Source organism: Neolamprologus multifasciatus, chromosome 4, assembly GCF_963576455.1.
Source record: "Neolamprologus multifasciatus chromosome 4, fNeoMul1.2, whole genome shotgun sequence".
Lineage (NCBI taxonomy): Eukaryota > Metazoa > Chordata > Actinopteri > Cichliformes > Cichlidae > Neolamprologus > Neolamprologus multifasciatus.
The window spans coordinates 26,663,352-26,735,440 of record NC_140442.1 but is presented as its reverse complement, the minus strand read 5'-3'; the positions used below and the strand labels follow the sequence as shown (position 1 = coordinate 26,735,440).

The window sequence follows — 72,089 nt, the reverse complement described above, 5'->3', positions numbered from 1 at the left end:
CAGTTCTGTAACTAAAACACTGTTTTCTAATTTAATTGCTACATAAACCTACATAAAATGTAGGTGGAACTATTTGTCACAATCAAGCTGCAGCCTTCAGGTTTTAAAAAAGAACAACTTGGAGCTGTGGCAAAGTGCTGGATTCCGTAGAAGCATTAAGTTAAGGGCATCTCTGAGGCATCACCTCTGCTAATGCTAGTCACTGGACCTTTCCCCTGCATTTGTCTTTTAGGGCTTGAAATTTATCTGACAAATAATATCGCCTGCTTTGTGGGACAGGCCATGCAAGAAGTGGGTGTTTGAAATTCTAGTATTTTCTTTAAAACTTTGTTTGTTTTCTTGGGCTCCAATTTGGTACTAATAAGCATTGCACTTGCACAGGTTATGGATGCAGCTTGCTAAGCAGCTTGCTAGCTTTAATAATCTTATGCCCAAAACCAGTGGGTACCATCAGGGCAGCTGTGTCCACCTTTTATATGCAATGTATTCCCAACTGCATCTTACTGTCTGAGCAACTAAAATGTTGTGATTGGAATCCCCAAACCAGACTGCATTTGTACATTTTCATCATACGGAATGGTGGTAGGTAGGATATTTAGCTTGTAATCATAAGGAAGAAAAAAAGAGTTCACCCATTAAGAGAATATCTAACTTTCATAAAATCTGGGAATTAATAGCTCTGAGTATACTGGATATGATATTGGGACAGAGCTATGCTACATGTTTCCTAGCTTGTGCTAAGCTAACAGACATTCATGATCGAGTCTCATCATCAAGGAGAAAAAAAATCATATGGTCATTCTCTCATATTCAAATCTCTAGACTAAAACATTATAGTGTTTTGACTATCTTCTGCCTTCCATTGTCCTACAGAGTTGTGTTTGATTGCAGTGTTGATGGAGTCAGTTTCTGCCCTCAGCTTTGTGTCAGACTCTTGTTTGATTGCCATAATGGCATTTCTAACATAGGGCATTCCTTTTTGTTATCGAATGGTTATGAGAAGCTGCTTCTAGCAAAGTTTTGTGATTGCCAAAATGTTCAATTCAACATGCCCTGAAAGGAACAACAGGGATTATATCCTTGTTTGCTTGTGCTGTGCTTAAAGTGTTTTTTTGTGGTTCAAAAATGCCTGGATTCACAACAGGTCTTGAGCATGGTGATATTGTGCAGAAGTGTTGGAAAAGCATAGAATAAAGTGCTGTTCAGTCCTGATGCATATGACTGGTCTTTTTTGTTGTTGTTCCCTAAATTTGGTTTTATTTTATTGTTTTAATGAATGTGGTTAGATGTGAATTCCCTGTCTCTGAGACTAATAAAGGCTAACTTATCTTTAAGGCCTTAATGTTTTTGTTTTGTTTTGGGTTTTTTTGGAGGGGGGAGGGGGTTGTAGTTGTTTTTTCATGTTTTCTTACATAACTCGAGTTTGGACTCCAACACCATCTTTTTTGTCAAGGAAAAACCAAATCACAGAAGTTCGTAAAAGTAAAGGATCTCCATAATGTCTTAGTTCATTCAAAGGTAGAACTATCCACTGAAAGCACCTGTGTTTACTCGATTTTTTAACTTATTCTTTGCATACAGCCATAGATGTCTTGTGCAGGAAAGAATATTCAGGTATGATGATATTTCGTGTGAATAAAATAATGTTACCAGTCACTTTGCAATATTTCCTAACGTGTAAAAGGTTAAAAACATTTACAACATAAATATTCAATTTTCAATTCAATTCAATTCAATTTTATTTATATAGCGCCAAATCACAACAAAAGTCGCCTCAAGGCGCTTCATAGATACAGAGAAAAACCCAACAATCATATGACCCCCTATGAGCAAGCACGTTGGCGACAGTGGGAAGGAAAAACTCCCTTTTAACAGGAAGAAACCTCCGGCAGAACCAGGCTCAGGGAGGGGTGGCCATCTGCTGCGACCGGTTGGGGTGAGAGAAGGAAGACAGGATAAAAGACATGCTGTGGAAGAGAGACAGAGGTTAATAACAGATATGATTCAATACAGAGAGGTCTGTTAATACATAGTGAGCGAGAAAGGTGACTGGAAAGGAAAAACTCAATGCATCATGGGAATCCCCCGGCAGCCTACATCTATTGCAGCATAACTAAGGGAGGATTCAGGGTCACCTGGTCCAGCCCTAACTATATGCTTTAGCAAAAAGGAAAGTTTTAAGCCTAATCTTAAAAGTAGAGATAGTGTCTGTCTCCCGAATCCAAACTGGAAGCTGGTTCCACAGAAGAGGGGCCTGAAAACTGAAGGCTCTCCCTCCCATTCTACTTTTAAATACTCTAGGAACAACAAGTAGGCCTGCAAAGCGGGAGCAAAGTGCTCTAATAGGGTGATATGGTACTACAAGGTCATTAAGATAAGATGGGGCCTGATTATTTAAGACCTTGTATGTGAGGAGCAGGATTTTGAATTCAATTCTGGATTTAACAGGAAGCCAATGAAGGGAAGCCAAAACAGGAGAAATATGCTCTCTCTTTCTAGTCCCTGTCAGTACTCTTGCTGCAGCATTTTGGATTAGCTGAAGGCTTTTCAGTGAGTTTTTTGGACATCCTGATAATAATGAATTGCAGTAGTCCAGCCTGGAAGTAATAAATGCATGAACTAGTTTTTCAGCGTCACTCTGAGACAGGATATTTCTAATTTTAGAGATGTTGCGCAAATGGAAGAACGCAGTCTTACATATTTGTTTAATATGTGCGTTGAAGGACATATCCTGGTCAAAAATGACTCCAAGGTTCCTCACAGTGTTACTGGAGGCCAAGGTAATGCCATCCAGAGTAAGAATCTGGTTAGATACCATATTTCTAAGCTTTTCAGCGCCGAGTACAATGACCTCAGTTTTATCTGAGTTAAGAAGCAGAAAGTTAGTGGCCATCCAAGTCTTTATGTCTTTAAGACATTCCTGCAGTTTAACTAATTGGTGTGTGTTATCTGGCTTCATGGACAGATAGAGCTGGGTGTCATCTGCATAGCAGTGAAAATGTATGCTATGTCTTCCAATGATGCTGCCTAGGGGAAGTATGTATAATGTAAACAGAATTGGTCCTAGCACTGAACCCTGTGGAACTCCATAATTAACCTCAGTGTGTGAAGACGACTCTCCATTTACATGCACAAATTGGAGTCTATTAGATAGATATGATACAAACCACTGCAGTGCAATACCTGTAATACCTACAGCATGTTCTAATCGCTCTAATAGGATATTATGGTCAACAGTATCGAATGCTGCACTAAGGTCAAGAAGGACAAGCACAGAGATGAGTCCACTGTCAGAGGCCATAAGAAGATCATTTGTAACCTTCACTAAAGCTGTTTCTGTGCTGTGACGAACTCTGAAACCTGACTGAAACTCTTCAAATAAACCATTCCTCTGCAAATGATCTGTTAGCTGTTTGACAACTACTCTTTCAAGGATTTTTGATATGAAAGGAAGGTTGGAGATTGGCCTATAATTAGCTAAGACTGCTGGGTCTAGAGATGGCTTTTTGAGTAAAGGTTTAACTGCAGCCACCTTAAAGGCCTGTGGTACATAGCCGATTATTAGAGATAGGTTGATCATATATAAGATCGAAGAATTAATCAATGGCAGGACTTCTTGGAGCAGTTTTGTAGGAATGGGGTCTAAAAGACACGTTGATGGTTTGGAGGAAGTAATTATTGAAGTTAACTCAGAAAGATCGATTGGAGAAAAAGAGTCTAACTTAACATCAATGGTACTAAGAGTAGCTGTAGATAATATTACATCTGTGGGATGATTATTGGTAATTTTTTCTCTAATGATAAAAATTTTATTTGTGAAGAAGTTCATGAAGTCATCACTAGTTAACGTTAAAGGGATGGTTGGCTCAAAAGAGCTCTGACTTTTTGTCAGCCTGGCTACAGTGCTGAAGAGAAACCTGGGGTTGTTCTTATTTTCTTCAATCAGTGATGAGTAGTAAGCTGTTCTGGCTTTGCGGAGGGCTTTCTTATAAAGCAACAAACTATTTCTCCAGGCTAAATGATGATCCTCTAAATTTCAATTCAATTTTTTCAATTCAATTCAATTCAATTTTATTTATATAGCGCCAAATCACAACAAATGTCGCCTCAAGGCGCTTCATAGATACAGAGAAAAGCCCAACAATCATATGACCCCCTATGAGCAAGCACTTTGGCGACAGTGGGAAGGAAAAACTCCCTTTTAACAGGAAGAAACCTCCGGCAGAACCAGGCTCAGGGAGGGGCGGCCATCTGCTGCGACCGGTTGGGGTGAGAGAAGGAAGACAGGATAAAGACATGCTGTGGAAGAGAGACAGAGATTAATAACAGATACGATTCAATACAGAGAGGTCTGTTAATACATAGTGAGTGAGAAAGGTGACTGGAAAGGAAAAACTCAATGCATCATGGGAATCCCCCGGCAGCCTACATCTATTGCAGCATAACTAAGGGAGGATTCAGGGTCACCTGGTCCAGCTCTAACTATATGCTTTAGCAAAAAGGAAGGTTTTAAGCCTAATCTTAAAAGTAGAGATAGTGTCTGTCTCCTGAATCCAAACTGGAAGCTGGTTCCACAGAAGAGGGGCCTGAAAACTGAAGGCTCTCCCTCCCATTCTACTTTTAAATACTCTAGGAACAACAAGTAGGCCTGCAGAGCGAGAGCGAAGTGCTCTAATAGGGTGATATGGTACTACAAGGTCATTAAGATAAGATGGGGCCTGATTATTTAAGACCTTGTATGTGAGGAGCAGGATTTTGAATTCAATTCTGGATTTAACAGGAAGCCAATGAAGGGAAGCCAAAACAGGAGAAATATGCTCTCTCTTTCTAGTCCCTGTCAGTACTCTTGCTGCAGCATTTTGGATTAACTGAAGGCTTTTCAGTGAGTTTTTTGGACATCCTGATAATAATGAATTGCAGTAGTCTAGCCTGGAAGTAATAAATGCATGAACTAGTTTTTCAGCGTCACTCTGAGACAGGATATTTCTAATTTTAGAGATGTTGCGCAAATGGAAGAACGCAGTCTTACATATTTGTTTAATATGTGCGTTGAAGGACATATCCTGGTCAAAAATGACTCCAAGGTTCCTCACAGTGTTACTGGAGGCCAAGGTAATGCCATCCAGAGTAAGAATCTGGTTAGATACCATATTTCTAAGCTTTTCAGCGCCGAGTACAATGACCTCAGTTTTATCTGAGTTAAGAAGCAGAAAGTTAGTGGCCATCCAAGTCTTTATGTCTTTAAGACATTCCTGCAGTTTAACTAATTGGTGTGTGTTATCTGGCTTCATGGACAGATAGAGCTGGGTGTCATCTGCATAGCAGTGAAAATGTATGCTATGTCTTCTAATGATGCTGCCTAGGGGAAGCATGTATAATGTAAACAGAATTGGTCCTAGCACCGAACCCTGTGGAACTCCATAATTAACCTCAGTGTGTGAAGAGGACTCTCCATTTACATGCACAAATTGGAGTCTATTAGATAGATATGATACAAACCACTGCAGTGCATGTAAATTTGTGACACACCATTTCCTCTCCAGATTACGAGTCATCTGCTTTAGGGTACGTGTTTGAGAATTATACCACGGGGTCAGGTACTTCTGATTAGAGACCTTAGTTTTCACTGGAGCTACAGTATCCAGAGTCGTACGTAGTGAGGAGGTGAAATTATTAACAAGATAATCGACCTCTGTTGGGGTAGCGTTCAGATAGGTGCTCTGCTCTGTGTTGGTACAGGGCATTGACGATGATAACAGTGGCTGGATTATATTCTTAAACTTAGTTACAGCGCTTTCAGAAAGACATCTACTTTGATAAAGTCCACTCTCCACTGCTGCGTAATCAATTATTGTAAATGTAAATGTTATCAAGAAATGATCAGACAGGAGAGGGTTTTCAGGAAACACTGTTAAATGTTCAGTTTCTATGCCATATGTTAAAACAAGATCTAGAGTGTGATTAAAGTGGTGGGTGGGTTCTTTTACATTTTGAGAGAAACCAATTGAGTCTAACAACAGATTAAATGCCATGTTGAGGCTGTCATTTTTAGCATCAACATGGATGTTAAAATCACCCACAATAATTATTTTATCTGAGCTCAGAACTAAATTAGATATAAAGTCTGAGAAATCAGACAGAAACTCTGTGTAAGGCCCAGGTGGACGATAGATGATAACAAGTAAGACTGGTTTCTGAGTTTCACAGCTGGGGTGGACAATGTTAAGCATCAGGCTTTCAAATGAATTAAAAGTCTGTCTTGGTCTTTCATTAATTAATAGACTGGTGTGAAAAATTGCTGCCACACCGCCCCCTCGACCTGTGCTTCGAGATTTCTGGTAGTTAGAATGACTCGGGGGTGTTGATTCATTTAAACTAACATAATCATCCTGCTGCAACCAGGTTTCTGTAAGGCAGAGTAAATCAATTTGTTGATCAATTATTAAGTCATGTACTAACAGAGACTCGGAGGAGAGAGACCTAATATTTAATAATCCACATTTCACTGTTTTACTCTTTGGTTCAGATGTGGATACTGTATTGTTCTTTCTTTGTAAATGTTTAAGTTGTTTGTTGCTGGTTTTTAGTTTGTTTTTTGTCTTTTTGGAAGCTGACACAGTCTCTATGGAGATGGGTTTTTGGGGGGGGGGGGGGGGGTAGCAGGAGGAGAGAAGCTGCAGAGAGGCGTGTAAGACTGCAACTCTGCTTCCTGGTCCCAACTCTGGATAGTCATATTTTGAGGGGTTTAATAAATTTGTCGATATTTCTAGAAATGAGAGCTGCTCCATCCAAAGTGGGATGGATGCCATCTCTCCTAACAAGACCAGGTTTCCTCCAGAAGGTTTGCCAATTATCTATGAAGCCCACATCATTTCTGGGACACCTCTCAGACAGCCAGCAATTTAAGGAGAACATGTGGCTAAACATGTCACTCCTGGTCTGATTGGGGAGGGGACCAGAGAAAACTACAGAGTCCGACATTGTTTTGGCAAAGTTGCACACCGATTCAATATTGATTTTAGTGACCTCCGATTGGCGTAACCGGGTGTCATTACTGCCGACGTGAATTATGATTTTACTGAATTTACGTTTACCCTTAGCCAGCAGTTTTAAATTTCCTTCAATGTCGCCTGCTCTGGCCCCTGAAAGACAATTGACTATGGTTGCCGGTGTCTCTAGCTTCACATGTCTGAGAACAGAATCACCAATTACCAGAGTTTGACCCCCAGCGGGTGTGTCACCGAGTGGGGAAAAACGGTTAGACACATGAACGGGTTGGTGGTGTACCTGGGGCTTCTGTTTAGGACTATGCTTCCTCCTCACCGTTACCCAGCCACCCTCTTTCCGCAGCTGCTTGGGATCTGCCGGGGAACAGCTAGCGGGGCCTACGCTATCTTCGGCTGCACCAGCTACAGGGGCCTGGCTAGCTAAGGGTGAGTGAAGGGTGCGAAGCCGAGTCTCCAGTTCAGTAATCCTGGCCTCCAGAGCTGCAAATATGCTATATTTGTTACAGATATCATTACTGCTAAAGGAGGCCGAGGAGTAACTAAACATCTGACAAAATGAGCAAGAAAGTGCAGAAGGGACAGGTGAAGTAGCCATGGTGCTAACGAGTCGGCTACGAGCTAAGCTAGCGAAACAGTACAGAGACAGTGAGTGAATACTTTGGCTATAAATTAGGTAGTGAGTACACAGAAAGTGTGCTTCGGATGAAGCACGTGAAGATTATACTATGAAAAAAGAATGTATTTAAAAGTTGTTAATTAAACTGCTAAGCAAATAAGCTACTCAGAAACACCACTGTGTTTGAGCAGGAACAGGAAGTGATACTATACCACAGAGCGAGCGAACACCAAGTGACAGCGCCACCGACCAAATATTGATGTGATGAATTCATACAAATGAAACTGCCAGAGCATCAAGGCTTGCAATCTCACAGAAACTGCCTTTTTTAAGGAATGTTCTTAGCAAAGTACACCTATGAACTGATTTGCAGGTCTTGGGTAGCTCAGATGTTAGAACATTAGGTTGAATCTGAGGGTCCAGGATTAAAGTCTTTTGCAATGACTGTAGAAAACATGGGTGCCCAACATTTTTTATCACCCATTGGTTTCTGGCTGTACAGGTCACAAACTTTGCCTCCTCCATGTTAGCACATGTAACAAGAACTATAACGGTGTGTTCACACCGAACGCGGTAGACGCAACCAAAACGCGCCAGATGCCCCTAGTTTGATGCGTGCACATTCGCACCTCGATGCGCGTCCAACGCGAATTATTGCAATTTTGACGCGCGTGAAGCGGAAATGTGGGAGGAAGTAGTGCCAGACGGTATGTTTGCAAGATGGCAGCTGTCGATCTAGCGTTGGAAGAGAGAGTCTCCCTTCTCTATTTACTGTGGAGAGCAGAGCAGCGGCGTAAAGGACGTCCTCGCCGTACCTAGGTCCATCAGGTCCTCCAGAAGCGTGAGCAGTTTGGCGAGTTTCACCACTTGCTCCTGGAGCTGCGTCTGTATGACGGCCGCTTTCCCTCGCCCAGTTTAAGGAACTGCTGTCCCGCGCCGGTCCAAGCATTGCCTGCCTAGACACCAACTACAGGCGCTCAATCCCACCTACAGAGCACCTGTCCGTCTGCCTGAGGTTAGTAAAAGTGTTTAATACAGTAGTCCTTTATTGATGCCTGTGCTAATATATGTGAAACTATCCGTTTATACACTGAAAACATGGCTGTGGTATGCTATCAGTAAATGCCGTCGGTGTTTACTGATAGCAAACTGTGGTATGGAGACGAGTGTTTATAATATTTCTAGTGATACTCGAAAGGTCTCATCAAGTCCTGATTTAATTCGATTTATGCTATGTTATCAGTGTTTGCAATGATAGCATGGCTGTGGTGTCATTTCAATGTATTTTCTCCGTGTTTGCTGATATCAAACTGTGGTGTGAGGACCACTGTTGGTAATCTTTGTAGTGATACTGAGAAGGTCTATCTTATAAAGACATTAATTTTTTTTTATTTAGACCTGGTTTAATTCTGGTATAGAATCAGTTGAATATTTGTTCATAATCCCTGCAGCTGTCAGACACTATAACAGGGGTCACCAGCCTTTCTTAAAACTGAGAGCTACATAAAATTGTGAACAATTTGGTTCATCTTTAGTTATATGATAATAACAATTCTATATATGCTATGTCTTATCACAGGTTAATTTTTCAAAAAAGGCCTGGGTCGTGTAGCAGCCAACAACTCCTCCAGAGAGGCTGTCCTGGTGAGGGAGAAGTTCATGGCCCACTTCTTGGTGGAGGGAGCAGTGTCTTGGCAGCAAAAAGAAAAGCCCATTTGAAGTCCCAGCGACTTCCCCACAACGGCTCTGAGCAATTCACAAACCTATAAAGAGTGTTCCTGCCTTTTTTTAAATTTTCTTAATAAATGGAGCTTGCCTCCAAAATAAACTAACCTCTCTTTATTCTCTTAAATAATTGGTCTTCACTATGTTCCTATATATTAGTATATTTTGTCATTATAATATGAAATAAATTCTACATGTGTCAAGTTGTGTGCCAATATTTGCTGTGTAGTAGAACTGAGACATTAGTCATTACAAAAAATTATTTCAAATAATATTAAAATTCTCAAACAGAATAACATTAAACATAAATATATAAAATATAACTATTTACAGAGAGACAGGAATAAAAACGACTCAGCTTAAAGTGGAAGAGCCTCGGGGAGAAGGAGGAGAAAAATAAGAACATTGTTTCTGCCCTGGAGAGCCTGCTGACTCATCAGAAAACTACTGGTTGCTAAGGTCCAATGTTTCCAAATTTAACACAGCTGTGCTGTTTTCAAAAACTAATTTATAAATTTGAAATTTGACAAATTCTCTCGTCTGAGGCGGCATGCTCTCCAGAGCAGGAACAAGGCTGAGGAGGAAATGCTCCGTTGGAGACTGGCGTGGCCTCTTCAGGGACTCCAGGATGGCCAGCTCCACCGCCGATGGACCGTCCTGGGACCCGTCCCTCGTCCGCCTTGGAGCTGTCCTCCTCTGTGGGTCCGTAAAACACAGCACAAAACAACACAAAGAAATGAGAAGGCTGCTACTAGATTTTCATTTTCAACATTGAAAAAAACCCAGGATATAATCAGATTGGTTGTAGACATTTAGTAAGGGTAATCACAAGGGAATTCTAGCGAGTAAAAAGCTATCAGTGCTTGCTTTACATTTGTTGCTACAATTACATACCTGTGGGTGCAGCAGCAGGAGCTGAGGGACCAGGGACTGGGGAACCAGGAGAAGCAACAGGGGATGGCTCTGCTGCAGAATCAGTTGGCTCTGTCAAGACAATATTAAATGTTAACAGGTTGAAAACAATAGTCATAGAGAAAGTATATACAGTGGTCTCTCATTTATTGCAGCAGGGGTTCTCAGAATAACTAGCCCCTCACCACACACTTTATACACTTTTTGTCACACACACATGAACATTACTCACAAGTTGATTCTCAAAGTAAAACGTAAAAGTATTATTATGCCGCGTTTTGTCTTTGTCTGCGCGCCACTTTTGTGCGGTGTCTATTTCCGAATGAGGGTCATAATTATGGGTGTTTTTGTGCTGTTTTTTCTATTGGACGTGATGGTTATCAAAACCAAACATGATAAATTTGGCAAGCGCAGGAGACACAACATGGAGGAGATTTGTCAATCAGGCTGCAGAATGCAATGCGCATTGTTGAAAGTTGAACTGTGTAATAAAAAAAAAGCAAAAAAGCGAGGCAGTGACATTTGAACAGCGGGACCACTCTATACCGTTTATTAATTAACAATAACATATACTCCTATATGACAATATACATAGCAGTAGGCGGGCTTGCTAGCTTTAGCGCGGCTTTCCCAGGTTAGTCAAAAAATTCCAAAGAGAAATTAATGAACTTACCAGGTTGCCCGATCTCCAATAACACCAGAAAAAGTCACCAGATTTGTTGCTCGTCGCTTTTTAGAAAAAAAAAAGTCGCTAAGGGGGTCTGAAAACTCGCTAAATATTGCGACAAAGTCGCTAAGTTGGCAACACTGTTCGGTACAGAAAGGAACTGGTGTCTGTTACGGCCTCTGGCCTCATGAGGCCCCGCCTTCCTCTATGGAAATCCAAGCATTCCAGGCCTCACAGGTGATTGGCTGGCCGCCCAACTTCATGCAGATCGGAATGTGGCAGTCCACACACACCATTGGCTGCTGCAGGATCCTTGAACACAGCGGACCAATGGCGCGGCTGCCTGCATTACCTGGGAGTATAAAAGGCTGAGGATTCTTCATTTGTGGGGGACTTGTTGATGTGAACAGACTATGGAGACTGTTCCTCCTGCCTTTGCCTTTTGAACCTTTGTTTTGAGTAGCTGCTTGTGAGATTTTTAGATGATTTGTGTTCCACTAGTGTTATTTGAATATATGAGTTTTTTTTGTTTGTTTAAAACACCCCATTGCCTAGTGAGTTGTTTCACTAATGGTTTTCAGTTGTGGTAATAAACCTTCTGTTTTTCTTTTTATCTAACCCTCCTGCCTCTGGACTCATTTATGTTACATCCTCTGTCGCCTAGCAGAGCCGGGCCGTAACAGTGTCGTACAGCTCCGGGTGGTTTGCAACCGCGTTTATTAGCCTTTCCTCCATATTGAATGAAGAATGAAGGGCTTTGGCTGGACCTGCCCCTTTGAACTAGGGCAGAGCCACGTCACCAGGCTCCTGATTGGTTGTCGCTTCGCGAATTGACGCTGGAGTTCAAATGTTTCCAACTCAAGCGGTAGATGCGATACGCGCGAATGCACAAAATGCACCACACAAACTGACGCGCATATTTTTATTCGCACATTTTCATGACCCAAATCTACTTCTGAATTTTCGCGGGACCCCCAGTTGCGTGTCATCGCGCTTCTCCATTGACTTTACATGTAAACCTGACGCTCTGGTCACGTCTATTGCATTTTGATTAGAGACCGGCCCACCATTATAGGGAAAATCATAAAGCCTTTGAATGAAAACAAATGCTGTTGTGACAGTGATGTACACTGTTTTGATGGTATATATGCATCAATCTATCAATTGTTTGTTGTAAGATTCAGATAATTATTTTTTAAAAGCTAGACATTTTAAATGAAAATAAGAAAGAAAAGTATTTCTTTGTGCCCCCCTTTCCCTGTTAATGCCCTACCTGGCCCCCCTGGCAAAACTTTGTCAGACCCGCCCCTGCACAGTTACCAGCTGTCAGCTACGTAAAAAAAGGATCCTGGTGTTATTTGTCTCTCAAAAACAGTTCATAACTTCCCTTCAACTCATTCATGTCACCTAAAAGGTAAACCTGTTTCTCCATCACCTGTTCAACTCTGATGATTCAGTGAGGACATCTCCTGGTTTCATCTTCATGTTTCCCTCTCACCAGATTACCAAATCGATATCATGACCAGCAGCTTTTACAGCTGTGGCTCCAGCAAACATCAGCTGATACTAGAAAGAAATATTAATAATTCTAACAACAGCTGACCAGCTTAAATGTGCTGCTGTGGTTTAACGCGACCTCCGCTGGTTTCTTCTTTCTGGCGTAAAGTGGGCAATAAACAAACAAGAGAGACGGGACTTGCGACAAAAACCCCAATCAGCTGATCATTGATCAGTTTCATGATTGAAGTAGAAACAGGAGAGAGAGGGGAGAGGATGAGAGAAGAAGAGGCAGCTGTGCAGCAAAGACACAGAATAAATCCAGCTTTGTGTCTTTTTCCTTTTTCATTCTAGCTGAAGTACGGGACAAACTGCGTTCCTTTTCACCTCAATACGAAACGCGTAATATTTTCTCTGAATATGGGACAATTCCGTTTTTTACGGCAACTCTAATAATTAACTTTATGAACAAAATAAAGTTCAACATCAGTAACATCATAGCACTCACCCAGCTGTGCAGAAACTCCGTCATGCTAGCTAGTACCCCGTATGAAAAAGTCAGCATAACGAAAATAAACTACACCTAAACTTGGTTCTTATCTGACCCAGATAGACTGCAGGTCATAACTTCTTACCTGAAGTTCAGTTCACCTGACACTCGGACCGGCAGCCGCCTCGGGTCTCTCCTCCTCCTGCCTCCCCTTTCCCTCATCCACCTGCTGGCCTCCACCACTTGCTAATGTTACTGAATCTGTGGAAGCTCCGTGCAGGGGTGGATCTAGAAGGGTTGCATGGGGTGGCAAGTGCCACCCTAAAATGATCAAGGGGAATAATGAACATTATTCCCCTATTCAGCTGCTCGGCGACTCAAAGGTTTGACAGTCGCCAATATTTGTCAGCAAAAAGTGCGACAGCAATGGAGCCTCCGGCAATCAGCGCTGAATAAATGCCGACGCGAGCCCACACACCGCCGCCACTACACCCATAAAATCGGCTAGTCTGACAGATAAGGAGAAGACGACGGTGGTATGTAAACTGTGTTTTTGTGCTGCGTGTTGTTTGTTTGAACGCAGTTTGGATTCTGACCATACGAAGATGTTTTTGTGACACGCCCACCGCTACGTTTGCTGTTGGATTTGGTGTGTGTGTGTGCTGTGGCTCTGCAGGCGTTCAACTGAGTTTGAAGGAATTGCTGTTGCCTTTGTTTTGGATTTTGGCATGTTGCTTATGTTGAATGCTTAAAATGAGTGGATCACAGGCCGCATCTGTTGTTGGAAAAACTGAAAAGGATAAAAGATTAATTTCCCTCACTGAGAAAGCTCTTGCAAACAAAATTGAAATAATCCAAACAGATCGGAAAAGGCATGTAAACAAAATGAAAAGTGTTATTATGTCTCTTAAAGAGCTAATGAAAGATGATAAAAATCATTCACAAGTCAAAAAACAGTTTGATGAGTAAACACACCTGTTTAAGGATGCCAGTGCATTGCATGAATCTTTACTTTCTCTAATCTCATTTGATGAGAAAGATAAACAAAATACATGGTTCTCAAGCATCGCTAAATACAATAAAGGGTTTATGAAGATTATTATTAAGATATTAAGATATGGCTTTCTGAAACTGATAAACATTCAGGGAGGCCATCATCTGACAAGGCACAGTCACAGGAAACTTCCCTGGGAGGAGAAATGGAGGTGCGAGAGCACACTGGAAAAGAACCTCAATCATCTCCTAATCCCCAGAATGATGTTAATGATGACGTGTTGCCATCCGACAGTGTGTCAAATCAAGGCAGTAGGTCAAGCTCAAGAGTATCATCTACTTCATCTGCATGTCTCAGGGCAGAAGCTGAAATGGCCACCTTGCTCGCACGTCAACATATGCTGAAAGAAAAACACTCTCTTGAAGAACAAGAGGAACAATTGAGGAGAAAGAAAGAACAACTTCAGCTTGAAGCAGATATAGCTGCAACTGTTGCAAAGGTGAACGTGCTGAGAACTGGATCCACTATGCGGAGCATCGCTTTACGGAAATCTAATGGAATGGAATCATATTTTAAAACAAAGGGGAACAGCCTTGAAATTCTTAATACGGATGCAGAGACTTTTGTTTCACAGACACTTACAAAAGGAAATGCAATCACTGGGAATGCAGAGCTTCAAGTAAAAACAGTGCAACAGAATATGAAAAGGGAAAGGCCTGCACCCGCTCTTATGGGGCTTTTGGATCAATTCCACCTTTGCCTAAGCCACAAGCTGCTCATCCAGTAGCCAATGAAAATCTGTTGTCCATTATGGAAAAACAAAATGAATTAACTTGTATGTTGGTCCATCAGCAAAGTCTTTCTTCACTGCCCAAAAGGGAGATTCAAACCTTTGATGGTGACCCTTTACATTTTCAGGCCTTTATGCGCTCGTTTGAACAGGTCATAGAAGCAAAGACTGGCGATGCTGGTGACTGCCTGCATTATCTTGCACAGTAAACCAAGGGGCAGCCCAATGAACTTGTTAAAAGCTGTCAACATATGTCTGGAAGTGCTGGATATGTAAAGGCAAAGACTCTGCTGTATGAGCACTTTGGGAATGGACATGTGATTGCATCTGCTTATTTGAACAAAGTTCACTCATGGCCACTGATTAGATCAGAAGATGGAAAAGCTCTTCAGGCATATTGTTTGTTCTTACGTGGATGCTGCAATGCAATGGAAGAGATTAATGATCTCTCTGAATTAAATACACCTGCCAATATGCTTGCTGTGGTTAGAAGACTGCCATATAAGTTAAAAGACAAATGGCGAACAGTAGCATGTGACATTCAGGAGAGGCAACATCGCAGAGCCGCATTCACTGACATTGTTTCCTTCCTTGAGCGTCAAGTTAAAATTGCAACAGATCCCGTCTTTGGAAATCTATGTGACATTCCAGCAACACATCCAGCAGCCAAGGGCAGCAATGGAGGGAAACGTTCTCCACATCTAAGAGCTAAAGGAAGTAGCTTCGCCACAACAGTCTCTGATGTCGAGAGACAGAATCAGACAGGGGCTCAAGATCGTCACAGCACTGTGAAGGCTTGTTTTTTCTGCAAAGGCGGACACACACTGGAGTCATGTGCTCTGCTTGATAAGAAACCTCATAATGAGAAGATTTCTTTTCTTAAAAAGAATAGCATCTGTTTTGGCTGTTTGTGTACTGGGCACATGAATTCAAAATCCTGCTCCTCACATACAAGGTCTTAAATAATCAGGCCCCATCTTATCTTAATGACCTTGTAGTACCATATCACCCTATTAGAGCACTTCGCTCCCGCTCTGCAGGCCTACTTGTTGTTCCTAGAGTATTTAAAAGTAGAATGGGAGGGAGAGCCTTCAGTTTTCAGGCCCCTCTTCTGTGGAACCAGCTTCCAGTTTGGATTCAGGAGACAGACACTATCTCTACTTTTAAGATTAGGCTTAAAACCTTCCTTTTTGCTAAAGCATATAGTTAGGGCTGGACCAGGTGACCCTGAATCCTCCCTTAGTTATGCTGCAATAGATGTAGGCTGCCGGGGGATTCCCATGATGCATTGAGTTTTTCCTTTCCAGTCACCTTTCTCACTCACTATGTATTAACAGACCTCTCTGTATTGAATCGTATCTGTTATTAATCTTTGTCTCTCTTCCACAGCATGTCTTTATCCTGTCTTCCTTCTCTCACCCCAACCGGTCGCAGCAGATGGCCGCCCCTCCCTGAGCCTGGTTCTGCCGGAGGTTTCTTCCTGTTAAAAGGGAGTTTTTCCTTCCCACTGTCGCCAAAGTGCTTGCTCATAGGGGGTCATATGATTGTTGGGCTTTTCTCTGTATCTATGAAGCGCCTTGAGGCGACATTTGTTGTGATTTGGCGCTATATAAATAAAATTGAATTGAATTGAATTGAATTGAAATAAGCAAAGAATGCAGAAAATGCCTTTCATGTAAAATCTGTGACCTCCGACATGCAAGTATACTCCATATCCACCACAAAGAGAAGAATGAAGTCAAACCTAATAATGAGGCAGATAACATTCCTGTTACGATCCAGACTAGTGGTCTTACTGGGGCCGGTGAACAGGACTGTAAGCTTGCCATTCTGCCAGTTAAAGTAAAATCAAAGAGAGGTCAAAGAATAGTGGAAACATATGCCTTTCTGGACCATGGGAGTTCAGCATCCATTTGTACAGTGGATCTTATGGACAAGCTGAATATTGCTTGGAGGAGGACAAAGATTCTCCTGCGCACCATGGGACAGGAGAAAGTGGTGGACAGTTTCATTGTACCTGAACTTGAAGTTGCTGGATTGGACAGTGACATGTACTGTGATATGCCTAACCTCTTCACTCAGCATAAAATGCCGGTAGATATTGGTAACATCCCAAATCAACAGGACCTGGATGACTGGCCACATTTGACGCATGTTCATTTGGCCAATGTGGAGCTTTTGATTGGCATGAATATGCCCAGAGCTCTAGAACTTTTGGAGGTCATCCGGAGTGTAGGTGATGGACCTTTTGCCATTAGGACTGTGCTTGGCTGGACAGTGAATGGGCCACTTAATCGAGAATGCTGTGGAAGGCCAGGATGTTTGCCAACAGTTACTACCAACAGAGTTTCTGCTGTCACACTGGACAAGCTATGGAAACAGCAGTTCAAGATGGACTTTCTCTTAAACTCTGTCTTTTGGACGGACGGCATCGCAGTGTTGAAATATATAAACAATGAGACTTCCAGGTTCCGTGTTTTTGTGGCGAACAGAGTGTCAGAAATCCTCAAGGCTTCTAGTGCCTCCCAATGGAGGTATGTGAACACCACACATAACCCTGCGGACCTTGCCTCCAGAGGTATGAAGGCAGAGACCTTTTACATGACACTGAGTGGATATCTGGTCCTGCATTTCTTACACAGCCAGAAAACAATTGGCCTGTGAACCCACAAAACTTGCAAGAACTTCCACATGAAGATCCTGAAGTTAAGGTGTCTGCTGCCATCGAGGTCTTACAAGCACACGATGATGATCATCCTCTGACCCTTTTAATCCATCGTGCCTCATCCTGGACTCGTCTCATCAGGGTGATGGGTTGGATTTTGAGGTTCAAGACATTGCTATTGCATCGCAAGAAGATACATTTCCAGTCTGCATCTGATACAATTCAGTCTGAAGATGCTCAACATAAGGTTGATTTCCAGCATGGCTTTCTTTCATTGGGAGAGATTGAGGATGCTGAGATGCAAATAATTAAGTTCTGTCAGAGGAAAAGATACGCCGAAGAAATTTCTCATCTCCAAAGGGGAGAGTCTGCGAAACCTGTTTTGGAGGATGATGTGCTGCGGGTTGGCGGACGTCTCAGTAGGGCTGTCATGTCAGAAGATTCCAAGCATCCTGTCATAATCGCTAAAGAGCTTCACATTTCTAATCTCATTCTACAGCATATTCATAAAGAGGTGGGTCATGGTGGAAGGAACCACATACTCTCAAAGCTGCATTAAAAATACTGGATTCCTGGTGCTGGTACTTTGATTCGAAGCATCATGTCGAGGTGTGTGACCTGCAGAAGGTTTCATGGAGCTGCAGGCCAGCAGCAGATGGCTGAGTTGCCTGAAAGCAGAGTGACCCCTGAGAAACCCCCATTTAGCTTTGTTGGAGTGGACTATTTTGGTCCATTTGAAGTGAAGCGTGGGAGAAGTCTTGTGAAGTGGTATGGTGTTATTTTTACTTGTTTGGCAATTAGAGCAGTACATATTGAGGTTTCCTCATCTCTTGACACTGACTCTTTTATTAACGCCTTACGACGTTTCATCGCAAGACAAGGTCAGGTACAAGAACTGCGCTCAGACAATGGGACTAACTTTGTGGGTGCAGAGCGTGAGCTGAGATGAGCTATGGAACAGTGGAATCAGGAAAAGATCTTTGATGCTGTGTCTTTGAAGGGAGTGAAATGGATCTTTAATCCTCCAACTGGATCGCATCATGGCGGAGCATGGGAGCGGTTGATTCGTTCTGTCAGAAAGTTCCTTAATTCCACTCTCCAAACACAACATTTGGACGAGGAAGTGGAGTCAATCTTCAACAGTAGACCCATTACGCTGGAATCCACCGATCCAAATTATTTGGAAGCCTCAACACCAAACCATGTCCTTCTTCTCAAATCCAACCCGTCTTTACCACCTGGCCTGTTCCGGAGGGACGATCTCTATGCACGTAAACAATGGAGGCAAGTTCAATATATATCTGATCTGCTTTGGAAAAGATGGACTAAAGAGTACTTGCCACAACTTCAGCAGCGCCAGAAATGTGGAAGGATTAAATGTAATCCTTATAGTGGATGATTCTGCACCTTGTGGTTCCTGGATCATTGGGAGAGTCACTGCACCAGATGAAAAGGGGCTTGTGCGTCAGGTCTGGATTAAGACCCCAACCAGCCATGTGTGCAGACCCGTCACAAAGATATGCCTTCTTCGGGAGGCCTCTGACCCATGACGATGACATTTTTGACACAGTGTGACATAACTAACTTTGAATTGACTTTAATGTTATGAGATGTACATCACAGACTGACTATATTAAGGCTAAGTGCTGGTAACCTCTGGCCTATGACTGACTGACTGTGTGCAGACAGAAGAAAAGAAGAGAAGAAATGAGAAAATAACTTTGGTGGACTTTTGAGTATGTTATGTTGTCTCACTGGGTGTCTGTGATATGATCAAGTGTGTGTCGTGAGTTATGGTGTGGGATGTGTAATTATTACTGTAAAAATGTAATAATTAGGGGCCGGAATGTTGTGGATAGCTTTGGGTCACGTGATGTCGGTAATAGTAATAGTGACTGCTATATCACCTGTTCACGTCCCGAGGGAATTTTTGTGAATGAGTGGGTGATAGGGGAAGTCGACTTTTGCTGACCGCTCAAGCTTAGAATGTTTTTGATCATTGTTTTTTCTACGGATTTTAAGGATTTGATAACAAATAAAGGAGTTTTAATCTGGAACTTTGACTTACGTTTCAAACAGCGGGCATCAACATTATTCCCCTATTCAGCTGCTCGGCGATTCAAAGGCTTGACAGTCGCCAATAGTGAGTGTTATTAACCCTCTGTGGTCCACAGACATGCTGCAACTCCAAATCACATGACTGAAATAAGCTGACATAGCAACAAGCTCCAGCCACGCTGAGTCTCTATTTCAGCCCATATTGAAAGTTCAGACTTCAAAGTTTTAAAATTTTAATTACAGGCCAGTGAATACAGAGTTATGATAATATATATAAGCAGTGTTGGGAAAGTTACTTTTAAAATGTATTCCATTACAGAATACAGAATACATGCCCTAAAATGTATTCTGTAACGTATTCCGTTACGTTACTCAATGAGAGTAACGTATTCTGAATACTTTGGATTACTTAACATATTATCATGCATTTTACAACTACATGAATGTACTATTGCTGTGTGATTTATTACTATTACTGAAGGTCCGCGGCTCCGAACCGTAGTAAAGGGACCTCTGACTAATACGGGTTCCGTGTCGGGCTCGTCGCCAAAAAATAGCTTTACTTTGTTGTGTGGGTCAACTATGCTTGCGAGAGACAGAGAGAGGCGTTGAAAGGCTGCTCCAACGGAACTTATTGTTTCGGAGGAAAACATGAACAAAGTGTACAGTCGAGTTTTAATAGCTTACTTACAACTGGGCTCGTCAGGCACTCTTCTTGGCTGCAGTGGTTATTATTATATTTACATGCTTCCAGCTCCCGTTTTTGCTCGATGACAACTCGTACTTTTCGACTCTCCTTTTTCTCCCACCTCGCGCTCACAGACACATAACGAATATGGCAGTCCATTCTCCCTGCAGCACGGACTACACTGCCCATGATGCTACATTCTGCATTCTGCCTATTAGCTTAGCACAACAACCACAACAAAAAGGCACTCTCTCACCCAGGAAACACACAGAGCGAGAGCGTCACCCTGTAACCATGGCAAACACAACGCTGCCGCCTGGAACTACAGAACGTAGCTGTCAAACAAAACCGAAACAGTCCTGACCCGCCACAATATGAAACAGGAATGTACCGCCGTGTAATCCATTTATTTCAACAAAGTAACTGTATTCTAAATACCACCTTTTTAAACGGTACCTGTAACGGAATGCAGTTACTCATATTTTGTATTTTAAATACGTAACGGCGGTACTCCCCAACACTGTATATAAGCCCTGCTTTTTTCAAAATAATGTTGTCACGGTTTTGTCTGTGTGTGTGTTTTAAGCGTTTTCTAAGGAAAGCGCGAAAACAGTAAAGAAAGGAAAAAAAAGCCACAGCTTTTCTATCGGTGGAAAAATGTACCATGTCGACCAATTAAAAAAAAGTCAACATGTGGGATTTGGTTGTTTAGGAAGAGGGGAAAGTTTTGGGAGTGACGGTAACGCCAGCGAGACAGAGCGAGGGAGTGTGAAAGAGACAGAGGGAGTTTTTAGATATAGGAGATTTGTGACGTTTAGTGTGGAGTGTATAGTTAGTGTGTTGTGTTGTCTCGTGTAGTTGTTCTGTTGTGTAGTCGTTGTTTTGGTTCGTGTGTCAGTGAGGGCACTAATGAATGTCACAAAGGCACATTTGTAAACACTGTCACTAAGTAGAAAACCAGCGGAGTGATACACCTCCTGCTGTCAGGCCTGCAGGTTTATCCCTGTGGTGTTCTCCTCTGTCTTTTGGTGGAAAAACTTTTTCTTTTTTTTTTACTGGCACACATAATTTGTGGGGCATCTTATTGCAACACCTGATTGTTCTCTCATTTTAGTTTTAGTAATAGTTTGAAATGGTTGTACTAAATGAAAAAAAAAATGGCAGGTGTATTGGCTGCATTTTTAGATAAATAGTTGTATATGTTTACAAAATGTACAATTTATATTTGCATTTCAAGTTATAAAAATTTACTCAACATGTCTGTGGGTTTTTTTACAGTAAAAAATGCTACTATGATTTTAAGTTCTTTTTTTATTTAAGATCAGTAATACTAATGCAGTATGTCAGTAAAAAAAAAAACTAAATTCAGTTGAGCTGAAAAGAATGATAGCAAATAAGGCAAGGGGAAAAAATTAAATGAAACAATTTGAGGGTGAAATACAAGTGTAAACTCAAAAGGAGTCAAAAATGGCCGGTATTGTATTTCAGACCTCAGTGGGTTAATCCACTGGGTTAATCCAAATCATGAAAAATTAGGTTTAAATTTTTGTTCATGACAGTGCAGATTTCTGACATTTTCTGTAATTTAAGCATGTAACAATGTGATTGTTTTCTAACAAAAAACAGTGTGAAACTTAAGTTAGACTTGTGTTTGTAAATGAACCGCCCATTGTTGTGTAACTTTCTGGATTTTATACTTATTGGGCTACATATTTGTTTATTATACAGGTTATACAGTGCATAAAATCAAAACTCACATGTTTTATGTAACTAAAGTGTTTAATTATGTGGGCTACAGACAATAATTAAGTTATAGACTATATTTATATGAAAAACATGTATACTTACTGCATTTGAATCATTATAACCATATGTAACCACCTGCATATATGTTTGAAAAAAAAAAAGGCTTTGATTTTGCCACCCCATTTGATTTCTTTGCCACCCTCATGCCACCCTAAGAAAATTTCTCTAGATCCGCCCCTGGCTCCGCGATAGCCACCACAAGAAGTAACGAATAACGACCCTATCTAAATGCCAGTAACGATTAACGCGTTCCTGATTTTGGCATAATAACTAGTTACCGTGCTCTTTTAGCATATAGCGATGATATAAGGACGCTAAAACAGTGGTGCAGAAAGAAAGAAAAAACACATGACTTGTAAAAGTTGGCCTGATTTGTGCAAAATGAAATTGCTGGTAGTGGACAGATGCAAGGATATTAATAGTTACTCCCTTGTGCAATAAATGGATGTATATTGCACTGCAGTCAATAGTAAGTAATATGTAAGATATGCACTGAACAACATCTCTTGGTCAAAAATGACTCCAAGGTTCCTCACAGTGTTACTGGAGGCCAAGGTAATGCCATCCAGAGTAAGAATCTGGTTAGAGACCATATTTCTAAGATTTTCTGGGCAGAGCACAATAACCTCAGTTTGATCTGAATTTAAAAGCAAAAGAATTACAGATCTTCCAAGTCTTCCTGTACTGTAACTAATTAGTGTGTGTTATCTGGCTTTGTGGATAGATAAAGTTGGTTATCATCTGTATAGCTTGGAAAATTTATGCCTTGTCTTCTGATGATACTGATGATACAGCATGTATGATGTAAACAGAAATGGTCCTAGCACTGAACCATGTGGAACTCCATAATTAACCTTAGTGTGTCAGGGACCTGGGTCTGAGCAACCCAGGGTCCATGAGCAGTTGTGGGCCGTTTTTATATTTTGTGAAGATGTGTGTGCACTGTTCTGCTGTCTGGGGGTTTGTCCATGTGTATATGTATAGGAAGGGGTGTGTGTGGTTGTGGCTGTAGCCAGGAGGCCGGGCTACAGGCACCATCAGGCCTGAGGATGGCTGGCCACGTCCGAGGAGGATGCCACACACCTGCAGCGGATCAGCGTCGGCGGAGGAAACTACTTAATGGTGCGGTGAAGCCTCCACCGACGCAGGATTATTGCGTGAGACTCCACGTCAGTGTTGTTTAGTGTCAAGTCTAGTGTGTGTATGCCCGCAGTAGTTTAGTGTCCTGACGGCTGCTTCTATCATTTCCTGCAGGAGTAGCGTGGAAAACCCAAGAGCTGCGAGCACGAGGAGTGCAGACACAAGGAAGTAGAGAACAAGACACGGACTTATTGGGAAGGAAGACACAGCACGGGAGTCAGTGAAACTCACTGGGATTGTTTATGTGAATATTTACTGCACTGTAAATAAACGCACTGCTAAGCACACAGAGTCCAGCATTTGGGTCCTCCTTCCCCCACTTCCCCATCACACCCATTGACATAGTGTGTGAAGGGGACTCGCCATGTAATTCAGTTTTATTTATATAGCACCAAATCACAGCAGCAGTTGCCTAAAGGGGCTTTATATTGTAAGATATATTGTAACCCTGAAATAAGAAAACAGAGAAAACCCTAGCAATCATATGACCCCTATGAACAACTACTTTGGCGATTGTGGGAAGGAAAAAAAATCTCTTTTAACAGGAAGAAACCTCCGGCAGAACCAGGATCAGTGACAGGTAATTATCTGGTGCAACCGATTAGGCTGAGAAGATGAAGAGAGGCAGAGATTAATAATAACTAATGATTACATGACAAGAGATGTATAAATACATAGTGAGTGAAAGAAGTTGACTGAAGAAGAAAATGCAAATGACATTCTACCTGCTGGGCTGTTTAAAAATGCTCTCTCTGTCATTGGCCCCTCTATTGTAGACATATGCAATGCCTCTCTTTTAACAGGTGTGGTCCCTACGTTCTGTAGGCATGCTGTTGTTGAGCCGATATTAAAAAAGAGCAGTTTGGATCCAACTCAGCTTAAGAATTATAGGCCTATCTCAAAGCTTCCATTATTATCGAAAATTCTGGAAAAAGTAGTTGCAGATCAACTTACCACTTTTTTAGAAAAACATGAAATTTATGACAAATTTCAGTCAGGTTTCCGTAAAAGTCACTCAACAGAAACCGCATTACTTAAAGTCTCTAGTGACATTATGATGTCAGCTGACTCCGGAGCATCCTCAGTCATGGTTTTGTTGGACTTGACATCTGCCTTTGACACCATTGATCATACCATCCTGATTAACAGGCTCCGGGACATAGTCGGTGTGTCCGGTCTGGCTTTGAAGTGGTTTCAGTCATACCTCTCCAACAGATCTTTTAGTGTATTTGCGAATCAGTTTATGTCACATTCTAAAGATCTGACATGTGGGGTACCGCAGGGTTCAATTCTGGGTCCTATTCTTTTTCTTTTGTACATGTTACCTCTAGGACTTATAATTAGGCAGTTCCCTGAGGTGTCTTATCACTTCTATGCTGATGATATTCAGCTCTATTGCTCTTTTAAGCCGATGGAAGTCCATAAACTGTCCTCTTTAATTAAATGTTTAGCTTCCATTGAACAGTGGCTTGGTGACAACTACTTACAGTTGAACTCTGAGAAGTCAGAAACATTAATTATTGCCCCCGACAACCAGATATCTCTAATCAAACAGCATCTTGGTTCTCTTGGCTCATCTGTTCACCTGAGCCTCAGGTACCTTGGTGTGATCTTTGATTCTGCCATGTCCCTAGAACAACACTCTCACCAGTTAATTAGGAATTGCCTTTTTCAGCTAAGAAACATCTCCAAACTAAATCTGAGTTAGAAATGGTTATTCATGCTTTTATTTCATCTCGCTTAGATTATTGTAACAGTCTTTTTCTTTGTTTGAGCAAAAGGAATCTTGACCGTCTCCAGTTAGTCCAGAATGCTGCTGCAAGGCTTTTAACTAAGAGACGAAAAAGAGAGCACATTACACCAGTGTTACGTTCATTACACTGGCTTCCAGTACATTTCAGAATTCATTTTAAAATTTTGGTACTGACTTTTAAAGCTTTGAATTGTGATGCCCCTGCCTACATTTCTGATCTTTTAGAACCCCACGCTCCCTCTCGCAGCCTGAGATCATCTACTCAAAGGCTGTTGGCAGTCCCACGAACATATTTTAAAACCAGAGGTGATAGATCTTTTAGAGCGGTGGCTCCCAGGCTGTGGAATGCTCTCCCTCCATCATTACGTTGCCTTGATTGTATTTATTCTTTTAAAAAGCAGCTTAAGACTCATTTATTTAGATTGGCTTTTAATTAGATTTGTGCTGTATGTTTGATTATTAATGTATTTTATGTATCTCTGTTTTATATTACTGTGAAGCACTATGTGGTTTTTATCCTGTGAAAAGTGCTATATAAATAAATTGATTTGATTTGAAACCATTGCTCTATTGCAGCATAACTAAAGGAGGATTCAGAGTTACCTGATCAAGCCTGAAATGTATACTTAATCCAAAAAAACTCCCACACATTTTAAATCTAATCTTAAAAACAGAGAGGATGTCTTTCTCCTGAATCCAAACTGGAAGCTGGTTCCATGGAAGAGGGGCCTGAAAAGCCTAAGGCTTTGCCTCCCATTCCACTTTTAAATGCTCTAGGAACCACAGAGTCATAAAGATAAGATAAGATGGAGCCTGAATATTCAAGACCTTGTATGTGATGCTCTCTCTTTCCAGTTTCTCTTACTACTCTTGCTGAAGCCTTTTGGATCCTTTACATGAATAAAATCTATTTGATAGACTGAACTAAAAAGTTTAATCTGGAATTCTTTCAGACTGTGTTTTGCTAATAGTGTGTTGTTTACCATAAAATGTTCAGTCATTCATACCAGAATAACTTGACAGTATTTATTTTAAATATTTAACTTTCTACTGGACTGAATATAACATCACTATGTAAAAGTCCAGAGCCACTGTGTGTTATCTGAGGATGCTGTGCAGTACTTCTACCATCACATAAAAGAAAGGTCACTGCTAGACAGGGCCGGCTCTACGCTAGGGCAAGAGGGAGCAACGCCCACTTAAGCAAACGTCCTGGCCCTTAAGTCAAACTTTTAGAAGCTGAGAAAAAAAAATAGATTACCCACAAACTAAATATTGGCAAGGTTTACTACAGTAGCTGAAAAATCCTTTGGAAAAGGCACAAAGAAGATGGTTTCCCCTCTCGTTCGATCTTTTCCTCCGTGCTCTGTTTGTGACCAGGCTCACACAACACTCGGCAGAGAACCACTACTCCCCCTCCACCCAGCTAAACATCTAATCACTGTTAGTATGCAAATGACACAGTGTCAGGTTTCTCAGTATTCAGGGCAGAGCAACATGAAGAAGCAAATCTCTGTCCTCAAAATCATAGTGATTTGTGAAATAATTAACTACTAAAAAATACATCTGTATTTGCACATTAATGAGGGACTCCATTGATCTTCTCACAGACTCGGTCTAGTAGAGAAGTGTTTCTCGATCCCACAAGCCCCACTGTGAGCCTGTCTGCTGCACAGAGTTGACTGCAGGAATGTGAATGAGACATGTTGTATAAAGTGCTTTGAGTAGAAAAGCTCTATATAAGAACTAGTCCATTTAGATATATTCATTAGACACAGTTTAGTAATGGAATCAATGCATGTTATTAGTTATGTCAATCTCTTGAACCAAAACCCTAATACAGGAAGTCTGGATCAGTTTAAAATCCAGTTATCCTGTGAATATTACCCTGCAGGCAGTGCAGAGCTTGGATGGAGCCAATGAGGGAGTGGACTCGCCTTGAAATCCTTTGGATGTCTACTGTGCTTACTCCGATAACAAAACCTGAGCCCTGAGTAGCCTTGTTGGCCCGGTCCACCAGCCACACCAGCAGCTCCCCTCTACATCAGTGCTCTTGGAATATGACGGTGCTTAATGTAGTGGCTTAAGAAAGTAAGCTCCAAGGGTGTGTTACTTTAAAAGGCTGGAATAGCCTGTAGGCTATTGTCGCCAATTTAGATGTGTATTGTACAGGGTGGGCCATTTATATGGATACACCGTAATAACATTGGAATGGTTGGTGATATTAAAGTCCTGTTTGTGGCACATTAGTATATGTGAGGGGGCAGACTCCTCAAGATGGGTGGTGACCATGGTGGCCATTTAGAAGTCGTCCATCTTGGATACAACTTTTGTTTTTTCAATAGGAAGAGGGCCATGTGACACATCAAACTTATTGGTAATGTCACAAGAAAAACAATGGTGTGCTTGGTTTCAACGTAACTTTATTCTTCCATAAGTTATTTACAAGTTTCTCTTTGTTCACAGCCATTAACATGTTGAAGAGGTTAACACGTGAGGAGTGGATCGAAATTGTGTTGATATCTGGTGAACGCAGTCATTGCAGCAGATTTCAATGCAAGACACCCTACAAGACCACCCATCTCCCATGCTACAGTTAGCAAACTGCTTGCTAAGTTTCGTGAAACTGGTTCAGTGTTGGATTTGCCAAAATGTGGATGCAAGAAAACTGTCACTAATGAAGAAACATCAGTGGCTGTCCTAGCTTCATTCAGCAAGAGCCCACAGCGTAGCACTCGCCGCATGTCACTGGAGAGTGGCATTGGTCTAACATCCCTTCGGCGGATATTAGCTACTCACAAATTGCACCCTTACAAACTCCAGCTACTGCAGCATCTCAATGAGGATGACCCAGATCGGCGCACAGAATTTGCAGAATGGGCAAAACAAAAATTGGAACAGGACCCTCAGTTCACGCAGAAGATTTTGTTCAGTGATGAGGAAAACTTTTATGTGAATGGTGAAGTTAACAAACAAAACCACCGCTATTGGTCTGACACTAACCCACATTGGATGGATCCCTCCAAGACTGTTGGAACAACAAAAGTGATGGTTTGGTGTGGTACAACGATAGTGGGTCGATTCTTCATCAATGGAAACCTCAAGGCCACTGGATATTTGAAATTGCTACATGATGATGTGTTTCCCTCTTTATACACTGAAGCTGGCACGTTCCCTGAGTTTTTCCAGCAAGATTGTGCACCACCACATTATGGGTGCCAGGTCCAAGCATTCCTAGATGAACAGTTTCCTGGAAAGTGGATTGGTCGCCGTGGGCCAGTTGAATGGCCCCCAAGGTCTCTCGATCTGACCCCATTAGACTTTTATCTTTGGGGTCATCTGAAGGCAATTGTCTATGGTGTGAAGATACGAGATGTGCAGCACCTGAAACTACGGATACTGGATGCCTGTGTTGCTATCAGTGTGTGAATAGTGGGAGAGGAGGATTGCATTGATAATCCAACGCAATGGGCAGCACATTGAACACATTTTATAAGTGGTCAGAAACTTGTAGAGTTTCAACGTAACTGTAATAAAGTTACGTTGAAACCAAGCACACCCTTGTTTTTCTTGTGACATTACCAATAAGTTTGTGTCACATGGCCCTCTTCCTATTGAAAAAACAAAAGTTGTATCCAAGATGGCCGACTTCTAAATGGCCACCATGGTCACCACCCATCTTGAGGAGTTTGCCCCCTCACATATACTAATGTGCCACAAACAGGACTTTAATATCACTAACCATTCCAATGTTATTACGGTGTATCCATATAAATGGCCCACCCTGTATTGTTCTGTAAGGTGTAGATGTTCATCTGCACCTTACACCTTACCATCACTTGGGCTCCAGGGGGCACACGTTTTTTTTTTATTTTTACCCTATTTAAGGAAGGCATTAGGGGCACAGCAAAATATGAAGAGCGGAAGGGTAGCTAAAAAAAAAAAATACAAAAATGCACAAAAGAGAGACCTGTAGGACCTGATGGATACACTGGGTTGGCTAGGACCATTAAACAAAATGGTGTTATTAGCATAGAAGGCATGTGTGTCACACTGGCAGAGGAACTAATTGACAAGCCATGTATGTTGCCACTGGCACTGGCAGATGTTCCACTCGAGAAAGACTCATTTTAATCAATAGTGACAACAACATTGTGAGGGTGTCCCCAGAGATGGAACATTCAACTTTGTAAACATCTTGGGTAACAACACACCAGATAACCTCATCACCAACATTCATGGACTGCGTCTTATCCTTATCAGTGGGAATGCTTGAGATAACTTCTTTAGAAATTACAACTGTAAGAACAAAACTAACAGTAGTTTAACTTTTTAGTAACATCTTACAATTAAATATTAATCAAATACAGTAACAACCTGCCAGAGGTTTTCTTTCAACAAATAGAAATACATACTTTTAGTCTTGTGTCATCTCTGTGCTTGTTCCAGTAGACCTCAGTGCAGCGTTTCATAATGTTGACCATAATACTTTATTAGAGAGATTATAGCATATCGTAGGTATTAAAGGTACTGTGCTTACATTGGTTTGAATCATAGGTTAATTATCGAGTTCCACGGGGATCTGTGCTATATTTTATATTTTCTCATTTCAGATCATTCCCTGTAAACCCAAGTGTGTAAAATATTCCAGTCCACCTGACATCAACAATGTCGTGTGGTGTGCGATGTCACAGTGTTGGACTGGTGTGAATATTTTAGACACTATAATATAATTTTCAATTATTTTGTTTCCTAATTCTGATGCCTGTTTAAACTTCAGCAGGCTGTCTTGACCATGTCTGATGGATTGCCTGATTCTTATATTGCGTTTTTCTACTCTCCCGGAGCACCTTAAAGCACTTTATACAACATAACTCATTCACACAAGTACTATTTTTCTATGCTTAAGTGCTTTCGATCTAACATTCACACACATTCCTACTATGATGGATGTATTGCATAGCAACTTCAATTCAATTTAATTTATTTATATAGCGCCAAATCACAACAACAGTCGCCTCAAAGCGCTTTATATTGTAAGGTAGAGTCCTACAATAATAGATACAGAGAAAAACCCAACAATCATTAGACCCTGTAGGAGAAGATTTGTATGCCAGGAAGAGGTGGCGGAGGGTGCAATATTTAACAGAGTTGTTCTGGAGCAGGTGGGGCAAGGAATACCTAACCAGCATTAGTTTAAGACAACGATGGCATACTCCTAAACAAATGTACAGGTTGGAGATGTAGTGATTTTAAAGGAGGAAAATATTCCAAGAAATGAGTGGAAATTGGTAAGGGTGGGTGAAGCTCAATGAAGATGATGATGGTTTAGTGCGGAAGGTTAAGATCCAAATAGGGCAGAAGGATCTGGGAAAAGAAAGGTGAACGTTTGAAACAAGTCTCTTTTCTTGAGAGACAGTTCAGAAAACTAGTGGTACTAGTTAAAGGTCTAAAACTACAGTGAAGTAGTACAAGGGTTAAGAACACAAACATAATATGTGATCTATAAGTTTATTTAAGAAGTGGGTTTTTTTTGTAACATAGTGATGTTTGATTGTCAATTATTAAAAATTACAGGATTTAATTTTGTTTAACACATGTAAATAGAAATCCTTGCAATTTTGGTGGCAGTGTAGCGTCGCATTGAAATGTAATTATTATGTGATTGCAATGTTCAAAATTTGGTGTTTAATCTGGATTCATGTTGTGTTGTCGCCACCTACTGGTGGACCTGAGTGTGGCGCTTTGTGGTGCGCATGCTTTGGGGTGATGCCAATTAAGCGCACATGTCACCAGAGACTGAAGGCTTGAGCCAGAAAGAGAAGGCTGGCTTGTGTAAAGGTGGATATATGGACGATATGGACTACAATTGCTCATGAATGTTCAGTAGAAATGCACACACGGTATGTCGGTGCATTTACTTTGTGGGTACGTTTTATTTGAATTGTAATTTTTGTTCTGCTGACGTAATATCTGTGTTTTTCATTGATCATTTCACCATAGTTTTTCACGGTGTTTGCTGGTGAAAAGAAGATTAAAATACTGGCTGAACATCAGTTGGAGCATGGCCCTTTATTCTACTTCGAACATGAAAAACCTTCAGGAGCAGTTACAGACCCCCTATGAGCAAGCACTTTGGCGACAGTGGGAAGGAAAAACTCCCTTTTAACAGGAAGGAACCTCCGGCAGAACCAGGCTCAGAGAGGGACGGGGCCATCTGCTGCTACCGGTTGGGGTAAAAGAAAGAAGACAGGATAAAGACATGCTGTGGAAGAGAGACAGGGATTAATAACAGAAAGGATTCAATGCAGAGAGGTCTATTAACACATAGTGAGTGAGAAAGGTGACTGGAAAGAAAAAACTCAATGCATCATGGGAATCCCAGGGCAGACTCCGTCTATTGCAGCATAACTAAGGGAGGATTCAGGGTCACCTGGTCCAGCCCTAACTATATGCTTTAGCAAAAAGGAAAGTTTGAAGCCTAATCTTAAAAGTAGAGATAGTGTCTGTCTCCTGAATCCAAACATAGAAGAGGGGCCTGAAAACTGAAGGCTCTCCCTCCCATTCTACTTTTAAATACTCTAGGAACAACAAGTAAGCCTGCAGTGCTCTAATAGGGTGATATGATACTACAAGGTCATTAAGATAAGATGGGGCCTGATTATTTAAGACCTTGTATGTGAGGAGCAGGATTTTGAATTCTATTCTGGATTTAACAGGAAGCCAATGAAGGGAAGCCAATACAGGAGAAATCTGCTCTCTCTTTCTAGTCCCTGGGATTGGTATCTTGCCCAAAGATATTTGGCATGAAGACTGGAAACCACCAACATTCTGATTAATAGAGGCCCACTTTACCTCTGATCTACAGGACACCACATGTCACTACATCTCTACATGCCTAAATGCTTTGAGTTGATGCTAATGTGAAAGGTTGATTAGATATTTGAGGAAAAAATCGAAATGTTTTTAATGACTAAGTCATTAAAATTTTCGTAATGTCTGTAGTACACATGACATCACATTGAAAAATGCCGTAACTGCTTTGAGACCTGCATTAAAGTGGTGAGAATGGTTTTTCATGATGTGAGAATTAAGCCAAGTATATTGAGATAATAATTCATTTATTTAAATGTAATTAAAAAAAATACAGAGCTCCAGTTTGTATAAACACAAACCTAACAGCCTCTCTCCCTAGCTGGGGTGTGCTCTAGCCCCCCACAACCCTGAACTGGATACGTTGAAGAAAATGGATGGATGGATGGAAGAAAGATGTATTGTAACATTTGAATGATGTGCTTTGCTTTTATGCAATGTTAGCGGATGAAGCTTACGGAGTTTCAAGTATTAATAATTTTAATAAATAATTAAAAATGAGTAATTGTTGTTTACAGTTTAGTCTCCACAAACACATGCTTTCAGTCTAGCACACACTAACCCTCTCCATGATATTTTGTTTACTTCGCTTATTCCAGCAGTTGAAAATTTTCCACCAATAATTTCAATGCATTTCTGTTCGTATCTCTTTTGCCCTATTGAGTAAAAGAGATTATAAATCGGACGGAACGGACGGACGGAAGGAAGTGTTACTTTCTTCTACCACTTCAGCTCCCACCATAGAATATTTCTGGCAACAGCACATAGCTAAAAGTAAGTATTGCCTACAGGATTGAAATCCCTCATGCATTCAGACACTTATGTTTAGTTTTAGATTTTCTCCAGTAGATGGAGAGCTTCATTCACCCTGTGTAGACCCACATAATCTGGTTGGCTGACATGTATCAAAGTCAATTGCAATTTTGGTTAAGAAATTTGGCTGTCTTGAATTAGGACTACTAGGCAAGGCCTACAACCAGTTTAGTTCAGTTGTATTTACCTGCACTATGTTTCTCAGCTACGTCTGAGTTGAGTTTGAATTATGGATGACAGTGGTAAAGATGTGGCAAGAAGTAGCAATCATAAGATTACATAATATATATGGAGTGAATGAGTGTGCACACCACCCTCCTGTTTCTCACAATTTTATTATTATAATAATATTTTGTTCATGTGTGGCATTTAGCTTGCTAAATGTTAAATAACATCTACAGGTTAATGTTTCTTTAAATGTTTGCAGATGTTATACACAGTGGTTAAAGTACTGGAGTGAGTTCAAACAAACAAACAAACAAAACGAAACAAGAAATGTGTGTGCACAGCTGTTGGTATGTGATGTGAAGATGTTTGAACTTTTGTAAATGCTTTTCCCCTAAAAAAGGAATGCACATATGAGTCAGTCAGTTTGCACACTAACAGCGTGCATAATATTGCACTTTGTGTTTGGAACTGCAGGTTTTGTGCATTAAAACAACTTGGCATGAATTTGATATTTCTTCTCTTTCCTTGCATAGCTTGAAGCCAATTTTTTGGCACTTGCACTTCAACATTATTTCTTTTCCATAACCTTGACAGTTTTGAGTGTCTGATGGAATGCATGAAGACAAGAACTGTGTTGCCAACTCCTCATACACATAATCCTGAATCACAAATATTGCATTAGGCTAAAGCACTTCTGGATGGATGCAAACTGCATTTCGTTGCCCTGTACCTGTGACATGTGCAATGACAATAAAGTTGAATTCAATTCTATTCTATTATCATTTTTAAACAACAGAACCATGATTTATATGGGGTTTTGCTGATGTTTGTGCACAGATGCAACAATGATCATAATACAACCCAACATATTAATGTAAACATGTACCGGTTACCATAACTTATGTGTGTCCCACAAAGTAAATTCTTGTCATCTGGACATAATGTTTTCACCCATATGGAAAAGAAATAGTTAAAACTTATAAAAGACTTGCATAAGATGTGGCCTACTTCATATAGTGAATCATATAAGGCTTATATGATTTACTCATGAAAGTGGCCACTTTCTTATGCAAGTATGCAAAACATACCAGTTTCATTTATATAATTTTTCAATGGATCTTATATCTGTTTTCACTCTTGTATGCTTTTCATACAAGTTTCACACAAGACAGATTCAAACTTTATAAGATCTTATAAGATCTTTTCCATATGGGCAGTGGGAGAAATGTTTCATCACTCATCCAAGTGACTTCTTCAGTCTCAGCTGAATGCAGGTTTCCCCAGTCTTACAAACAGAACATTTGCATGACTAACTCTACCACCACTGACTAAGGCTACGTCCACACGAATGCGTTTTCATTTTAAAATGCATCATTTTCTCTCCGCTTTGGCCTCCCATCCACACTGAGACGGCGTTTTTGCTGATGGAAAACGCAGCGTTTTGAAAACGCTCTCAAAAACGCATACAGTTGGAGACGGTGCTTTCGCATCGCAGTGTGGACAGCAAAAACCCAGACTTTCTAAAACGATGACGCATGTTAGTCATATGATGCAGTCATGTGACCAATTAAACTAAGATAGCAGAGGGCATTATACAGCAGTTGGTTTGTTTGACAGCCCTATTAAAGATTAATATCAGTTTGTACATGCTCCAGATAGCTTTTCTTCAAATTCTTTAACTCTCACTCACTTTTGCAACTTTGTACTTTTGTGTTACTCGCAACAACAACTCCACCTCATTGTTAGTCCATTTAAAAAACTCTGTGCTTTTCCTCAACATTCTGCCGCGACGTTTCAAAGAGCCGGAAAGTAGACAGACTAAATGAGGCAGGTCGAATAAGAAAGGTCTTAAATAATCAGGCCCCATCTTATCTTAATGACCTTGTAGTACCATATCACCCTATTAGAGCACTTCGCTCCCGCTCTGCAGGCCTACTTGTTGTTCCTAGAGTATTTAAAAGTAGAATGGGAGGGAGAGCCTTCAGTTTTCAGGCCCCTCTTCTGTGGAACCAGCTTCCAGTTTGGATTCAGGAGACAGACACTATCTCTACTTTTAAGATTAGGCTTAAAACCTTCCTTTTTGCTAAAGCATATAGTTAGGGCTGGACCAGGTGACCCTGAATCCTCCCTTAGTTATGCTGCAATAGATGTAGGCTGCCGGGGGATTCCCATGATGCATTGAGTTTTTCCTTTCCAGTCACCTTTCTCACTCACTATGTATTAACAGACCTCTCTGTATTGAATCGTATCTGTTATTAATCTCTGTCTCTCTTCCACAGCATGTCTTTATCCTGTCTTCCTTCTCTCACCCCAACCGGTCGCAGCAGATGGCCGCCCCTCCCTGAGCCTGGTTCTGCCGGAGGTTTCTTCCTGTTAAAAGGGAGTTTTTCCTTCCCACTGTCGCCAAAGTGCTTGCTCATAGGGGGTCATATGATTGTTGGGCTTTTCTCTGTATCTATGAAGCGCCTTGAGGCGACATTTGTTGTGATTTGGCGCTATATAAATAAAATTGAATTGAATTGAATTGAATTGAATTTTCTTGCGTTTCACACATGCGCAGTACTGGAACGTAAGCCTTTTCTGTCGTTTCAATGTGGATGCACAACACTGTGAAAACGACTGAAAACGGTAGTGTGGACGCGGAGCGTTTTCAGATGAAAACGCCGTTTTCAAATCTATCCCGGCTAGTGTGGACGTAGCCTAACAATGGGCCATGACGTCAGTTTCATTGTCATTAATATGCAAATTGTCATGACCATTGGTCATTGACCAATGACCAATGCCCAATCCTTGATTCAGAGATGGTCTTTCCTTTTTCATGTAAATTGACTCCCTGCTCAAACCAGTGTTCCTCCCTGTCCAGGGAAGTAGTGCTAAGCAACAGACTAATAAAATAAATAATAAAAATAATAAAATATTGGAATTTTGCTCAGCAAAACTAAAGCACAAACTTAGATGGTCTAAATATGATAATTACACTAAAAATCCAAAGGAACCAGAAGCAGAAAAACCGTGGAGACGTCCCAATTACTTGGAGCCTTAAAACCTAGCAGACAGCTGCCTGCATTGGCAAACCTGCCAATCAAATTAACCAAGTCCTGTTTGAATTCACAGAAAAAAATTACCCACCATGAAAATGAAAGGGGAAACTATCCACAGGGTCATAAAATGCTTTTTGCACGTTCTTTGTGCTAATGTTAGCTTGGGAGTGTGGAGCCAACTCCAAGTGGTCATCAAAAGACATTTTTGACACTTCCATTTTGGCCTCAATTTTAATTTGTTGAGATTTGTGTGTCCTTAAATTAAATCTTGGACTATGATTCCTGATGATGATTGTTCTCAATTGTCTTGATTGTTCTTGATTGTCTCTCAATTACATTTTCAATAACTGAGGGGGAAAAGTAGCCAGAAATGCATCAACAGTACTCAACAGATAAATCAAGAGTTTCAAACTGCAGCTATCAGACATGTAGTTACATTTCTAGGCAGTTACACACCAGGTTATGCCATAGATAATGGTTATGCTGTAGGTTATATTTCAGGGTTTTTGAGAGGTTTGCAGTTTTGACGTAGCTATAAAGTAGAGTTTGCGCTGAAAGATAAATCCCCAGTAACCATTAAAAGGATTACACCCAACACACAAAAATGCATATCTTATTGTTTACGTCCTATATGAGTTAATTGTTTTGTTTCTGTATATAACTCTATGTACTCTAGTAGGCTCTGGTGTTTAAACAGTGCTCAGTTGGCCTTAAAGTATCCCTTTATTCAAATGTTGCCCAACATGTGCATGTTGTTCTGGCACATTCCTGAAGGGAGGAGGGAAAAGAAAAATGAAGGAGTGACGAGAGAGAATGTCATATTACGTCTCAAACCTGTCTAAAGTGTCACAGAGACAGGACGCCAGATTGTTCTGGCGTCCTGGCGAACTTTGCTTTAATCACAGACAACAAAACAGTCTGCATCTTTCAATTAAATCCAAATATGACTTCCATATTTGGCTTGCTTGGGCTGTGTAATGTTTCCCATACACATTATGGTTACGTCATGATGGACTCACACAATATTCACTCTCTGATAAATGCATCAGAGAACAACTTGGGGTTCACTTGGGGCCTGAGGACACTTTAGCACAAAGCATCAAAATTCATAAAAGTGCCATAGGGATAATGTTATCACTCAAATCATTTTTCTACATTCCTTTTGGCAGTAGTTTCTCTGCAGAATTCAAACAGTAAGTTTGATCATTTATACCATGTAATTTCTTCTCCAGTCAAGGTGAAATTTATAGGGGTTTTTTTTAACATGTTTTTGGGGCTTTAGCACAGAAACTAAACAAACTCTGGTTTAGTGGTCAGACCACATACTTGACATAGTTGATCTGAAATCTTCCTCTGACCTAGTCATGACTCAAAATATAAGCATTATCCCTGGGTTATGACATAAAGCTCTAAAGTTGTTTTTGTTGTGTTTTGTTTTGTTTTTTTGTGAGGACATGACAGTGTGGATATCTAGCAAACAAAGATGGGGAACAGGTACATGAGTTACGTCTTCAACAACCATGGGCTTTTCCTGAATGACAAAAATGTTAAATATAGGGTACGTGCTCTGTAATAGTGTCCTATACTGCTTTTGCCTTCAGCTGGAAGGCAAGTAACATTGGTGGTAAGTAACATTCATGCGTCACAACCAGTGTTGGGCAAGTTAGTTTGCAAAAGTAATTAATTACAGTTACTAGTTACTTCTTCAAAAAAGTTACAATAGTTACACTATTCTAAAAGTAATTAATTATTTGAAAAGTAACTATTGCGTTACTTAAAAAAAAAACAACCCTCTGGGGTCCAGGGTATAATTGCCCATTTTTAACTACTTTTGATTTTCCCTGTACATTTCACCTTTACAAACTATTTACTTTGCCTTGTTTGGTATCATTCTTTTCAGCACAACTTCACGTGTTTGAATTTACAGTTATGATTTCATTTTGACATACTATATTAACACAATTGATCTAAAATCAGACAAAAAACATAAAATCAGAGTAGAAAAAGTTATATTTTTTTACTGTAACAACCACAAACATGTTTAATGAATCATATTTCACAACTTTAAATGCAAATATAAATTGTCAATTTTAAAATCATATGTACAAGTTTTGCAAACAACAAAGCTATTTGCAGCCATTTACCTTTTACATTCAATAAGATGCCACACAAATTATTTGTGCCACTCCAATAATTTCTGTCCACTATAAAGGAGAACATCACAGCCTGATACCTGCAGGTCTGACAGCAGCAGGTGTATCACTCCTGTTCTCTACCTGGAGAAAGCAGTCGCCTCATTGTTCTGACACACAACACAAACTATCCACAACACTACACACTAACTACAAAAGACAACACATTAACTACACACGCCAAACATGCTAAATGTCATAAATCTCTCACATTTAAAACTCCCTCTCTCTCTTTTTCTGCTCTCTCTCTCTCTCTCTCTCTCACTCTTGCTGTCACTCCTAAAACTTCCCCCTAAACAACCAAATATCATGGCATGGTGCATTTTTCCACCAACAGGAAAGGGCAGGGTTTTTTTTATTTTTTTATTTTTGTTTTGTTTTTTGGTCATAAGCAGAGGGTGCTTGCTAGCGCTGTCGTTAAACGTGACGAAACTATTCAGGAAAAAACGCAGCATATATATTGTTTATCATGACTCTGGTTTTACATGGCCTATCAACACAATTTAAAAACTGGTATATATCACCTTATTGCTTTGTCATCTTGAAGTGGTCATGTGATTGGCTTACCACGACTACTTTACTCTTCCTCAGTCAAACAGCAGCACTCATGCGATTGTTTTGCCCTCTAGCTCCAGGTGTTCTGGCAAAAAGTGATAGTTGGGCAGACAGTGATTGCCGTCAGCGGGAGCGCGCGCAGCTGCTTAAAGCTGTAGCGTCCAGATTACTTACAGCTACTTCCGTGCATCTGATATAAGATGCGGTAAGCTGAACACAGCTTCAACCGTCTGTTTGCTGAAAAATAGTAACGCGACCGCACCGCATTTTCTTCTTAGTAAAAGTAACGGCGTTGTAACGATAGAAATAGTAATTAGTTAGATTACTCGTTACTGAAAAAAGTAGCGCCGTTAGTAACGCTGTTACTTGTAACATGGTTATTCCCATCACTGGTCACAACTATGCTTGGTAGCTACCAAGTCATTTACCCTCTACAACCTCATGTACAGTATTTGCCCCCTCCCTGATCTCTCTCTCCGTCTCTTTTTTTTTGCATATAACTTAAGTTTTTTTTGCTTACATGTTTCAAACATGTAAGAGTAATTTAGTGTGGTAAGATTTCTTAAGGACCGACTGCTTAAGTCCAAATTTCTTTCCTGTCTGCACCGACGCAGAAAAAAAAGTGGGATTTCAACTCATGTGAGGCATGCTAGCATAGAGGTAAAACAAACAAACATGCAAACTGATGCACGTTACAGCTGTCTTGGAGGATGATTATATATTATACATATCCAAAGTAGTTTTAAAAAAGTGTTGAGTAATCCCATGAGCTCAACCTTCAGACTGTCTTTTTTCCTGTGTTTTTCTACTCTTACATCATTAGTCACAAGGAAGTTATCCCAGAGAGAAGTAAAGCAAGTGTGTAAGTTCATCTCTGAATGTTTGTAAAGCATTCCCACGTTAAGCCTAACAACCAATATATGGAGCAAGTGCCTCTTCTCTCTCCCTCCCTCTCCTGTTGCTACTTCAATCGCGAAACTGATTAATGATCAGCTGATCGGCTTTTCTGTTGCGAGTCCGTCTCTCTTCTTTGTTTTTGGCCCACTTTGCACCAGAAAGAGGAAACCAGCGGCTGAACAACAGCAGCACGTTTAACCTTGATAAGCTGTTGTTAGAATTTATTTAATATTGACTATGTGCACATTAGCAAATGCTACTTCCGGTGCGGAAACTCCTGTGGGGAGCTTTGTTTCCGGTGATCTATTCGCATCCTGTTTACGGTCAAAAACAAGTTAAGCAAATGAATAAATCAAGCGGCTATTTACATTTCTATAGATGTCTTGGGCATCTACCCAATATATCTGTAAATGATGTTCATCGACTTGTCGATATTTTTTCCCGTGCCTCAGGGCAAAATAGAAAAGGGATTCAAATGTTATATTTCTCAGCTGCCCCTCGTTTATCGCGGGTGTTATGTTCTAAAAATAACCAGTGATAGGTGAAATCAAGTAGCCAATTTTATTTTTTGACGGTGCAAAACGTTTCATGGGCATACAGCACTGTACTTCAGAGTCACACTGCCAGCGATCGATGCAGCGATTCTGTACTGTACAGGAGAGACGTCACGGAGGAGATCGTCTGCAGCGATCAGGACGCAGGACACAATGTGACGTAAAAAAAAAGCATGCAAACTTGCACTAAAAAATCCGCGAAACAGCGAGGTGAAAGGTGAACCGTGTTATAGCGAGGGACCGCTGTAATTTTGAAGGTAAGTCACAACATACCCTTCGTAAATACTAATGTATAGAAACCCTTACCAGCAATTTTTGTGTGGCTTTTTTCACTGTTTGTTAACATGCTGTGTGGGTGTGTACTTGACTAGCTGATATCGACATAACGGGAAACATCTGGTTTGACTATTCTTTACCTGTAGTTTGAATGCTGAACATTTGCCTGTTTAAATCATAAGAGCAGTCACTATACAGAGATGTGCTTCTGAATGTGGACGATGTGTCTTCTGCTGCAGTAATGCAGTTCTGCTTGTGTTGAGTGATGTACACAACTGATCGATTTAAACTCTTTAAACGTCAAAATTGATCATTAGATTTTTTATGACACAACAGTGGTGAGTGTTCCCACCTTCTGCTCTTTGTAACTTAACGCGATCTTTCCATTTTCGAGTTTTGGACATCAATTTTGGAGTATATCTTCGCAGTAGCAATTGACCGCAAAGTAAAGCTACCGGAAATGTACAACCCCACATCCGGTCTCAAACCAGGAAGTTAGCATTTTCTCGTGCACAGGGTCAATTACTTTCAAGACCAGGATCCTTTTCTACGTAGCTGACGGCTGGTAACTGTGCAGGGGCGGATCTAGCAAAGTTTAGCCAGGGGGGCCAATAAGGCATTAACAGGGAAAATGGGGGCACAAAGACATACTTTTCTTTCTTATTCTCATTTAAAATGTGTAGCTTTTAATAAATAATTATCGGAATCTTACACCCAAAGTTTTAATCTGATGTAAAATGTATAGAAGTCCATTACTGTATATAGTAACTGCTAAGTCTAATATACCCTAAGCTATACTACTTTTTCCTTTGGGAAGATACCGTCTGTGCAGTCTGCAATTCTGTAGAAGAAAGATGTTGAATCTATTAAATTATTCTTGAAAAATAATTTATTTCTGTGCATTTTTTTCACACTGCATCAAATTAAAGTTGATTACGTCAATTAAGCATCATGAGGTGGAGGGTGGGGGGTGGTTCCCTATTTTTTTTTGCTGGGAGTTTGCAACCCTGTTAGTTAGGTTACTTAATATTTCTGCTAAGTACTCTTTAAAATACCAGAATAGCAAGGATGGAGTAGGTTTAAGTTTATTAGACTGATCAGTATTGCTGAACTATGAAATATTTTGGGTGCAGTGTTTTTTTTACATACAGGTATAACAGAATAGCTTTAGTGTTGTTGTTTATTTAAACTTGAGTATGAACTTATACAAAATGCAGCAAGATATTAAAAAACCAGTTTTATTGATTAAAAAACACACTATATCGGATTCATATCGGTATTGGACTTAAAAAAGTGGTATCGTGCCATCTCTGACCAATACCAACTAGATGTTTAAATCTTAATATAAAATGAGTAACAGCAGGGTGACATTAGGTAAGGCTGCACTTTTTGCAGCGATCTCGTATAGAAAACTATTCCACACCTATATAAAACAGGTCCGCGGCTCCGAACCGTAGTAAAGGGACCTCTGGCTAGTATGTCGGGTTCATGTCGGGCTCGTAGGCGAAAACTAGCTTTACTTTGTTGTCTGGGTCAACTTTGCTAGCGAGAGACAGAGAGAGGCTTGAAAGGCTGCTCCAACTGAACTTATTGTTTCGTAGGAAAACACGAACACAGTGTACAGTCAAGTCTTAATAGCTTACTTACAACTGGGCTCGTCAGGCACTCTTTTTGGCTGCAGTGGTTATTATTATATTTACATGCTTCCATCTGCCATTTCTGGTCGGTGACAACTTGTACTTTTCTCTTTTTCTCCCTCCCTTGCTCACAGACACATAATGGGTATGGCAGTCCATTCTCCCTGCAGCACGGACTACACTGCCCATGAGGCTACATTGTTTAGGGCAATGTAGCCCTAAACAATGTTTAGGGCTACATTGTAACACTCTGCCTATTGCCTTCATATTAAATAATTTTTGTGAATAATTTTTTAAAATATTTCTTCACGTCATTATGCGGGCCGCAAGTAGGGGTGACATGGGCCGCGAGATAGACACGCAGGCATTAGAGCCTCTTAACGCGTGTTTTGTTTGATAGAGAAGGAATAGCCTTATGAAACAGGAAAATACCGCTGTGCTATCCATTTATTTCAACAAAGTAACTGTATTCTGAATACCACCTTTTTAAACGGTAACTGTAACAGAATACAGTTACTCATATTTTATTTGTTTATGTCTTATGCTTTTATGATTCTGTAAACTGCTTGTTTTTATGTTGCTTTTATTCTACTGTGTACAGAATATATATATACATATATATTAGGGGTGCAACGATACACAAAATTCACGGTTCGGTTCGATACTTTGGTGTCACGGTTCGATATTTTTTCGATACAAAAAAAATGCTCATGCTTTTTTAATTTGTCATTTATTAAAATTATAAATATATATTTTAACTCAAAAGTACAGTTTTTAAATTTAATGTTGCTGAAACAACAAAGTAATAAAAAAAAATCATATCTGATTGAGGAATCACTCATCTTTGGAAAAGAGAGTTTATTACAGAGAAATGGCTCTTTCCAAAATAAAAGCTATACTATACACTTCTTCTGGGGTATATTCTCAGCAGCATATTAACCTCTTAAGCCCCAAGGGGGTTTCTGAGCTTCGTGCTCGAAAATGTAATGCCCACATTTAATTGATTATTTCTCTGCAATTACAAACTCTGTCCTTACAATTTTGGTATCAAAATAAAGCTAACACTTGGGAAATTTCATCAGAGGTGTAAATATTGAATCAGATATTACTGTGTCAAAGTTACTGAGACTGGAACACAGAAAAAGTAAGTAGATTTTATCCTCGCCTAATTTTTTTTTTTTTTTAATTTTTAGCATATAACCCTTTGAAAAATATGCCTCAGATCACATTTGGTTCCAGAAATCCAGTAACCAACATATAAACATCATCTGTGCAAAGATTTATGTTTCTAAAGTGAAACTGAAAAATTACAGCGCTGTCAATACATGAATATCCAGACGTTGTACAAAAATGTCCAATTTTGGCACACAATTGGACACCATGCCAGTTGATTTTTTTTAGGTATTAAAGAGCAGAAATTAATACATTTTATTAACAGGCCTAAACATGCTTTTTTTAAAAATATATTTTTGAAGAATTAACCACACATTTACATGGCAACGGCCCTTTTCTGCAGCGCATCTAGAGCGTTTGATTGGCCTCTGGCCCTTTAAACTCCGAGGGGCTGTAACTTTGGTTTCTTTTGGTCAATTTGTGTGATTGACACCTCTTTTTAATGTGTAAGCCAATAGATTCACAGTGATGATGCCACGTTCATGTCACTTCAACCAATCAGACGTTGTGATGCTAAAACCCACGTGGGCCCAAATTTACTGCATGTGGCATCTGTTCAGTCACGTGTCTGTAGGTGGGTCTAAAATAGAGGTTGTTGACGGAAAACTGCTCTGATGCGCTAGGTAGGCATGGCAACTACTGTTAATCACGTAGCTACCGGCTACCTGCGAAAATAATGGAGGAAATCAGGACAGTAAGCCAATTTCTGTCTGTGTGTTTTTGTGGTCTTCTTTTGTGGCTTATTCAGTGAATTTTGGTCTGATCGTGGTGAAATCCTTACACGAAGTCTGAAGAATTTCTGGTTCGGGACTTCTACACATTTAGGTAACTGCTCGTTTAATCATGCTTGTTTTCGGTGTGTTGGTGGTTGTAGAAATGGTTTATATGACGTGATTTCCTCCTTTTTGCCCGCACTGGAGCGTGGGGCTTAAGTGGTTAAACATATCAGGTCCCCATAAGGAGAATCATGTGCTAACGGCTGTCTAAATGACTCGGGTAAAGTTTGTAGCATGGGTGCTTGTTGTTTTTGTCTGCTTCCACTTGTCTTTGCACTAGGATGATGTTGGAGTAAATGTGAAGTCATATTCGTTGTGTTCCCACTAGTGCTGTCAGCCTTAATCTGACCTTAACGCCACAACACCGCAAATCTCTGTTAAGGAGCTACCGCAGATCGCCCTGTGCATGGGGCTGGACGGCCAACACCTTAAAGAGCTAACCTGCTAACACACTAGTTCCCACCAATGTCATGACATTATTACTGAAACGCTCTCACACACACTACTGAAACGCTCTCACACACACTACTGAAATTTTAGCTCTCACACACACTACTGAAAAACCAAGGCGTTTCAGTTAAACAGGAAGGCGTTTCAGTTAAACAGGAAGGCGTTTCAGTTGAACAGGAAGGCGTTTCAGTTGAACAGGAAGGCATTTCAGTTAAACAGGAAGGCGTTTCAGTTAAACAGGAAGGCGTTTCAGTTGAACAGGAAGGCATTTCAGTTAAACAGGAAGGCGTTTCAGTTGAACAGGAAGGCATTTCAGTTAAACAGGAAGGCATTTCAGTTGAACAGGAAGGCATTTCAGTTGAACAGGAAGTTAATTCTTGACAAGGAAACTGAAGGAAAAAGTGGTAGATTTCAAACAAACCACTACACAGATGTCTACTCAGCAACCTGCTAGTTAGGGGTGGGTTTTTATAATCGATTTATCCATTAAAATCGATTCTGGCTTGGATAACGTGAAATCGATTCATTAAAATCCTGAATCGATTTTTTTAATATAAATTAATTTTGCCCGAAATGCCAGAATCTCAGGTGAAACCTCACAAAATTTCAACAACCACCAAACAGCTAAAACAGTAAATGAGAGCAGGAACACGGATTCTGCACAAAGACGTAAACACACAGCGCGGACCGCGGATCAGAATCAATGGGATGTCGCCTTTCTCACCCGATGGCACGGACACGGTCGGGGCTGAAAGCCAACAGCTGGCTGATTCTGATCTGTCGGCGGTCCGCGCTTTGTTTTCATGCAGTTTTTGCACAGATTCTAGGGCTGTTAGTTTGATCTCTCTCCAAACAATATTGACTGAACCAGCAGCAAAAGAAGATCCAAACTGCGCTTCACATAAACATCGTCATGAATTCCCTCTGACGTTTACTGTTTTGCTTCCACCACGATAAAATCACATCTCATGCACAGCTCTCTCTCTCTCTTTCTCTCTCTCTCTGTACTTCAGTTTCCCATCTAAAAATCTGTTTTCTGCATTATTCGCTTGCTTGTTACGCACAAGTCTACTTTTGTTTACAGCGCTGTCGGCCGCTGGTTTTTTTTCGTTTTACATACTTCCAAAAAGAAAATCTTATTTCTGCCGTTCAATACTGAACAAATTTAAACATTTAAAAATGATGCAAAATGCAAAACGCTTAGCCGTGTCTCTAAACCGCTGGAACGTCAGAGGTAACGTTCATATGTTGATTAATGGTTTTCTTTCGTTTTTGATGTACTGCAGAATATTTTTTATAAAATCCCAGGCCAGGAAAAATCACCTTCATGTTTTTCTGTGTTTTATCTTCAGCTACTTTTACACAAAGGCATCTGCTCTGAGGCTTACACCTTTGATAAAGTCTTGCGTGTGTCAGCTTCCTTTATTTAGATACAAAAATATGTAAATGTACTGATCTGAATTATAATATTGCTGACTGTCAAAATTTCCCAGAATCAAATTGAATTGGATTGAATCTAATCGAATTGAATCGAATCATGGAACGATAAGTTAGACAGCTTAGTCTTAGTGAGACAGCTGCATTACTTAAAAATATATTAGCCTCAGCATAAGTCAAAATTTAGAATAGCAGGAGATGGGCATTATCCTGGTTATGATATTTACTCAAACGTATAATGATGTTAATAATGTCTGAGACACCCAATGCTAGATGATCCATATAAAAAAAAATTATGATGTAATTCAAATAGTGGCACATCATTAATATTTAGGGAAATCCAATTTTTTAAGTTGCACCAAATACATTGTGTGATAGGGCATAGAAAAGAAAAAAGATGTTCTAGGGTTTCATTTTCATCAGTACAAAAAGAACACTGATCCACCTCAAAGCCAAATCTCTTTTTTTAGAAATTCTGCCACAGGATTAATTTTTTTTAAAGTGTGTTTCTTTAACTTTAGGTAGAATAGGCTATTTCATAAATTTTTAGTATGCTTTATCCAGTGTATATGAAATAACTAAATTAGAACCATGCAATGTAACCATTCTGTTGTAACTATGAAATATTTTTGTCTTTGAAGAAACTACTAACAAATTTCTTATTGCATTTTTATCAAACAGCTGACATTGCCCTAGCAATAAATTTGGGAGCACTGATGAGCAGTGTTGGGTAAGTTACTTTAAAATAGTAACTTAGTTACATTACTAGTTACTTCTATCAAAAGTAACTCAGTTACTTCAAGTTACTCGTTACTTTCAAAGTAACTAGTTACTAGGGAAAGTAACTTTGGTTTTACTCAGAATTCTCTTGTTAATGTGTTGCTTCCATAACTTTGCCAGTCTTCTAGCTTGCTTACTTGCCACAAGTGCACTGTGCCACCTACCAATAGAAAGGAAAAGATAATGTGCATGTTTCCACGAGAGAAATCCCACGCCTGCACCGTCATTGACTGCTGCCATGATTCTAGCCTACGTCACAGCGTCATGTGCGCCTTTTACATCCAACACAAAAACTGCAGTCGTGATGCTTTGATTGTACTCAACTTACTGTACTGTAACTCGGAAATTCTGCCTTCTGAATAGGAAGATGTAGGTAACACCAGACTGCAGATGAGCTGCATACAGGGCTGGACGGGGACAAAAAATCGGCCCGGGCATTTTGACTAGAGACTGGCCCACCATTATAGGAAAAATCATAAAGCCTTTGAATGAAAACAAACGCTGTTGTGACAGTGATGTTCACTGTTTTGATGGTATATATGCATCAATCGTTTGTTGTAAGATTGAGATAATTATTTTTTAAAAGCTAGACATTTTAAATGAGAATAAGAAAGAAAAGTATTTCTTTGTGCCCACCTCTCCCTGTTAATGCCCTACCTGGCCCCCCTGGCAAAACTTTGCTAGATCCGCACCTGCACAGTTACCAGCTGTCAACTACCTAAAAAGGATCCTGGGGTTATCTGTCTCTCAGAAACAGTTCATAACTTCCCTTCAACTCATTTATGTCACCTAAAAGGTAAACCTGTTTCTCCATCACCTGTTCAGCTCTGATGATTCAGTAAGGACATCTCCTGGTTTCATCTTCATGTTTCCCTCTCACCAGATAACCAAACCGATATCCTGACCAGCAGCTTTTTTGCAGCTGTGGCTCCAACAAACATCAGCTGATACTAGAAATTAATATTAAATCAATTCTAACAACAGCTGATCAAGCTTAAAAGTGCTGCTGTTGTTTAGCGTGACATCGGCTGGTTTCCTCTTTCTGGCGCAAAGTGGGCGATAAACAAACAAGAGAGCCGATCAGCTGATCATTGATCAGTTTTCATGATTGAAGTAGAAACAGGAGAGGGAGGGGGGAGAATGAAAGAAGAAGAGGCAGCTGTGCAGCGTAAAGACAGAATAACTCCAGCTTTGTGCCTTTTTCATTGTAGCTGAATTACGGGACAAACTGTTCCTTTTCGCCTCAATAAGAAACGCGTAATATTTTCTCTGAATACCAGATGGGACGGTTGGCAACAAACAAAATAAAGTTCAACATCATTAACTTCATAGCACCCACCCAGCTGTATAGAAACTCCGTCATGCTAGCTAGTACGCAGTATGGAAAAAGTCAGAATAACGAAAATAAACTGCACCTAAACTTGGTTTATATCTGACCCAGATAGACTGCAGGTCACAACTTCTTACCTGAAGTTCAGTTCACACTTGGACTGGCGGCCGCCTCGGGTCTCTTTTCCTTCTGCATCCCCTTTCCCTCATCCACCTGCTGGCCTCCACCACTGCCAATGTTACAGAATCTGTGGTGGAAGCTCCGCGATAGCCACCACACGAAGTAACGAGTAACGACCCTATCTAAATCCCAGTAACGACTAACGCGTTCCTGATTTTGGCATAATAACTAGTTACCGTGCTCGTTACCACAATAATAACGTAGTTACTGTAACGCGTTACTTAATAACACGTTAGTCCCAACACTGCTGATGAGAAATGATTGTATATCATAAAAATTTTAATCAAATGAAGCAGAGGCAGTGGGACCAGTTCACAAAATTTGTTATATTCTCTTTGAGAACAGTTTAGACAATATTTTTCTGAAAAGTCTGGGTAACTTAGAATTACACCGTTATCATCCAACAAATCTGTTATGAATATAATCTTTTTGTTCAAACCAGTCACTCTTGAAAATTGATTTTTGATTAAGTGTTATTACCCTATTATTCCATAAGGTTGAATTATGGGGAGAAGTTGTGGGTAAATCTCATTTTCCCAAAAATGCACAGTCTGTTTTGGAAAGTTTGATATCTTTATGGGGATTTTATTTACCGCAAAATCACATTTCAAAATAAAGTCTAATCCTGTATACTATTTTATTAAACAAGGATCATAGGATGTGGAGCTAAGTAGAGTCTGGCTGTGACAGACAAGATTTTAACCATTTAATTCTAAGGGTGCCATCCATAAATTCTACCTGTTGCACCTTGAATCCATTCCTTGATTCAAGGAAGCTAAAATATTGTTAAGTAATGCGGCTGCTTCACTTAGGCTACAAGCACAGCCGTCCCCAACCCCCAGGTCCTGGACCAGTACCGGTCTGTGAGTCGTTTGGTACCGGGTCGCAAGAGTTGAGGCTTGAGTTTGAAATTTATGGTTTTCATGGTATTTATCATTTTTTTTAATTTTTATTTTGTTTACGTGGCACAAAAAAGGTTGGGAACTGCTGTACTAGCAGGTTGCTGAGTAGACATCCTTGTAGTGTTTTGAAATATACCACTTTTTCCATCAGTTTACTTGTCAGGAAACAACTTCCTGTTCAGCGGAAATGCCTCTGGTTTCAGTGGAGTGCGTGAGTGCATTTCAGTAGTGTGTGTGAGAGCGTTTCAGTTGTGTGTGTGAGAGTGTTTCAGTTGTGTGTGTGAGAGCGTTTCAGTAGTGTGTGTGAGAGCGTTTCAGTAGTGTGTGTGAGAGCGTTTCAGTTGTGTGTGTGAGGGCTAAAATTTCAGTAGTGTGTGTGAGAGCGTTTCAGTAGTGTGTGTGAAAGCGTTTCAGTAGTGTGTGTGAGAGCGTTTCAGTAGTGTGTGTGAGAGCGTTTCAGTAGTGTGTGTGAGAGCTAAAATTTCAGTAGCGTGTGTGAGAGCGTTTCAGTTGCGTGTGTGAGAGCGTTTCAGTAGTGTGTGTGAGAACTAAAATTTCAGTTGTGTGTGAGAGCGTTTCAGTAGTGTGTGTGAGAGCGTTTCAGTAGTGTGTGTGAGAGCGTTTCAGTTGTGTGTGGGAGAGCGTTTCAGTAGTGTGTGTGAGAGCGTTTCAGTAGTGTGTGTGAGAGCGTTTTAGTAGTGTGTGTGAGAGCTAAAATTTCAGTAGCGTGTGTGAGAGCGTTTCAGTTGTGTGTGTGTGTGAGAGCGTTTCAGTAGTGTGTGTGAGAGCTAAAATTTCAGTTGTGTGTGAGAGCGTTTCAGTAGTGTGTGTGAGAGCATTTCAGTAGTGTGTGTGAGAGCGTTTCAGTAGTGTGTGTGAGAGCGTTTCAGTAGTGTGTGTGAGAGCGTTTCAGTAGTGTGTGTGAGAGCTAAAATTTCAGTAGCGTGTGTGAGAGCGTTTCAGTTGTGTGTGTGAGAGCGTTTCAGTAGTGTGTGTGAGAGCGTTTCAGTAGTGTGTGTGAGAGCTAAAATTTCAGTTGTGTGTGAGAGCGTTTCAGTAGTGTGTGTGAGAGCGTTTCAGTAGTGTGTGTGAGAGCTAAAATTTCAGTAGTGTGTGTGAGAGCGTTTCAGTAGTGTGTGTGAGAGCGTTTCAGTAGTGTGTGTGAGAGCGTTTCAGTAGTGTGAGTGAGAGCTAAAATTTCAGTAGTGCTTGTGAGAGCGTTTCAGTAGTGTGTGTGAGAGCGTTTCAGTAGTGTGTGTGAGAGCTTTTCAGTAATAATGTCCCTTACGGCACCTCATATTGCGTGGCACATCCAACATACTGTTTTACTTTTGTCCATGACAGCTTACCTTCAGGGTCATTCTTCACATGAAAACCAAAATAATTCCAAACGCCAGATCTGAATGAGGGTGGGGGAGGTTCAATTTGCCATGTTGCAACGAGCTTAACTTCTGTCTCGCTAGCTTGCTCTGCGCTCAGTGAATCTGCGTTCGACTACTCCGCCTAGGCTGCACTGTCGAGCGCAGATCCACTGAGCGCTCAACACAGACAGCATCGTCAGAAGAAAAGTTGATAAAATAAATTAAAAATTTTGTATTGTTCATACATATACGTACTGAACCGAAAGCACTGTATGAACGGTTCAATATCGATACGAGTATCATTGCACCCCTAAAAAAAAAAAAAAAAAAAAAAAAAAAAAAATATATATATATATATATATATATATATATATATATATATATATATATATATATATATATTAGGGGTGCAACGATACACAAAATTCACGGTTCGCTTCGGTTCGATACTTTGGTGTCACGGTTCGATATTTTTTCGATACAAAAAAAATGTTCATGCCTTTTTAATTTGTCATTTATTAAATTTTCACGGCACATTCTGCACCACCTCTCTGTGCGTTCATCATTTGTTTGAAGCCAGCTCACCTCCTGCAACCACTTTTCCGAGAATACGCGCTTCTTTTGTGGTTCGGACTCCTGACATTTCTTTGGAGGTGGAGGAACACCAAAGTAATTGCTTAAAGGAGCTTCTTCGACATCTTTATGAGTTCTAAACAAATGTCTGTCCTCCTGAAAATCTTATGTATGCAAACACGCGTTGCAACTTCTTATCTTGTGCGCGTTTTTTATTTTGACAGCGAGTGCGCACCTGCGGACCACTTATGTGCAGCCCTGGTTATTTAGCTCGTCATATTGCAGCCACAGAAATTCTTTTGTCCATGAAACCATAAAGCTGCACTTTCTTTTTGCCTTATAGTCTGATTTGTAGCTGTAGCTCAGGAGGTAGAGCAGGTCACCTACTGATTGGAAGGTTGGTGGTTCGATCCTTGGCTCCTCCAGTCTGCATGCCAAGTATCCTTGGGCAAGATACTAACCCCAAGTTGCTCTCCGATGCGTCCATCGGAGTATGAATGTGTGTGAATGTAGTTAGATAGCACTAAGTATAGATAAAGTGCTTGTGAGAATGGGTGTGATTGGGTGAATGTGGCGTGTTGTATAGAGCGCTTTGAGTACTCCGAGAGAGTAGAAAAGTGCTATATAAGAATCAGTCCATTTACCATTTACCATTTGTCATAACTTTTCCGTTTTGTGGTAAGCTTTTCTTTGGCTGTCACTTCTTCACCCTGACCTGTCTTATTTGGCTCAGCAGAACTAAAATATATATCCTGCTGCTTTTACACACGCACTCACATAACGCTCAGCGATTCTCTGCGCGATCAACCTCTCACATGTTTAAGCTTGCTGCGGGAGATTTCACTTGTCATGTTTGCATAGTAAGCTAACGATTGATAAGACGATGCCAGAGGAATTGGTGCGCAAATTATCATCACTCACCAATCAGTGCTGTCGCTCTCTATACACAGTTCGCGCGATTGCAAAGTGAAAGCAAAAAACAAGCGCAAATTCAAACGCAATTTCAATATGTCACATATTGACAGTGGCTCACCGATGCCAATGACATAATTACCCAGCTACATTTCCGAAAGAATGCAAAAGCATTGACATATATTTTTCCTTCCTACGATAGGCCGACGAGCAGAGCAGGGCAGCCCGACTGGAAAAATCGCTAGTGATTTTGCGAGCCCTGTATCTGATTGAGGAATCACTCATCTTTGGAAAAGAGAGTTTATTACAGAGAAATGTCTCTTTCCAAAATAAAAGCTATACTATACGCTTCTTCTGGGCTATATTCTCAGCAGCATATTAAACATATCAGGTCCCCATAAGGAGAATCATGTGCTAACGGCTGTCTAAATGACTCGGTAAAGTTTGTATGCGTGCTTGTTGTTTTTGTCTGCTTCCACTTGTCTTTGCACTAGGATGCTATCGGGTAAATGTGCAGTCATATTCGTTGTTCCCACTAGTGCTGTCAGCCTTAATCTGAAATGAGGTTAACGCCACAACACGGCAAATCTCCGTTAACGAGCTACCGCGGATTGCCCAGTGTGTGGGGCTGGACAGCGTCAACACATTAACGAGCTAACTGCGCTAACACACTAGTTCCCACTCATGTAATTGAGCATTGCTGGCACATCTGACATACTGTTTTACTTTAGTCCATGACTCACTTACCTTCAGGGTCATACGTCACATGAAGACCAAAATAGTTCCAGAGGCCAGATCTGAATGAGGGTGGGGGAGGTTCAATTTGCCATGTTGCAACGAGCTTAACTTCTGTCTAGCTAGCTTGCCCTGCGCTCAGTGAATCTGTGTTCGACTACTCCGCCTAGGCTGCACTGTCGAGCGCAGATCCACTGAGCGCTCAACACAGACAGCACCGTCAGAAGGAAAGTTGATAAAATAAATTAAAAATGTTGTATTGTTCGATACATATGCGTACCGAACCGAAAGCACTGTATCGAACGGTTCAATATCGATACGAGTATCGTTGCACCCCTAATATATATATATATATCACTGAAAACAACAGTGAGATTCTCCACACCTAATCCACGAATCTTCTATGTGACTTTACTCTTTTCCTCCAGCAACTCCGCATTCAACATCCTCTATCCCTCCTTTGCACATGTCCATGCCTTTCCTTATTAACCTGACCCTCTGATATACTCATTTGTCCTACTCTCATGGAGACTTTTAACATCTTCAATTCTGCTACCTCCAGCTCTGTCTCCTATATTTTTGCCAAATGCCAGCGTCTCTAAACTATGGAAGCCCGTTTCCGCCACTAAAAACAAACAAAAAACAAGTATCCATAACTCGAAATTTTGACTTATTAACTCAAAATTTAGAGTTATTAACTTATTCATATAGATGTATTCTGTCTTGTTTATATTGACTTTCGTTCTCCTTTTCTCCAGAGCATACCTCCACCTCTTGAGGCCCTCTGACTGTGCAGTGCTTTCTGCAAACATCATACCTCACAGAGACTACTGCCTGACCTCATCTGTGAATCACCATTGCAAATAAGAAGGCTCAGAGCTGATCCATAATGTAAGCCTTTCGCTACCTCTCTTTGCCTTACACCTTTTCTCACCCACCTTTCTTTATTAACCTCTTTCTTCAAACACTTTCCTGTACTTCCTCATTACACTAGTCTCCTTATCCTCTTTTCCCTGTCCAGAGGATACACCAAAGACCTCTTGGCAGTTTTTCTCACCACTTCAGTTTTACTTTCCCAGTCATCTGGTAACTCTTTTCTACTATCCAGAGCCCGTTTGTACTCATCACTGAACTCTTTGCAAAATTCTTCTTTCTTTAACTTCCACCAGTTACTCCTTTCCTTCAACTTAACTCGCTTTGTCTTGTCCAGAGCAATCCTATAGGCTACCAACTGATGCTGCCTAGTTACATTCTCTACTGACAATGTATGTGTATAAATGCTTCCTAAAGAAAACAAAGGAACACTTTTTAATATATGTATAGCATTAAGCCAGTTAAACTTTTGTGATATTGATCCGGTTAATTACGTAGCACAAGGGGTTGTTAATCACTTTTAGCTACTTTTGTGATTATGAAACTATCAACGAGTGCACTAGAGGTCCAACAGTAAGACAGCTCCCAAAACAGTAATGGTTTTACACATGGAGGCCACTCACATTTCCCCCTCCTAATCTGTTGTGACTTTTTTAGTCATGCATGTGGCTTAGGTCAGTGTTACTGAGGCAATACTTGCACCCTATAGCGGTTGCACAGGTAGCCAAACTCCTCCACGATGGCACATCAGTATACAGTGGTCACTCATTTATCGCGGTAGTTACGTCTCAAAAATAACCCGCGATAAGTGAAATCTGCAAAGTAGACAACTTCATTTTTTTTTTTTACAATTATTATAGATGTTTTAAGGCTGTAAAACCCCTCACTACACACTTTTCTCAGACAGGCATGAACATTTTCACACTTTTCTCTCTTGTTTAAACTCTCAAAGTTCAAACCTTCGTAGAAAAATAAGTCCAGTATTATAGGATCAAACCAAAGGCACCCACTGTTGCCTTTGAGGGTGCAAAACATTTCGTCAACATTGTTGTGTTTGTTGGGGAGAAAACTTAAAAACATAAAGTACAGCACTTCAGAGTCACACCGCTAGCAATCAAAGATTTGTGTAAATTTGACAAGCTGGACGCATTCTGTACTGTATAGGCGACACGGCACGAGATTGATTGACAATGGGCTACAGCCAATCAGGATGCAGAACACAATGCGCTGTTAAAAAAAATGCATGCAAAATTGCACAAAAAAATTTTTGAGGCCGCGAAAGGTGAACCGCGTTATAGCGAGGGACCACTGTATTCCATTACCATTACAGTGTCTCCCAACACAGTCTCAAGAGCATGCAGGGGATTACAGGAGACAAGCAGCTACTCTAGGAGAGCTGGACAGGGCTGTAGAAGTTTGAGCAAGAAGGAACAGGATGAGTACTCCCTGACCACTGAAAAATGACATCCAGCACGCCAATGGTGGGAATGTCTCTGACCAAAGAGTCAGAAATAGACTCCATGGGAGAGATCCAAGCCCCCAAGAATGGCTGTAGCCCATTGTCAATCAATCTTGTGCCGTTTCTCCTGTACAGTACAGAATGCGTTCAGCTTGTCAAATTTACACAAATCTAGTGGGCCCTGTGCTTACTGCCCAACACTATGGAGCCAAACTGCCATTTGCCAGAGAATACCAGAAATGGCAGGCCCAGCACTGGTGCAGTGTTCTTGGATAGAGCGTGGAGAAACTATGGAGAATGTTATTTTGTCTGTAACTTTCCACCTCAGACAGTCTTGGTCCAGATTTGGGAGAAGATCTAGCAGAATATCATCTGTTATCTCAATAGGAGCATGCCACAATATTGTCAGGCATGCTTAAAAGCACACGGTGGCCATACAAAGTACCATTTTGAGCTGCACCAATGAAATTTCAGCAATATGGACTAATCTGCCACATTTTTTCACTTTCATTTTTGAGGCGTATTTCTAGTCCTCTGTAAGACAATAATGTTCATTTCCATCAAAAAAATATGGCATCCTTTCATTCCTAACATATTACTCAGTCCATTTCAATAATATATACCCAGCAAGATTTTTTTTCCTTTAAGATCTGTGTTTTCTATGTGTTCCTTTATTTTTGTACCAGTGTCTTTAAGCTTATTTCTACATTTTTGACCTTGTATGTATCTTATAGAAAATCAAAAATAAAGTCAAACCTCTGCACTCAAATCTTGATAAAAAGAACAGTTCAAAGAAATCATTTATAATGTCCAAATACCACAACATCCAAGTCCATGATGAGTGTATGTAGACCACAGTTGTAAGATAGAAATAATTTTCTGTTTCTAGTGGAGTTATTGCTGTCTTCCTCACTCTGTGTACAGGGACACACACACACACCTACAAGCACACAAAACACTCAGGCATGTATGTTTACCTATCTTTGTGAGGACATTCAGTGATAAATATTAATCAATACTCATAATCTTATGGCCCCCTTAACGCTACATTTGACCATCACAACAGAGTAACAAACTTAAATGTAACTCTAGCTTTATTCCTGAAGCCAAGCCTGCAGGGGGTTCCTTTTTGTTTCAGATTTACTGAGTAGTTTAGGGCAGCAAAATATGTGTGCATGTGTGTCTACCTGTGTGTGTATGCATGCGAAGGAGCTTAAAAGAAAGCAACTGGACTTCTTTAAGTTTCTTGAAGAGTCACCTCCCATCCAAGGTGTGAAAAAGGGCTACCATGGTACCTGGTAGACTGAGAACCCATATAGACGGAAGGAAAATGACTTTCTCACTGATGTAAACATTGACATTCACATTTTCAGCAGGTTGCTTTCAGAAAACCACTCTGATATCAGACAGAATTGTCAGCTCATTACTCTCTTTAAGACCTTTGTAGGTCAGAACTAATTACTAAAAGTAACTCAAGACTTTGGCATATCTGTTGATTGCAAATCTGTTCTAACGCATGCCATCTTTGAGATGACAAAGTTGGAAGGCCTGTTTGGTCAGGTCATGTTCCTTAGCTTTCAGCCCCGCCCAGATACCCACTGGCTTTGATTTACACCAGTCTAACAAGCACATCATCAGTCAGGTGTGGTATTGCTTTTTGTTTAACTCAAAGGACAAGAGCAGGGAGATCACACAGTGAAGGAACACCCTAGGAAAGTCTCTGTGCTGTGATTTTTCTCCACAGAAGACATTTTACAGCTCTACAGTTGTTTCTGGGAGAAGGTATAAGGAACTGTCTGTGGAGTCCTGCTGCTGCAGCTTGTCAGTCCAACACAGGTGTGTTTCATTTACTATTTTGTCTCTGTGCCTTCCCACTATTTTATATGACTTTTATGTGCATTCTACATAGATACATAGTCACAAATATTACTGTTGATGTAGTTGTCTACTTTTTTACTATTTGTTGTTGATTGTATGGATAAACGTTTATATCTTTGTTTACTATATATTATCCTGTATTTGCTGTCATATCACCCAAATGTAAGCCATGATTAGTTAGTAGTTAGTTTTAGTTTTGATGGAGGTTTTTCTATCCATATACTGAAAGTCAGACCTGAATCATCTGTAAACTAAGTAGATTGTGTTAGGCATTGATCACATTCTCTATAGTTGTAGTTGTCCCCAAGTAGGACATTAAGATTAACATGTGATTAATATTCCACAGAGAGAGAAGGGTAAAAGTGCAACTGTTCCAAACCTGAAGAGAAAACATGCAGTCACATGCAAATCCAAATTTCCTTTAAGTACAGATTATGTGCTCAAAGCTGCATGCCTTAAGCAACAAACGGACACCAGTCTCTGGTTAAGACTTCTTGGAATTTCAGACTGGAATTTTGTCAGTGATTCTTCCTCATGTAAGCTGATCTGTCTGAATGAGAAAAAACAAATGTAAGTGTTGGAATTGGGTGTAAGGGTCTTCTGACTTCCCTTCCAAATCGAGTAGGAAGAACCACTGTTGGCTCAGTGGACCATAAGACTGTTTTTTTTTTGTTTTTTTAAATTATGCATTTAATTGTCCACCTGCTTGACTTAACAGACTAGTAAGATCTAGACTTCTTTCATTACCTCGTGATTTCAGTGGCAGGAAGTATGATATTACACACACACAAACATGGCAGTCAAATAAAACTCCCGAAGTCCCTTTAGCGGTCATTCCTTTCCTCTACAGGAAAATCCTGCTTTTGATTGCAGGCACCCTTCCCTTTGAGGGAAAACACGGACCATTGGAGGAAAATGCTCCCCATAGCGTAAGGGCTACCAGATGGTCTGAGTATATGGTTGAAGGGTTCATAATACCTTTAATTTTTCACCTCTATGTTCATAACAAATAATTTGTCTTAATCCTTAATCCACATTAAATTTTACAAGCCAATCTAAGATTAAAGTTCTAAAATTGTTTTAAAATGTTTGGTTGTTGTTTTTTTTTTTCTTTCTTTTTTTTTTTTAAAAAACATTTGGTGAGACAATTATATCTTCTTAGTTCCTGACTTTAATGTTGACATCATTACAGACACAGATAAAATATTGCCTTATGCCTGCAGTTTAGACAAACAATGAGACTGTAGATTTGTTTATGTTTGTACTGTAAAAGGACCACTTGTAACTCTTGGACAAACTAGAATCGTGGTTCCACCCAGTGTCATGAAGCTTTTTCTTGTGTGTGTCCCCCCCCCCCCCCAGCACTGTGTACATTGCCATGAGAAACAACTTGGGTTGAAGGTCATTTCTCTCCATGCAACGCTACTCTCATTACATTGCACCAATGGACCCTCAGGTTTGTCCACCACCTCTCAGTAGCAGCCAGTCAGTGATTAGTGGCCTTGACAAATCCCCAGCAAGCACTTTCAGACCTGGCCACTCACGGAGCAGCAGCACAGGTTCTGGCAAGCACTCAAAACAGGTAAAAAGAAAAAAAGACACTAATTATCTTGTAAAGTAAAAGATAAAACTGTAACCCACTTGGTACAAATGGGCTTCCAGAGATTTTCTCCATTTCTGCCCCCTCTTGCAATCCATATCACAGAATTCCTCCACATGTTGACTGACACCTGAAACTAAAAGCTGTGTTTTCATAAATGTAATTTTAAAGTGCTTTCTGTCTCCATCAGTCTCGTCACTGGGAGGTAGTGGATGACTTGCAGCATGTTGACAGGGGCTTGGTTCCAGGGTCATCTGGAGATCTCAGTATTCCTGGGATCTGTGAGGGCTACTTGATGAAAAGGAGAAAATATCCGCTCAAAGGCTGGCACAAAGTGAGAGAATTTAAACTATTTTGCTCTTCCAGTTTCTCAGTGAAACTGTAGTAAATCCTGCAGGGTTGAACAGTGAAAATTTTTATCAACAACTAATTTGCCAAACTCTCTTTTTAGAGGTACTTTCTGTTGGAGAAAGGCATTCTCAAGTACTCAAAGACCCAGCAAGATGTAAGTCCAACACAAAAACATCAAACAATAATGATACGCTCTGATGAAGAATAAAGTGTTAAATGTCCTCTGCCATTGTGTTTAGATTCAAAGAGGGAAGCTGCATGGCTCTCTGGACATCAGCATGGCTGTCATGTCTGTGAATAAGAAGACCAAACGCATAGACCTGGATGCTGGAGACAACCTGTATCACCTCAAGGTAACTTATTGGTACCAGGATGAGTCAAGTGTTTACTGTGGCTAGAATCAGATGTATCCAAATTAAATAAGTTCTCTTCTCTCTGGTATTAGGCAAAAAGTCACGACATTTTCTACATCTGGTTGACCAAGCTGTGTGCCCATCGTGTGTTCAGAAAAAATGAGGCCATGAGTGTCCACCGTGGTGTGCTTCATGCGCTTTCTTTGGGCCAGAGCACTCTCCCGGCTTTCTCTCAGCAAAGCAGAGCAACAGTCAGTATAACTTCCTGCTCCAGTAAACTGTCCACAGCTGAAAGGAAATTTACTTTGTGCTATAGGAATCCAATCAAATGGAGAATTGCAGATAGACTGGTGAACATTTTTGCGACCAAAAAATGTTTGAGTATTAATAATTTGGATGATAATACTTTAGACAGCTGACTATCAAAAAAATATGGAAAATGGTATTTATGTAATCCATGATCACTGTAGTCTGAAAAACAGCAGTTGCCTACAGATACTGTAATTGTGAAAGTGCTTTCTTTTAACCTTGATATATGATTCTGCAGATTCCTCACTATGCCAGCTCTGCATCGGTGTACCATCCAGAGATGGCAAGTCCTGCCCCAGCTGTTGCCAGTCAACCAGGTGTGACCAGCAAGGTATCAGCTTGGCTGCAGCAGACCCACGACATAGATGCAACGTCCAATGGTGAGAGCTGCATTAGAGATGGCGCCAGAAAGAGAGGCCTGATTCTTGATTATATGTCCTCCATATTTAACAATGAATACAGATTTGATCAGTAGGTGTGCCTGTCTCTTCGTTCCATTTCTAAACTGACCTTTAACCCACTGCCTATCAGAACTGGCTCGTTGTCAGGCAGATCTGACAGAACTGGCTCAACTTATCCAGAGACTGAATTGGCTGGAAGGAGGCTACCCTATCACTAACACAGACCTGGAGATGCGAATCAGCATGCAGGCAAGTATGCTGGTCCCAAATATGAATGTGTGTCACTTGTCAAAGAATATTTAACAACCGGGGGAGAGAAGTAATTTCACACAAAGTTTGATGTTTAATCGAAGCAAAAATCGGAAATTAATGTTTTAAATGGGCTTTAAATTTATGGTATCAAGCACAATAGGCATCCAGTAAAAAGGCTGTAACACTTCACCTTAGTTTTTCTTTAGGAAATGCAAAAAGAAATTAAACAAAACGCACCCATAATTGCTCATTCTGAAATATTTTTCCAGGTCATTCACTATCTTAACCAACTATATACCAGATTAGCCTTAACAGCACCATATATAAACTATAGGATGGAACTGTGATATGATGCTGTTGGGATTTCATTCTCAGCTTCAGAATAGCTCCACCCTAAGCTGCAAAAGAAAATGGTCTGGAAAAAGAAGCTATAATCTTGTACTTCTGTGTTTAGAATCTCTCCCTGGAAAAACCCAAGAAAAAGAATGGGCGAATGCCGGGTCACTCCAGGACTCTGTCTCGTGCTGAGGCCATGGGGGGAATGGTAGGAATTTTTTACTTAATGTCTTGTTACAGTACCATCAGACAGCTCACCACTGTTTAGCCTCATACAATTCTGTTTCTCTTCATCTCCAGCAGTTCACTTCCAGTCATCTGAGCACAAATTCCACTTCTGTTCAGTCCATTCCAAACTATGTCTACTCTCAGCTGTCCAATCCTCAAGTCACCTCACCTGAAGCTAAGAAGCTCCACCAGGAGATCTGCACTGCTTCTCAGAGAGGTATGGCCTTGCTGCCACTTGGCTAAGTCTGAAGCTCTCTGCATTAGCATTGACTTTTTTCCCCTTTACATATTCCCTGACACATCTTGACATATTGCTGAGAGTGTGAAAATCCTCATCTATCACTTACACTTTTGCTGTGTTGCAGTTCACAGTTCTCTGAAGTCCATTCATGAGGTTTTGACCTTGGAGCGTGAGAGACTGAGGCAAGCCTGGACCGGCCCAGACATGAGGCAGAACACCTCACAGCAGCTCGCTACCATCTGTAGCACATTGTCTGAGGTAACATACACATATGTATACAAACATGGACACTTTTGGCCTATGTGGAAGCAAACTTAACCTGACTTCTAATTCTTGATGTCATAGACCAGATAATAACACAGACTAGGTCCTTCACCATACCTCAGTTAGTGTCTTTCCAACACTCTAAATCTTAGTGTAGCCCTGCAAACGGCAACAATGGGCCCAGCCCTAAGTGATACTGTTGAGCAGGTTTGGGCTGTTTAGGTAAGACGGGCACAAGTTAATACAGGTGGAACTTAAAGGAACACACCTCAAGTATTCCTTTCTTTTCATACACAAATATGCATATTAAAAGATTGTCGCATACTGAAACAAAGCAGTCAGGTCAGGGACTTGTTGGCTCCTGCTGTCAGACTGACTGTGCTTATGCAACACTTCTTGCTTTCCTCTTGGCTTCTTACCATGGTGCATGTGACTGCATGTTTGAACATCAGCGGCTGTGACTTTGGGCTTTATTTTGTTAATAGTTGCTTGGCAACTGGCTATCAACTGATATCCACAGTGCTGAACATATCCCATGGTTAATAAATGTATGTTATTACCCTGTTTATTTACTGTTATAGCACTCTACTGGAAACTGGTGAGACTTTCACCCTCTTGTTCAAAATCGCTTTAGAGTTGTTTACTAACCATAAGTTAGTGAGTTTAAAGGACAAATAAAGTTTTTCTACGAAGAGTTGATTGATAAAGATTCTTTTTTTTTTTTGCAACAGGGTGGGTGTAATTCAGAAATTCTAAATGTCTGAAGGGACCTTTCCTAACCTGTACTAAGTTCATTTACTAAAGTCCTACCTGGCCCACTAAAAAGCTCTGTCCTTGCTAAGATATTATACATAATTCAGTTTGATTGTGCTGGTATTTTCTGTACTGGAGAGCAACTGCACTTGGCAACAAGTAATATTTGCCTCACCTCTGCTGTGTTTGTGCTTTGGAGTGTGCGTGATATTCGCTGCATGCATTTTTGATCCTGTGTGTTTCTTCTGCACTTCTCCTGCATGGCTTGTGTGTGCATGTGTGCCTGCGCGCATGCAGCTTGATATACAGTCCCATCTGACCAAAGTCCATTCGCTTTCCCTGTCCTCTGACTCTTCTGAAGAATCCTTCTGCACTGTCCGTCCAGACCAGGTGTGTAGTGTATGTGTGTAGCATTATTATTATTATTTTTCTGGTGTCACTAATAATCATCCTGATTAACATTGAATTCTAGCTCAGGATCATGAAGAAATTTTATCTGACTGAAGCTATAAGATTGTGGGAAACTTTGGTCAAAGGAAGGAAAACATGGAATGATTTACAGTCTAGTGATGTGGGTGGTGGTGCTGCTGTTATTCACAGTTGGGACAGCTGCACCTACAATTCTTACAGAGCAAGTTGTGTGGGTAGCACCTGTTGGAAATAACTGTGCATGTCAGTCGTCACTGTTCTGAATTCACTTCGCACACCTTATAGGTAGACTTGTTTATTGGACTTAAATAGTCAAACTATAGCTGGAACCATGTTTCCTTACAGAGAACGCCTTCCTTAAGTCGTCACAGTAACCGTCCACCTTCAGTGGCAGATTCTATGGCAGAGTATTTTGATGCCAGCGAGGTAATAGTGTGCGAGACTTCGTCAGAGGCCGAGGCTTCTGATGAATCGGGCCTGAGTGACATTACCACCACTAGCACATCAGAGCCTGAAGAAGGACATTGTGAGTATTTACTTTCAAATAAATCACCACTGCACGATTTTCTGTGTCACAACAAAGGTTAACATGAAACAAAAACATCAAGTCATTGTTTCCTCTGTCCTCCACAGCTGCTGCTACTCTTAACTACAGAGAAAGTTTGAACAGTGCAAGTCACAAGCCACGGCCAGTGCCTCCTGATACTGGTAAAGTCATCTTCTGTTAAGCAAACCTGGAAATTTATATTTCAACATGGTAACCACTAATATGAAAGGAATTATAACAGTAGGACAGACATGGCTGCTAATCGTGCTTCTGATTCACACAAAATTCAGACGTGAAGTAGCCTGTATACATTTGGAACCAAACTGTTGCTTTGTCAAAACCACTTAGGTTTCAGCTCGGATGAGCATGCTTTGCAAAGCGGCTTGCAGCAGCAGCCGTATACAGGCTGAAGCAACTTAAATTCTATGTCCCAAATGGCATTTGCCCATGGAAAAGGGCAGCAGGACAGCCATGAGCTTATCTGGGCTAATATGAGTTTCTGCCATAACTGGTGCTAAACATGACTCCAAAACTTACCTCAATTATGTTTAGTCCAGTAGAGCTTTGTTGGGTTGACAATAAAACTCTACAATATACACTCAAGTATACAGTGGGACAAAATGATGTCCTCCTGGATCAAAGGTGCAAACTGTTTAAAAAAAAAAAAAAAAAAAAAAAATCTTGCCTGCCTGTTCCTGATGCTGCAGAGTTGTCTTCTGGATGGAGGAGGAGTAAACAGTTGGTGGGAGGGGTGATGCAGGTCAGCCATGATGCTAGTGGCTTTACGAATGCAGCATGAGGTGTAAATGTTCTGTAGACTGGGTAGAGAGCTGCCAATAATCCAACGGAGGGCTCTGTATGTTGATGCGTGGCAGTTTCCATACCAGACTATTTAATTGTCATTTGGGAGACCTTCAACATTTCTAACCATGTATGGCCTGTAATTTAATAAGGATCTTAAGAATCTCGAAACATGCTATAAAACAGCAGTCCCCAACCTTTTTTGCGCCACGGACCAGTTTATGTCTGACAACATTTTCACAGACCGGCCTTTAAGATGTCGTGGATAAATACAACAAAATAAAACCAGTACCAGTACCAAAAAAAAGAAGATTTATTCATAACACACAGAGAAAGACCCAGGGAAACAGAGTTTAAAAATAACGATTAAAACCCTGAAAACCATAAATTTCATACCCAAGCCTCAACTCACGTACCGGTCCGTAGCCCGGGCATTGAGGACCGCTGCCATAAAAGGTTTTGGAAGCACCACCAGTGAGGCCTGGAACATGTGGATATTGTGATTATTCTTGGTTAGAGTTGACCAGGTTTATCTCATTTTGTGGTGTGTTGTGTGTTTTTTTTTTTTTTTTTTTTTTTTTTTTTTTCTTTTCTTTTCTTTTTTAAAAATTTGTCTTTTTAATCATCCATTTTGTTTAATATGTTACGCTGTTTTGTGGTGTTACCATGCAGGTCGTCGCACTACCCTGCCTGCCCCCTGCGCAGACAACAGCCACATTGGCATTATGACCATCCTCTACAACAACATTGGCAAGGATCTGTCCAGAGTGTCTATGCCGGTTGCTCTCAATGAGCCACTCTCACTGCTGCAGAGGCTCAGTGAAGAACTGGAGTACTCTGAGCTGCTGGACATTGCCAGCAACATTGATGATCCATATGAGAGGATGGTGTGTTGGGATTGCTTATGATTTCTGACCCGCTGGGGGTCAAATCAAGTTGAATTTGGTGTAAGGCTTGTTGAGGATTAAGGAAAAAATTTTTTTTGTCTTGTTTGTTTTTAGGTTTATGTAGCAGCATTCTCCATCTCTGGTTATGCCTGGGCATCCTGGAGGAATCGTTACAAACCCTTCAACCCTGTCCTGGGTGAAACGTATGAGAATTACAGAGAAGACAAAGGATTCCAATACATTAGTGAACAGGTAACCTGAAGACATAATGATTCGGCTTATTGGTGTTTTAGAACAGACTTTAATGCTGTATTGTCTTATGTTTTCAGGTCAGCCACCATCCACCCATCTCTGCTTGCCATGCAGAGTCAGAAAACTTCACTTTCTGGCAAGGTGTGTTGTTTTTGGTTTTTGGTTTCTTAAGCAAGTCCCAGATATACAGCAATCAGACCTAATGCTGCAGCTTTCCCTTCTTTAACTCTGCTCTCAGATCAGAGATGGAAGTACAAGTTTTGGGGCAAGTCTGTGGAGATCATCTCTTCTGGACTGGTTAATGTTACCCTACCCAGGTGATGATTTTATGCCACTTTTAACCACAAAAGATGTCAAACAAAGGGACAGTGCTTTAATATTTAAGTAGTAGTGGTATACAACACCATACACTAGTACAAGAGATGACAAAGAATCATTACTCTATATCAAGATTGGTGAATAATTGAAACCTTTACATACAATAATGTTTTTATAAAAAAGGGACTGATCAAAAGCATGCATGTTTGTTTGTTTGTTTGTTTAGTTTTTTAAATAAATAACTGGCCTAATGTTGCTCCACAGCTGGACAATTTCACCAAACTGTCCATTGAAGGAATTGCAGTTTCTGGCACTTGCATGTTGGCTTAATTTTTCAAAGGCGTGATTTCTCCAGATAAAAGGAGAAATGCAAACAGGCTAGAAGATTGATCGGATGAGTGAGAGACCTTGAAGACTATCTTGAGGCTTTTTGGATACAAATGCTGACACAGAAGAGACAATATTATAAATGTTAGTAAAAAGTAAACAAGATAGACTAAAGCAAAGGATGGCTGGTTTGCAGTTTGCTGTCACAAGGCACCAGCATTTCTAGAAATCCATATACAATTTGAGCCTGTATGAATCATCTACATTTAAAAACTGTTTCAATTTCATTATGCAATGATCACAGTATAATTTGTTTGTTTTTTGTTTAGGTATGGTGATCACTATGAATGGAATAAGGCCGTTACATGTATCCACAATGTCCTGAGTCAGCAACGCTCTTTGGAGCACTATGGTGAGGTGATCATCAGAAACACAAAGAGTGACGTGTGCACCTGCAAGATTACCTTTGTCAAGGTAAGGACATGCACATATGCATATTTTTTTCTAATTTAGCCAGAGGTCCATGTAATACATTGAAATTGTGCTAAGTGCCTTCATCTTTTCATCCCAGTCCCGCTACTGGAGCTCGGACAGCAGTAAGAATGAGGTGCAGGGTGTGGTTCTGGACCAGGCTGGGTCAGTGATTCATCGTTTCGGAGGTCTCTGGCATGAAGGCATTTTCTGTGATACTCTACCTACACCAAAATGTATCTGGAAACCCAGTGAGTACCACTGTTCAGCGCTCAAATCCCTCACAAATTACTCCAATCTTATGATTCATGTAAAGACCACCTTCAACCTGAGCCAAGACTGACTCATTGATCTCTTCCACAAATGATTAAGCTAATCTACTTTATACACAAACGCTGAGTTTTGTCAACTATGTTCAAGTTTTAGATGAAAGATCTTTAAATATCCACGATATCCTTTTCTATACAGATGTACAGCCTGATGACTATGCCAAGTTCTATGGCTTCTCAAGTTATGCCAGGGAACTTAATGAACTGACTTCAGAATTGAAGGCTGTCCTTCCACCTACGGACACACGTTTCAGACCGGACCAGAGGTATCCACAAGATCTTGTTTAATTTAAACTATGGTAGACTGACAGACATTTCTGCACCATCTTCTGTGTGCTCCAACTCCTTACTCTTGTCTGCTCTATCAGGCTCCTGGAGGAGGGAAAAATAGCAGAAGCAGATAAAAGGAAGGATGAGGTGGAGGAGAACCAAAGGGAAAGGAGGAAAGAAATGGCCAAGAAAGGGGAGGAACACATCCCCAGGTTCTTCAGGTGAGAAGCTTTCCTTGTTGCCTCACTCTGGTTTTGTGGTGGACTGTCAAAAGTCTAGTTAATAATTCAAGCAGCAACACATCTGGTGTCCTTTTCTTCAGTATCAGCCTTTTTCTGTAGGAAATGTATATAAATGTCATTTTCTAAATTGTTTACAAGATGTGGGGTTTGCTCAAGCGCATGCCTTTTAATATGGGAGTATTTGGATATTATTTTGAATGTAACAAAGACCACAAGATGGAAAGAGATTACTCTGTCCAACCAATAATGGTGGTAAAAGCTGGTATTTAAAGCACTAAATAATAAACATGATGGCAGTTTAAAAGGAGGGGGAGGGGGACCCATTTATTTAAAAACAAACAAAAAAAACAACATCCAGGATTGTTTCTCAGACAGGGTATAGGATGGCCTTAATTTTAAGGTGGTTTTAAAGACCTAACTAAACTGTTAGGTCAGTGGCTAATGGCTAATAAGAGCTTATATAAAATGTTTGATGCCTAACATAGTTGGGTATCAGCAGCTTGTTCTGTTTTTTGTTTTGTGGTGATCGGCTGCCTCACTGATACTGTCAACAGAAGAGGTTCTTGGATGTGATTATAAACATCACATTCTTTAGAGTGTTGTAAGAGTCTGTATTTTCCCACAGAAATCTATGTATTTTTATTTATTTAGGCCTATTAATGTTTCCAGGTTGAATGACGTTCCAGTGTTGCATGTCACTAATTGGTCTGTTTTCCCAGAAAATCGGTGGATGAAGCTGGCAGAGAGGTGTGGCTGTACAATGGAACATACTGGATGCTCCGCAAAGACCCTGGCTTTGCCAATACTGAAAATCTGGATCTGTGGTAGAACTCTACACCCACCTGAATATGACGTCGTCAATAAAAGTAATCAGCTATAACTATTTGTGATTATTAGCCTGGTGAAGAATAAACAGTATTGACCCAACAGCAGTGACCAAAGGGCCAAAATACTGCTACCAGTGGTGCAAGGGTATAGAGGGAAAGGGCTTTAAGAAGCATAAATGAACCTCTCATTAGTTTCATTTTGGTTCCAGTGTAGAGATGAGATGCTACTAAGATACAAATGAAGACTGATTTACATGAAGCCGGATGTCTTTCCTGCCTTTTTGCCTTTCTCTGCCATAAAGAAAATCTGAAATATTATCATTTGTTTAAGAAGCAACGCTTAACTTGAATTCTATTTTAAATTGCCACCATTTAGGAAAAAATTGGGTAAAATGTTTTCTTGATGTAAATAGTGGGTGATTTATAACATTTTATGTCATGTGTTTGTAAATTTTAATATCAGGCTCAAAGTGTTAAATGCTTTCTTGTAGAGGGGCTTATGTGGTATTTTGCAGGTGAACTGGTGCTGTTCTCAGTGGGTCTTACTGTTTAAACAAAGTCTGTATGCATGTTGTGTTGGGTCACATTGGTGAGTCCATATACCAGAATGAATAGAGCGCCATTTCAACCCAGCATTCTTCATTTCTCTCTGTCCTTGATGAGCTGAAACACCTCTTAGACATTTAGACTGTGAGTTGAATCAGTGAAGGGTTTTTATGTTTCAACAGTGGATTTTTAATAAGGAAAAGAGATGGCTGTTAAATCATTGTGAATGTTTTCTTTCAGTGGTTTAGTTTCAAATAAAAGGTTCTAGATCAACATTAAACTTCTGTTCATTACTAAACTTCATCAAAATTGCTGCCTAGAATCTGGACTTGTATTTATAAAGAAGTGAATATTTGCAACTGTGGTTGTTGTGAAATCCTCCAGTGCTGACTCATGCTCCTGTTTGGTTAGGAAGAATCTATAGCTGTTCTATCTTTCAAGGCTGTCATTATGTTGCACACGCTAAAGCAACTGAAGCATGCTAACACGTAGAAAGCAGGTGTACATGTCGTAACATTTGTTTTTTCCCTTATTCACCAGGAAGTGAAACTCTTAATATTCTTTAGATTCTTGAGTAGCAGCATATTTAATCTCTTATCATCCACCGAAGCGGTTTACTATACACAGTTGGCAAGATGTGTGGCCTTGTTAGTTTTGTCATGAAAGTGAACTACTTCTTTTTACCTGGCTAAATCACAACTTATGCTGAACACATGACCTGCTCCTGTCCAGAGGTCTTTACAACAAAACCGGCTTCTGGCTTATCCAGGTAACTTTTTTGTACTAATGCGGTTCACTTCTTATCGGGGTAAATCATCATGGTAACTTAAACTGTGAACGTAATCTGCTCCAGAGAAGGTTTGGTTCCAGATTAGAAATCAAGAGACATGACGTCACCACCTGCTGACCTGACCTGCAGATCTCCAGAAAATGTGACACCATTTTCTGGAAGATTCCTCAGACCTCTGTGTGTGGGTGTAAAATTTTGTGGGTTTTGTCTTTTTGTTTTTCATTTTGACAGTGAACAATTCAATGACTGTTTTATTCAAGCTGCTGAGAGAATTAAAAACTAAAGGCAGCAGGTTATGTTCAGAGTTTGGGTTTAAAATCAAGCACTCCATTTTCATAGATTCTTTTATGTAAAGCATGTTTTGAGTGCAACGTGGATTCTCTGCTGGTGGAATGCTTTATATGTGCAGCTTGTTAAGGCACACCTGACTAAAACTGCTGAATGAAGCCTTGCATTGTTAATGGAATATCCATGTGTTTGTTATAAATAATGTTGTGATTATTAGCCTGGTGAAAAATAAACAGTATTGACCCAATAGCAGTGACCAAAAGGCCAAAATCTGCCTATTTGTCTGTTTTTACACAGCTGGAAAGGCAAACACACACAGAGAATACCTGTTCAGCCAATAAAATTAATTTCACTTTGATCTGCGACAAACAGACTATCGGGCTGTGAAACAGTAAGCTCCGTTTAAACTGATCCAGTTTTTCAGAGCTGTAATGTGCAGTTATAGAGATAAACGGCACTGAGTGCCCAACCAGGTATTGAAACCATTAAGTACAATTAAATAATATTGTCCCATCCCCAGTGTTGGGCAAGTTACTTTGAAAAAGTAATTAATTACAGTACTAGTTACTACTTCAAAAAAGTTACTGATTTAGTAACTGAGTTACAATATTCTAAAAGTAATTAATTACTTGAAAATTAATTATTGTGTTACTTTAATAAAAAAAAAAAACCTCTGGGGTCCAGGGTATAATTGCCCATTTTTACTACTTTTGATTTTCCCTGTACATTTCACCTTAAAAAACTATTTACTTTGCCTTGTTTGGTATCATTCTTTTCAGCACAACCTCACGTGTCTGAATTTACAGTTATGATTTCATTTTGACATACTATATTAACACAATTGATATAAAATCAGACAAAACATAAAATCAGAGTAGAAAAAGTTATTTTTTACTGTAACAACCACAAACATGTTTAATGAATCATATTTCACAACTTTAAATGCAAATATAAATTGTCAATTTTAAAATCATATGCACAAGTTTTGCAAACAACAAAGCTATTTGCAGCCATTTACCCCCTTTTTAAAAAAAAAAACAAAAAAAACCATTTCAAATTATTTACAGAACAATCAGGTGTTATGCATTCAATAAGATGCCACACAAATTATTTGTGCCACTTGTCAAGAGATTTATTCTAAAGACACTTCTTCAGCTAAGAATCTAAAGGTAGAAGCACACAGACGCTGCAGTTTTTACTTGCAAGGGCATGATCACAGAACACTCACACCAGAGTGCGAGCCCTGTGATGTGCGCTCTGTTCCTGCACTTGCCTTTATTTATATACAAAAGTAATACAACAGTGAATACGTCTATTCATTAACAGAGGAATGTTAGTATGTAGGGAGTGAAGAGAAGTGGTTCAGGTGTATGTGTGTGTGTGTGTGTGTGTGTGTGTGTGTGTGTGTGTTATTCTGAAGGACGTGGCCCCTCTTCTTGAAGATAAGAGCATCCAGCTCCCCTCTTCCTGGCAGGAGTGAAATGATAACAGCTTGCTCAGCTATTATCACTGTGAGAAAGAATTTATAAAGCAAGTCTTGATTCCAACAACAGTCTAAGTCATAAAACGGTCATCATGCAGTATTCTATAATATGCAAACTTATATCACTAAAAGATTATACTGACTACTAAGTACAATTCTATATTGACACCACTCCAAATATTTTTCTCTCCACTATAAAGGAGAACATCGCAGCCTGATACCTGCAGGTCTGAGAGCAGCAGGTGTATCACTCCTGTTCTCTACCTGGAGAAAGCAGTCGCCTCATTGTTCTGACACACAACACAAAACTATCCACAACACTACACACTAACTACAATACACATTAACTACACACTCCAAACATGCTAAACGTCACAAATCTCTCACATCTCAAAACGCCCTCTCTCTCTTTTTCTGCTGTCTCTCTCTCTCTCTCTCTCTCTCTCTCGCTGTCACTCCTAAAACTTCCCCCTCTTCCTAAACAACCAAATGTCATGTTGCCATATCATTTTAGATTGGTTGACATGGTGCATTTTTCCACCAAGACGAAAGGGCAGGTTTGTTTTGGGTTTTTTTTTTTGTTGTTGTCATAAGCAGAGAGTGCTCGCTGCGCTGTCCTTAGACGTTAAACATGCCGAAACTATTGAGGAAAAAACGCCACGTATATTGTTTATCATGACTCCGGTTTTACGTGGCCTATTGACACAATTTAAAAACTGGTATATATCACCTTATTGCTTTGTCATCTTGAAGTGGTCATGTGATTTGCTTACCACGACTACTTTATTCTTCCTCAGACAAACAGCAGCATTCCTGCCATTGTTTTGCTTCTTGCTCTAGGTGTTGTGCCAGAAAGTGATCGTCGGGCAGACAGTGATTGCCGTCCGCGGGAGCGCACGCAGCTGCTTAAAGCTGTAGCGTCCAGATTACTTACAGCTACTTCCGTGCAACTGATATAAGATGCGGTAAGAAGACAGCTTCAACCGTCTGTTTACTAAAAAAAATAATGCAGTGCGGTCGCGTTACTTTCTTCTTAGTAAAAGTAACGGCGTTGTAACGATAGAAATAGTAATTAGTTAGATTACTCGTTACTGAAAAAAGTAACACCGTTACTTCCATCACTGCTCATCCCTTTGCGTGTTGTTTTACTGGTATAGGTTTATGATTTTTAACTATTTTTACCACCATTAGATAATGTCTCTGGAGTAGGTGGCAATCATAGGGATAATAATATTTAGAAGAAAAGTCATATAAACAGTCATATGAAAGCCATATAAAATTGAATTTAATAGTCAGATGCTACCAACACTACCCCTTTCATGTAAACATCCAAGGGAAACCCTGGGTCAACTTAAAGAGTTAAGGTTTGTGTCACCACTTATTCTAATAGACAATGTTAGGGTCAGTGAACAAAGATAGCCTGGATTTGTTGAACTCGTAGTGTAGAGCCCACTGGGGTATTCCAGGAAGCAGGTTTAGAGAACAACTCCATGGCTGTGTCCCAATTCAGGGTCTGCATGCTTGAAGTACGCATTTTAAGTGCGATTACGTCACCGCCACA

General features: G+C 40.4%; 1 protein-coding gene across 3 annotated transcripts; it reads left to right on the top strand.

Annotated features, from left to right (window-relative positions):
- The first annotated feature begins 56,403 nt into the window (after positions 1 to 56,403).
- Positions 56,404 to 69,315, top strand: LOC146520665 (oxysterol-binding protein-related protein 7-like). 3 transcript variants are annotated; one of them, XM_085157439.1, is made up of 23 exons: positions 56,404 to 56,591; positions 57,996 to 58,215; positions 58,424 to 58,567; positions 58,685 to 58,738; positions 58,824 to 58,937; positions 59,030 to 59,188; positions 59,485 to 59,626; positions 59,778 to 59,896; positions 60,354 to 60,443; positions 60,539 to 60,680; positions 60,829 to 60,962; positions 62,019 to 62,111; positions 62,496 to 62,676; positions 62,784 to 62,858; positions 64,171 to 64,385; positions 64,500 to 64,637; positions 64,715 to 64,778; positions 64,876 to 64,954; positions 65,612 to 65,756; positions 65,854 to 66,004; positions 66,222 to 66,348; positions 66,451 to 66,573; positions 67,314 to 69,315. In XM_085157439.1, the coding sequence occupies exons 2-23, from the start codon at positions 58,048 to 58,050 to the stop codon at positions 67,420 to 67,422; spliced, it is 2,766 nt and encodes a 921-aa protein (XP_085013565.1). In that variant the 5' UTR covers positions 56,404 to 56,591; positions 57,996 to 58,047; the 3' UTR covers positions 67,423 to 69,315. The 3 variants fall into 3 exon arrangements, with proteins under 3 accessions (XP_085013565.1, XP_085013564.1, XP_085013566.1); XM_085157438.1 differs by having other exon boundaries at positions 60,536 to 60,680; XM_085157440.1 differs by lacking the exon at positions 62,019 to 62,111 and having other exon boundaries at positions 60,536 to 60,680.
- The last annotated feature ends 2,774 nt before the right edge of the window (positions 69,316 to 72,089 follow it).

What these genes read in the sequence shown, in the direction of transcription:
- LOC146520665 (XM_085157438.1), top strand. Translation starts at nt 58,048, where the DNA reads ATGCAACGCTACTCTCATTACATTGCACCAATGGACCCTCAGGTTTGT. An exon ending in ATGATCCATATGAGAGGATG is followed by an intron (nt 64,386 to 64,499) that starts GTGTGTTGGGAT and finishes GTTTGTTTTTAG; the next exon opens with GTTTATGTAGCAGCATTCTC. An exon ending in GCAAGATTACCTTTGTCAAG is followed by an intron (nt 65,757 to 65,853) that starts GTAAGGACATGC and finishes TTTTCATCCCAG; the next exon opens with TCCCGCTACTGGAGCTCGGA.